Raw genomic sequence first — 72,089 nt, 5'->3', positions numbered from 1 at the left:
CTTAATAACTGTGTTAAATATATTTAAAAAAAAAAATGAATTACTTTTCAATGCCAGGAACGCTATTAACCCAATTAACTTAATGAAAATGCACATGATAAAAAGAAATTACAGACTCAGTAGAAATGCATTTGAAGGTCGGATAGTATTACAGTAAATAGTAAGTGCTAGTTGGTGCTGTTCCTGCCATCCCTAGGCTGTATGTACAGCTACAGTTACAGCTGATTCTAAACATACAGCCTGTGTCTAGAACAATGGGAAGCCATGTGCTCATGTAGTCACCTTACCCAGCCTTTCATGTGACTCAGCTGGGGTCATGGATCCGCCCACACCATTGTCTGCCACCACCAGGCCACTAAAGTAGACACAGAGAAATTTGTAGCTGCCCCTCCCATGGTCGTCACTCCCAAATGGTCAGGATGGAACTCGCCAGGGACATCTGGTTCAGCCATCCACAAACTTTAACCCCTGGGGGGCAGCTCAACACCAGGCAAGGGTCTCCACAATTTACCACCGGCTTGCTTTTGGTCCGAACTCTCACAGAGCCTCCATGATGTTGTGGCTCAGAAGTGCAGCATGTGCGAGGTCATGACATTATGAATGATGTCACAACGTAGATGAGAACTTTTACTGTAGTCTGTCACTTCCAAAATGAGAAATACGTAGATTTATCTCAACAATAATCAGTTAAGCATACAATTTCCCTGTCTCTATATATTTTGCAAGGTGTGAAAGAATGAAGCTTGGGAGCACCGGCATTAAATAATATCTCTTTTTCAGCTCCTTTCATTCAAAAGCATAATTGTGCTTAGTTTGGTTCCAGAGAAATTGCAGATTTGACACTAAGGGGCTCATGTAGAGTTGGACGCATTTGCATCCCAAACATTAGCAGAAAAAGACGCATGCATTAAAAAGTGCAAGTTATCCCCCGGTATTAAGATGTTCGACTAGTTCTTTGTCAATATAATGCTCTTTATTTTTAAAGCCATACTGTACACCTATTTTGCACTTCATTGCATAAATGTTAATCTTGAACTGAACACGCATAGTTGTACCATATGGCATGAAAGTCCTGGCACAACTCCGACACTGCGCCGCGGGTAGCGTTTCTTTTGCTTGCATACTTATTCCTTAATTCGCTAATAGTGTACTAAGTATTTAGGATTAATTTTTTTTTTTTTTTTTTTGCAAAGGAATTGGCGTTAGTAGCAGATTAAGCATAATGATGCGTGGCACGAGGCATGGCACCAATGTTGGACTCTGGAAAGGTGAGTTAAGCCAAAATGGGTGAGGGTGTGTACCTATTATAGATATGCCACTGGCAATGGCATACATATTGGCCGTCCTGAATACCGGGGCCCAATTTTTTTTCCGTACCCTTGCACCAACAACAGATAGTCCTCATAGGGTAAGAGATGCACTGAAGTCACATAAATTTACAGGAACGGGTTCATTTAACCTACAAAAAAAATCACATACACTCAATTTGAAATTAGGCTCATTACAGATGAATTTCTCATGCTTTCACGTGGTGCATGCTCAATAGTTGAACACACCCATGTACGGTTAACTTAACTTCGTATCACCACTTGCGCTAACAGGGTGTGTAGACTTAGGTTAGCAAGTTCAAGCTGATGGAATGTTGATGGATTTTGGACAGGGATCCATCTGATTTCAGGAGGAGCTCTGGCTGATGATGGAGACAACGGCTATGAGCAGTGAGGTTGCAGAAGTGAGTAAAACTCTGCACATGGGTGAATGTCGTCATTTAGTTCTGTGCACACAGTGCAGGGGCCTTTGCAACCCACTTGCGTTCAACTCTGTATTGGCCCAATTGTGTTAATAAATGGGCCAGAAGGCTTTTCCTGTAATCTTGGCATGCAGAAAGTAAAGATAATACTTGCAGGGTAATCCTTTACCTAGATTTGGGTGAAGGGACTGCGCCAACAGATAAAGATGACCACACCTAGAGACTCTGATAATAAAAACACCCAGGTCCTAGGGGCTACATAGAGATTACTGAAATTGTTTTAAACCGGTTTCTCAAAAATATGCCGTTTAGTACATTTTTTAACATTAGACAGACTAAAACATTTTAGCTTTACTTGAGCAAGGAGACCAGGTTTGAGAGCATTTATCTGGTTCAAGGTATTCCATAATCTACTGTAGCTGTGATCACTTTCCATTTTTCATCACATTGAAATTGATGCATTATATCTTCCTGATGGAAGACTTGGCAGTTACCACATATGTTAATAGATAATATACAGAGATAAATAAGGTACTCTTTACAGAGTAGCTTCATAGTCCAGACATATTTCTTAAAGGAGATTTCTGCCTTCAAATGTGTATCTTATCTCCCAACATTTTGTACATGAAAAGTGAGCCCCCTGCATATATCTAAACAGGAGGTGTAGCCTTGCAGGAAGGGGGCATTGTCTTGTACCCAACCCTGTTTTCAGCACTCTTAGAGATGTTTGGCTGTCGCCATGTTCTCCTTGCTTTGTGAACAGAACAGCGGGATAGTTGGGAGGTGTGACACAGTAATTACGGTCCCAGCTGTAACTACTCTAATATCAGTCTTTCCCTACATGGATCCCTAGCCAGATTCTCAGTACTTTCCCACCTGCGTGCCCCCTGGCAACACAGACATGTGCCTATGTTTAAAACAATAGGGGCTCGGTTTGTATTATATGGCCCCTGAGGTGCAGTCCATCGTGGCTCAGCTTCAGCATGTGTTTGAACTGTGATGCTTTTTGTAGCACCGATCTCAATACCTATTGGTAAAATCATATTTATGAACAAATATATTAAAGTAGAATTCCTATAGTTTTATTACTTACAAACAGGGGCACATGCAAAATGTGTGCAAGGACCCATACCACTCACCCTGCACCCACAGACTATACTTACCTTTCCAGCTGTGCTGCAGAAATCACTGGGAACATGGTGCTGGAGATATGCGCATGCGCAGCAGGCTTTGGCACGGTGCCAGAGACTCAGCGAAGATGCCAGTGGAAGGAGCCGTGTCTGTATGGAGACTGCATACAGTGTCCCCCCCCATCCTTCTCCTAAAACACCCCCTGCTTACTTAAGATATATTGGGTGACCCAAGGGCGAAGCTACCATAAGTGCAGGCAGTGCAGCTGCTATGGGGCCCAGAGCTGAGAGGAGCCCACCTCCCCTGTCAAAGTTACATGTGTTATATACATTTTTCACCATTGGGTGGTACGTAGGGGTCCTTTCAAACTTTTTCCTTAGGGTATGCAATATGTATAGGTATGCCCCTGGACCTGCTCATTGTAATGTGGTATAAAATTAACTGGAGAGAATTTTTTAATATTATATAATATGAACTGGGGCACTGTAATGAGGCACAATATGAACGGGGAGCACTCTATATCATAATGTGAATTGGGGGTACTGTGCGGCATAATGTGTACTGGTAATTCTGAAATGTTACATAGGATGAACTTAAGCACTACTTCGATTCTTAAAAAAACTAGGGCACTACTATGGGGCAAATTTTACCTATTTAAAACTCATTGCAGATGATAAACGGTGCTCCAGCCAATCAGCTCCTGTCATGTGTTTGAAAAATGACATTTGTGAGCTGATTGGCTGGAGCACCATTTATCATTTGCAACAAAGTTTTAAATAGCAAAATCTTACATAGAAACAGAATTTCACGGCAGATAAGAACCACTTGGCCCATCTAGTCTGCACCTTTTCTTTATCCTTTAGGTAATCTCAACCCTTTTTGAACCTTAAATCTTGTTGATAAATGGAGAGAGAATTGACTGCATAGGAAAGGAAAGAGTTAAACATCTGGTGAGGGGTGGACCTAGCTGTTAGGAAAGTACAGCCTTTTTAAGGGGAGGGTTTGATATATATAGGGAAGGTGAGGCCATCTTAGTTCTCTTGGTGGTGATTTGCTTTGGTAGGTGAGTGCTGCAGTGCAGGCATTTGTTTACACATAACTGTGCAAATTTTTACACAGATTACCCCCCCTCCCTTGGTAGTACTTCCTGTGCTGCAGTGCAGGCATTTGTTTACACATAACTGTGCAAATTTTTACACAGATTACCCCCCCCCCCCCTCCCCCTGGTAGTACTTCCTGTGCTGCAGTGCAGGCATTTGTTTACACATAACTGTGCAAATTTTTACACAGATTACCCCCCCCCCCCTGGTAGTACTTCCTGTGCTGCAGTGCAGGCATTTGTTTACACATAACTGTGCAAATTTTTACACAGATTACCCCCCCTGGTAGTACTTCCTCCTCTCTACCTTTAATTATCCCTGCTACAATGTCTGCCCGCCCTCAGCGTGTGTTACGGCCCCCGGCTCGGTACCGCGGGTCAGGCGGTCGAGCTGGGCCAGGGGATGAGGTGGGTGGCCTGGGGGACGGGGCTCCGTCCCTCGGGGCCTCCACAAACGCGGGCACGGGCGTTCCACGGCGGGCCAGGTCGGCCTCGCCGCTGGGGGCCGGGCCGGCTGGGACGGCCAGGCGGGGGCGGCGTGGGGGACCGGAGGTCCTTGCAGGCCGCCCTGAGGTTGACGGGCTGCGGCCCTCGCCTCAGGGATCATTGGAGTCCGTGGCGATGTCGGGCGCGCGCATGCGCGCCGCGGAAGGCGCTCCGGAGGTGCAACCTCGGCCCCTATCTCTCCTCCCTTGCCGCGGCCGAGTGCAAGTGCCGGGCGGGGAGAGAGGGAGGAAGGGGGATCGGGCGGTCGCCGCGCGGGGCCTGTCCGGGAGCCTCGCGCGGCGACTTTGGACGGAGCACAGGCCGGGACTCCTATGGTGGGAGGAGGTGGGACGCGCGCACGAGGTGCGTGCGCGCCCACGCTCGCACCAGGCGGCGCCGGCCGCGCACGAGCACGCGCACGGGCACGCGCAGCGGCGCCGCCAGTACCTCTGTCCCCGCTCCTGACTCCCCGGATGCCGGAGTTCACCAGGGGGAGGGGGCGCAGCAGGGGGGTGCAGCGTTTGCCGCTTGACGGCGACGCTGGGCGCAGGCGAGTTGCGCTGGCGGACGGGGCCACGGAAAGGAACAAAAGGGGGGAGCGCGCGCAGTATGCGCGTGAGCACTCTGCGGGCAGTACAGTTCGCGGGGGAAGGCGCGCTGCTGCACCGCAACTTTCTCTGTATCCACATGCCACTCCTCCTGAGACGGGGTGCAGCGGCCCTCGGGGGAGGAGGGGGGACAGGGATTGGGTCAGCGGCCGCATGGCCGCGAGACGTGCCGCTTCGCGTTACAGCGGGTCCTCCCCGGGATCGGGTGATGTTTCTGATCCGAGGGGGAGAGTGGGTGGCTCAGTCGGGGGGCCCCCGCTTCCCCGTCGGGTCGGAGGGTGCCGGGTTCACGGGTCACGTCTGTCAGTCGGCGGGCGCGGGTTCGCGCCCAGGCACGGACCGGAGGCCCTTCGGGGGCCGTGGAAGGGGGTCGCGGCAAGCGGGATCCTCCCGGGGCGCTGGCGTCGGCTCTGGCCACAGTGGTGGAGGCGTTGGGGCCACTAGCCGCAGTAGCCTCCCCGAGGGCGGTGAGAGATTTCGGCCAGTCTGCGGGAGCCAGTGGGCCTGGCAGGCAGAGGGCCTCAGCGGCGCAGCGGGTGGCACGAGCCTGCCGGGAGCTTGGGGCGGCCGCTGCGGAGCTTGAGCTAGGTACGGAGCAGGATGGACAAGGGCGCGCGCCCACAGCGCCTCCCAGGCGTGGGGCCCGGCGTGCGCCGCAAGCGCGGGCCGGGTCCTCCTCTGCTTTGTCTATTTCAGGGAACCGCGAAGAGGTGGATTTGGCGGACTTCGTGGAGGACGACGTATGGGCTGAAGCGGATGAGGATTCCAGGTCGGAGCGGTCGACTGCATCCGGTGAGTGGGTACAGTCTGTATCGGTTTCAACCACGAGCTCGAGTTCGCGTAGCTTTTCTTCTTCCTCCTCTTCATCTTCTCTGTCGTCGCAGGCGTCCGATGTGGATAGCACTTCTAGGGCAAGGAAGAGGGTGGCGAAATTTGCCAGGCGCGCAGCAAAGCAGCAGAAGAGGCGTAAGCGGCGCAAGCAAGTTAGTGAGGAGGAGCGTAGGGCTAAGAAGCGGCGCGATCTGCCTGGGGTTGTGCGCTGCGAGTACACCGCAGTGATGCGGGGACTCCGAGACAGCTGCCGCAAAAAGATCCGTAGGGGTGACTTCGTGTACATATTCGTATTGACAAAGGCCATGAAGATAATGTAAGGCGGCGGCCGCTAAGAAGGGCATGGGGGCGGAGGCTTTCAGGTCCTTCGATAATTGGCTGGCCGGTTTCTGGGTGTTTGCGGCATGCTACTTGGAGGATAGGCCGGAAGAGCACATGAACGTTATCCGGTATCTGCATCTCGTACACGACATGCAGCGCACATCCGCGGGCTCGGAATGGCGCCGGTATGATCAGGAGTTTCGGGAGAAACAGGACGGCTTACGGGTCATGGACTTCGGATTTAAGGATGTGGAGGTCTGGCTCAAGGTATCCCGGGCCTCGCATCAGGAGGAGGAGCCTCAAAAACAGGTGGCGGGCGACGTGCAGGCGCACCAGCCCAGGGGTCCAGCGCGGACGGAGGATTTGCAAGTACAGGTGGATTGGCCGTTCACGGGGGAGGGCGTCCTGCCACACGGGGAAAGTGTTTCGCGTTTAACAGCGGAACATGTTCCTTTGGCAAGCAGTGTCGTTTTCGTCACTCCTGCCAGCAGTGCGGAGGAGCCCACCCAGCCTCCTCTTGTTTCAAAGGCGGTCGACAGGGGACTCGGGGTAAACAAGCGTACCCTAGGCAGGCCGCGAGCGGGACCGCTCTGCAGAGCCCCAACGCCAATTAAGTTGGAAGCGATGGTCCGGTGGTTGGATTTGTATCCGAATAGAGGGGATGCAAAATTTTTGTTTGACGGTTTTAAGTTTGGTTTTCGCTTGCCTGTTGCGAGTGAAGTGTCCGTGCGCGCGCAGAGGAACCTCCAATCTGCCCGAGCCTTGCCGGTAGTGCTGCGGGAGAAAGTGGATAAGGAGGTCAGGATGGGCAGAGTGGAGGGACCGTTTAGGTCACCCCCGGTGGATGACTTGGTCATCTCTCCGGTCGGGGTGGTTCCGAAGAAGACTCCAGGCGCTTTTCGGCTCATCCAGCATCTTTCTTACCCGCCGGGGGCGTCGGTCAACGACGCAATACCACCGGCTCATTGCTCGGTGGTGTATCAGTCATTTGACGAGGCGCTAGAGATGGTCCGCAGCTACGGGAACGGGGCCCTCATGGCTAAGATTGATGTTGAGTCAGCTTTTCGGTTATTGCCATTGCATCCGGACTCATTCCGTTTTATGGGTTTCCGGATTGGGGCGGAGTATTTCATCGACAAATGTTTGCCGATGGGATGTTCCGTTTCATGCTCATTTTTCGAGCGCTTTAGCACGTTTCTTCATTGGTGCGTGGAGTCTTCGTCAGGCGGTCACGGGGTTGCCCATTACCTCGATGATTTCCTGTGTGCGGGTCCGGCTAATGATGCAAGGTGCGGCGACTTGCTGTTTAGCATCCGGGCTCTTTTTTACCACTTCGGTGTTCCCGTGGCCGTGGACAAAACGGAGGGTCTGGCCTCCTGCTTGTCAATTTTGGGGATTGAAATTGACACGGTGGCGGGAGAGTGTCGCCTGCCCCGGGACAAGGTTTCGAAGCTCCGCGAAACCATTGGCCGGTTCGACGGCTCGCGTAAAGTTACGCTGCGGCAGGCGCAGTCCTTGCTGGGCATGCTGAACTTTGCTTGTCGGGTAATACCGATGGGCAGGGTTTTCTGCCGGAAGCTTGAAAGGGCGACGGCGGGGTGTGCCAGGCCTCATCATTTCGTGCGTTTGTCCTCCGAATTAAAAAGGGATTTGGCCGTTTGGGCCTCGTTCCTGGAGGATTTCAACGGAGTGAACATATGGCAAGCGCCAGCGGTGGACAGCGAGCGGTTGCAGCTGTTCACGACGCTGCAGGTGCCTCTGGATTCGGTTGCTTTTTGGAGGGATCTCGGTGCGCGGCATCCTGGCCGGCAAACTGGCATAGCGAGGGTCTAACAAAAGATCTGGTGCTTCTGGAGCTTTTTCCCATTATGGTAGCGTTGGAGGTCTGGGGCGATCGGTTGGCTAATCGCAGCATATTGTTTAGATGCGATAATCTGGGCGTGGTGCATGCGATTAATAACCAGAGGGCAAAATCGCTGGTGGTTCTGCGGGTGCTTGGGCAATTGCTTTTGACGTGCTTGCGTAGGAACCTATGGTTCCGGGCACAACACGTGCCCGGTTTGGAGAACGGAATTGCTGACGCTTTGTCGCGTGGACAGTGGGAGAGGTTTTGGGTTTTGGCACCCGAGGCCGAGGAGCAAGGTTTTCACTGCCCTGGTTATGTTTAGCAGGTGATCGGGCCGGACTGGAGGGTCTAGCGTTGCGGTCAGTCGCGCCAGCCACGCTCAGGGCTTACGGACAAGCTTGGAGCGAGTGGGAGGAGTTTGTCCAAGGTCGTCAGCAACAAGGTAAGAGCAGGCATCGGCTGATGCTTTCTTTTATTTGGCAGCTTTACGTTTCCGGTAGGTCCCGAGCGGTGGTATCACGGTACTTGGCTGGGGTCTCATTTTTCTGCAAGCTGCGAGGCGTCCCTGATGTGACAAAAAGCGAGGTTCTGCGGAAGGCAATGAAAGGGTGGGCGCGGGTAGCGCCGACGCCACCAGTTAGGAGGCGGCCCATCGATGCGGCTTTGTTGCCGGCCGTCATCGCGGCGGTGGGGCGAGTCGCGTCGTCCAGGTTTGAGGCGCTTTTGTTCAGTTTGGCGTTCTCAATGGCTTACCACGGGGCCTTTAGGGTTTCGGAGTTGGTAGCGCCTTCCAAGAGAGCAGATTCGCGCATGCTGGTCGGAGACGTTGTAGTGGGTGAGAGGTCCTTGCTGTGCAGATTGCGGCGCTCTAAGACGGACCAAGTGGGGAGAGGGCGCTGGGTCACTATGGTTCCAGCGCAAGAGGAGAGTGTTTGCCCAGTAGGTCTGGCAATGCAATATGTGGTGGTGCGACCCGTTAGGGAGGGGTCATGGCTATTGCATTATGACGGGCTGCCAGTGACGAAATACCAGTTCCGTTGGATGCTGAGTCGTTGTTTGGCGGGCTTGGGCCTCCCACCCGCTGCGTTCTGTACCCATTCCTTTCGAATAGGCGCGGCGACGTCGGCTGCTGCGGCGGGTTTCTCCAGAACTGAAATCCAGGCGGTGGGGCGATGGAAGTCGTCAAGTTACAGACGATATATTCGCCCCGTTGCATGAGAGGTCGGATTGCGCTTAGTGCCTTGTTTTATTTGCAATGTATTATGTTGTTCCAGTTCTGTGAGTTATGGTGTTGTGCGTCTGTTGGTGTTTCCCCCTTTTGTTATCCTACTCAGGGATTAGCTACTCGCCGTTGCTGGCATGAGTCGGCAGCGGGGGTCTGGAGTTATTTTGCGATTTTTTGCCTGACTTGACGGACTGAATTCTAATCTACAATTCGGCTAATCTGTTCTAATCAGAGTCCCTCAGCAGGTCTTTACGCTTTCACCTCCAGCTGAGTTATTACATGTGTTTCCCATTTTATACCCCCCCCTGCTTAATTTCGTTTGTTTTTATTTGAACTTCCCCCTTTGTGTGTCTATTTGCGCTTTAAATTGGCAACGAAGCATGGTGCAGATCGGCTAGGCCGTGACTGCTGCAATAGCGAGAACTAAAGTTTTTTCTTTTGGCAGATCCTTCAGTGAAAGCAATTAATAAGCCTTTTAGTAATCAATTTTACCCCTCTTTTCCCCTTCAGGTTGGTTTGAAGACAATTTGGCTATTTGGGTGGTTGGCCACTCTTACATTTACTGGGCAGCCAGGTTTGTGGCCTCGGAAGGGGCTCAGGCGTTGCTTGGAGCGCAGGGTGTCAGATGGCTTGGCTGGCGAGGGATGATGTGGAGCGAGCTGAGGAGTATGTTAGTTAGTCAGGCCAGCAAGCATGGAGTTCCTAGGGTCTTGGTTGTCCATCTAGGTGGCAACGACCTGGGGAAGAGGACATCCTTGGATCTGCGGTGGGCCATGATACAGGATCTGGCAAGTGTGGCCGCAGTATGGACCAATTGTGTGTTGGTTTTTTCAATGATGGTGCCAAGGTTGTGTTGGAGGGGTGTGGCGGATGGGCGCCAGATTGACGAGGCCCGGAAAAAGGTGAACGGGGCGGTGGCAAAGTGGGTGCTGTCCCACGGAGGGAGGGTGGTTCGCCACCCGAGGATTTGGTTCAGAGACAGCCACCTTTTCCGGCCTGATGGAGTACATCTATCCAATGAGGGGATGATGTTTTTTCTGGAGGATCTAGGTTTCGTTTTGCAGGAGTTAGGGTAGGTTTTATGGTGGCGGTGCGAAAGGCTTTGGGGATGAGTCTTTCGCTGTTGGCGGAAAAGAACGGCAGTTTTGTATTTGTATGGAAAACTGTAGTGTTTTACAGTTTGCTGTGGTTTAGGTGCACTCACCTCCATCGACTTATGGCCGCTTGACCACCCGTCCGGGAAGGCAGCGGCAGGGCACCCAGGAGCGGTGGGTAGTCACTGTGGGGGTTGAGTTGTCACCTATTACCGGTTTGTGATAAGTTTTAGTAAATTTAGATGGTTAGTTATTTAAGGTTAATTTAGGTTAATTGAGCCGTTCTTTTGGGCCGCCACCATATGCCGGCTGGATCGGCATATTAATTAATTCTCTATTACAGGTTTGCTAATTGATAGGGACAAATAAATAGCTAGCAATTTTCTGCCAAAATTCAAGTCTCCGTGTCGTTATTTCTGGTTCAAGGTTATGAATGCTTTACTTTTAAAGAAGGGGGTCCACCAAATATCACTAGGATGTTTAGGAGAGAGAATTGACTGCATAGGAAAGGAAAGAGTTAAACATCTGGTGAGGGGTGGACCTAGCTGTTAGGAAAGTACAGCCTTTTTAAGGGGAGGGTTTGATATATATAGGGAAGGTGAGGCCATCTTAGTTCTCTTGGTGGTGATTTGCTTTCCCACCCTCCCGCCCTGGTGGTCAGAAATTCTGGCACGTGGTGCTTTGGCGTTAAGTTGTTGGCTGGTTTATCGTTGGCTATTTATTGGCGGAAAAGAACGGCAGTTTTGTATTTGTATGGAAAACTGTAGTGTTTTACAGTTTGCTGTGGTTTAGGTGTACTCACCTCCATCGACTTATGGCCGCTTGACCACTTGTCCGGGAAGGCAGCGGCAGGGCACCCAGGAGCGGTGGGTAGTCACTGTGGGGGTTGAGTTGTCACCTATTACCGGTTTGTGATAAGTTTTAGTAAATTTAGATGGTTAGTTATTTAAGGTTAATTTAGGTTAATTGAGCCGTTCTTTTGGGCCGCCACCATATGCCGGCTGGATCGGCATATTAATTAATTCTCTATTACAGGTTTGCTAATGGATAGGGACAAATAAATAGCTAGCAATTTTCTGCCAAAATTCAAGTCTCCGTGTCGTTATTTCTGGTTCAAGGTTATGAATGCTTTACTTTTAAAGAAGGGGGTCCACCAAATATCACTAGGATGTTTAGAGCCCCCTAGTAAGTAGGTAATTATTGCGTCAGCAGAACTACATAGCTTAGTGAAACATGCTGAAATGTGATGCAACTACATTATTATTGTCATTGTCATATACAGTTTAAAAATCTGAAGATTTATTATGCTGCTTTGATTTTTCCTTATGTAACCTTGTGAAAAGTTACAGACAAATCTTCTCCTGCCTCTGCCTTAGGTTCTGCAGTCAGATTGGCCGGTCACAGAACACAGATCTGTAACTGCCAGTTAGGGTTTGTTATTTAGTACGGTTGGCAAACGTTACTGCCAGGGTGCTCAGTGCTAAGGTAGGAGTCAGAGCCAATCATATTTGCATGTGAGCAATTCATGCAAAACATAAAGCATTGCACACAGAAAAAACACACATATTCACAAACGTAATGCAAACTGTCATGCATGTGTAATCAAATTAGCTGAAGTTTGTTCTTAATTCAAATTTTCATTTCTGGGTATAACATTTTTCCCTACAATTTGCACTCAAAGATGAGCGCAGTAATTACTTTTAAGGGTTTGCCAATTTGTATTTCTTTTATTTTCTATTTGTAACTATCTAATGTAACAAACGATGACTAGGAAGAGCTTTGTGACACAGGACTTTACCTAGTTTTTATGATGATGCTAGAACAGTGGTTCTCAAACTTGGTCCCAGGGTTCCAAACGGGTTTGGTATGTAATATCGGCAGCCGGGATGCCAAATCTCACTATCCCGACATCGGCATCCCAAGTGGTGGAATGCCGGCAGGGTGGCAAGAACAACGAACCCCCTTGCATGGCGATCGCAGCGAGCCCTGGTGGCAAGGGTTCTATTCTCCCTCTATGGGTGTCGTGGACACCCATAGAGGGGGAATCACCTACCTCGCCGTTATACTGGTGGCGGTATGGTACCCCTCGTCGGGATCCCGGCATCTGTATTGTGACTGCCGGGATCCCAACGATCGGTATGCTAACCGCATACCCTCCAAGCAGCTCAAATTTTCCAGGTCACCTAGCAGGAGCACCGTAGTATTCATTACTCACTGACCGATTTTAAAAAGAGTTGAGTATGACATGTCCACAGTGATAATATTGCTTCTGGCAGCTGTAGCAGCTCTAGCAGCGTCTGCCATGTCCTTTTGGTCATGTGACCGTCACTTCCAGGTCAGACCTCCGATGCTGCAGTAGTCTGGTATGTCTACCCTATCCATTTTCCCTACCCTTAAACCTCCCTATAGTCCTTTAGCCTAACCTCTCCCCCAGCCTAACTCTAACCTTCCCACAGCCTATTCCTAACCTTCCTGCCCGCAGTCTAACCCTAACGTCGACATTATGACAATGTCAACATGTTGCCTGTAGGCATTTTAACAGATGTTGACACTGATATTGTCGACTTTTTGATAGAGATGAGCGGGTTTGGTTCCCTGAGAACCGAACCCCCCCCGAACTTCACCACACGAGCCCGAATCCGAGCCCAGCTCAGGTTTTCCCGCCTGACTCGAAAACCAGAAAGAGGCAAAACCTCATCATCCCGCTGTCGGATTCTTGCGGGGTTTGGATTTCATATAAGGAGCCGAGAGTCGCGCCATTTTCACTCCAGCATTGGAGTGTGTAGCGAGAGGACATGTCTCCGTCCTCAGTGTACTGCATCAGTACAGTGGTAGGGTCTTGTGCTGCATCAGTCCAGGCACAGTTGTGGTGTCCTCTGCTGCCATATGTCCTGTGCTGCTGTAAAAGTCCAGTCCATTGCAGTGGTGCTGTGTTATCCTGCATCAGTCCAGTGGTGGTGTCCCTGTGCTGCTGTATATGTCCAGTGGTACTGCCGTATATGTCCAGTGATACTGCCGTATAAGTCCAGACGTACTGTCGTATAAATCCAGTGATACTGCCATATTTGTCCAGTGATACTGCAATATAATTCCAGTGATACTGCCATATTGGTACTGCCGTATAAATCCATCGGTACTGGCGTATAAATCCAGTCCAGTGATACTGCCGTATATGTCCAGTGGTAGTGCCGTATAATTCCAGTAATATTGTCCTGGGGTCATGGCGTATAAATTCAGTGGTACTGGAGTATGAATCCAGTCCAGTGATAATGCCGTATATGTCCAGTGGTACTGCCGTATAAATCCAGTGATACTGCCGTATATGTCCAGTGGTACTGCCGTATAATTCCAGTAATATTGCTGTATAATTCCAGTGGTACTGGTGTGTAAATCCAGTGATACTGCCATATAAATCCAGTTCAGTGGCACTGCCGTATAAGTCCAGTGATACTGCCGTATAGTTCCTGTGATACTGCCGTATAATTCCAGTGATACTACCGTATAATTCCAGTGGTACTGGCGTATAAGTCCAGTGATACTGCTGTATAATTCCAGTGATACTGCCGTATAATTCCAGTGATACTGCCGTATAATTCCAGTGGTACTGGCGTATAAATCCAGTGATACTTCCATATAAATCCAGTCCAGTGTTGAATTCAGAGCACTACATTTTGGCCACCATGCTCAATCCTAGGTTTTAAGCCTACGTTGTATCTCTCTTTCCGGCACACACAAGTCTGCAGAGGTTCAAAGACCTGCTGGTGAGAAAATTGTCAACTCAAGCGGAACGTGACCCGTCAACAGCTCCTCCTTAATTTTTCCTGCAACTGGGGCTGTGAGGAAAAGGATAAGATTTACTAGCCCTGATGCAGGGCAGTCAGTAGCGAGTGCCGACATCTTGTCCGGACTGAAGGACCTGCCAACGATTACTGACATGTCTACTGTCACTGCATATGATTCTGTCACCATTGAAAGAATGGTGGACGATTATATGAGTGACCGCATTCAAGTAGGCATGTCAGATAGTCATTAGGTACACTGGCAGGAAAAAGAGTCAATTTGGATGCCCTTGCACAAACTGGCTTTATTTTACCTAAGTTTCCCCCACTCTCCAGTGTGTACTACAAAAGAGTGTTTAGTGCAGCCAGTAACCTTGTTAGCGATCGACGTAGGAGGTTACTTCCACAAAATGTGGAGAAGATGATTTTCATCTAAATGAATGATAAATTCCTCCAGGAAGACCTTTACCAGCAATTGCCTCCAGAAAGTACAGTGAAGGTCCCGCCAGCCAATCTGGGAGCGCCTCGTCATGGCACTCTTCTGAATGGCTGTGCACTCCTGCACTGTCAATCAGGAGGAGCGCACTGGTTACAATGCAGCGTAGCGCAGCTCCATTATAACCAATGATGGGATCTTTGCGGTCTGCGGTTAACCACAAAGTTAATTGGGGTCACCCACAAGAGTGCGGCCATTTACACAGTTCTGGCTCCTCAGCCCCCTCCATTCTCTCCTTCCCTATAGCTTTTCTTGGAGCTTTTGTACCTTTCTTGTCCTGTAGTCGCTCCGAAGTGCTACAGTAGTGATGGTGGCTCATCCAACTAGCCGGGACCCCTGGATCCGAACAGCAGGACTGCAGCTGGCCCCAGTGACACTCAATGAGAATAACGCAGCTGGCAGTGCAGCTATTCATGCTGCTAACCCTGTACATTACTCTGTTCAGAGGCAGACATGCCAGTCCTGCCAATAGCAGCCATCATCGGTGAGAAGGGCTCTTTTACTTACTTAGGGACATGTTTAGTTCCAAGTTTACTATTTCCCCTACTATGTATATGTGTAGAAATACACACCTGAGGTTTGAGAATGCCTCTATCTAGATTGGCACCCCTCCCCTCACCACCCTCTATGTTTTTAAGCAGGGAACCAGCATGGACTGCACTCTGACACAGGCATAATTATATGTACTGTAAGTCCTATTTATTTGTATATAGCATCAGAAAATTTGGGGTTGGCATTTGGATGTGGGCCCCCCCAGGCTGTTCTGGCTGGGCTGTCTCAGGGCATCACCATTTAAATACACAGTGACTTTTATATCATGTTTGTCTATTATTCATGTACGCACATTTTTTTCACATACTCTTCACCTTTGAACACTTAGTAGCGACCTTCACGCACCTATACCTTATATTACTTTACTATCACTATCCTTTAGTGTGATGCCCAGGGGGGTCCTTTACTGAATCATGTTTTGGGGTTCCCTGCGTCGTAGATGTTGGCCCCATAGTTTTAGGTACCTGCTCAACAAGAGGTGACCTGGACGATTGGTGGGCAGGCCGATATCATTGGCCAACGATATACTAACAACCTCTTATGATAGATATTTTATTATATTGAAATGTAATGATTGAAAAGTGCATTTGCACCCCTTTTGTCTGTGTATACTAGTGATGTGCACCGGACATTTTTCGGGTTTTGTGTTTTGGTTTTGGATTCGGTTCCGCGGCCGTGTTTTGGATTCGGACGCGTTTTGGCAAAACCTCACCAAAATTTTTTTGTCGGATTCGGGTGTGTTTTGGATTCGGGTGTTTTTTACAAAAAAACCTAAAAAACAGCTTAAATCATAGAATTTGGGGGTCATTTTGATCCCATAGTATTATTAACCTCAATAACCATAATTTCCACTAATTTCCAGTCTATTCTGAACACCTCACACCTCACAATATTATTTTTAGTCCTAAAATTTGCACCGAGGTCGCTGGATGGCTAAGCTAAGCGACACAAGTGGCCGACACAAACACCTGGCCCATCTAGGAGTGGCACTGCAGTGTCAGGCAGGATGGCACTTCAAAAAAATAGTCCCCAAACAGCACATGATGCAAAGAAAAAAAGAGGCGCACCAAGGTCGCTGTGTGACTAAGCTAAGCGACACAAGTGGCCGACACAAACACCTGGCCCATCTAGGAGTGGCACTGCAGTGACAGGCAGGATGGCACTTCAAAAAAATTGTCCCCAAACAGCACATGATGCAAAGAAAAAAAGAGGCGAACCAAGGTCGCAGTGTGACTAAGCTAAGCGACACAAGTGGCCGACACAAACACCTGGCCCATCTAGGAGTGGCACTGCAGTGTCAGGCAGGATGGCACTTCAAAAAAATTGTCCCCAAACAGCACATGATGCAAAGAAAAAAAGAGGCGCACCAAGGTCGCTGTGTGACTAAGCTAAGTGACACAAGTGGCCGACACAAACACCTGGCCCATCTAGGAGTGGCACTGCAGTGTCAGGCAGGATGGCACTTCAAAAAAATTGTCCCCAAACAGCACATGATGCAAAGAAAAATTAAAGAAAAAAGAGGTGCAAGATGGAATTGTCCTTGGGCCCTCCCACCCACCCTTATGTTGTATAAACAGGACATGCACACTTTAACGAACCCATCATTTCAGCGACAGGGTCTGCCACACGACTGTGACTGAAATGACTGGTTGGTTTGGGCCCCCACCAAAAAAAGAAGCAATCAATCTCTCCTTGCACAAACTGGCTCTACAGAGGCAAGATGTCCACCTCATCATCATCCCCCGATTCCTCACCCCTTTCACTGTGTAAATCCCCCTCTTTACAGATTATTAATTCGTCCCCACTGGAATCCACTGACAATGTTAAATTCCTTTGTCGTATAAACAACCCTTAATGAAGTCTAAGAACACTGTACGCTGTTTACTTAAGAAGTACCGTAAGGGTACACTAGTTGCGTAACGATCGCTTAGCCGTAGGCTGTCACGAACCGGTCTCTCACCTTTGCGGGTTCTGGGGTTCATCCGTTGCCAGTGCGGTTGCTCGCGGTGCTGTGCGCCCGTGTGGGGACACGGCGTGATCAATGGCACAGGTAATGCAGAGTCTGGGAACTGTGAGTGCGGGGACCAAATGGCCTAAGGCACTGCGGTGTGTCTGCTGTATAGGAGGTGGCCATGTTGGAGACCAAATAGCTAATACTGAGCACTTGTGAAAACACCTGTGGGCAGGTGTAAGCCAATCCCGTGCTTGTGCTGCCTTTAAGTAGGCTGGGATTATGTCACTCTGGGCCAGTGCTTTGTTGTATCAAAGCTGTGCTCTAGCTCTGAACTCTCTCCGTGCATTCCTGTGTGATTCCCGTGGTCCAGATATCGCCTCCGTTCCCAGAGGTCCGTTTTGCAGCCTTCACTGCCAAAGATCTGCCGGCTCTCCATTGTGCTATCAGTCAATTGCACACCTATTGGAAATACTTGGATTCCCAGTGTCCTGCATGAGGTTACCCTGTCTGTCTGCCTATCATACAAAGTCTGGAGGATTCCAATTCCCTCAGCTGTTCGTTTGTTCAACTCTGCATTTAACCCATTCATCACCTTGCCATCTACTACAGTTTCACAGTGATCTCCGGAACCCGCAAGTAACCCAATTCAGTACTTTTTCTATGTTGTCATTACAAGGATAATTCTTCACAGTCTCTCAGTTAACTCTTAAAACTCCATTGCAAATTCTTACAGTTAATTCTCCATGTCTGCATTAACCAGTTAAACACAATCTGCAGTTCAGCATCAAAGCCTGGTTATATTTGGACAATTCAACATTTATTCTTCAGCTTGTTTTTGCATATGTTTCCATGAACATTTCTTTTATTTATTTATGAGTTTTCTCTTGCATATTATTTCTGTCATTCCTGCAATACTTCAGTATAATGATGATTAACAACTAGTTATTTAACTCCTTACCGAATTGTTACTTTAATAAATATATGAAACGGAACTTCCTTCGTCCTCCCTGTTTTCTTCATACCCCAGCACCTACACCTGAGGTTGGTTCCAGGTTAACGGATTCACAAAAACACCCGGACCTGACAGTAAGCACTGGCCACATGGATCCGTCAAGTGACCAATTCGCAGGAGGCGGTGCTACGTCAAATATCCTTTCCCGTCTGGAAAACCAGGAGTCTATACAGACACAAATAGTGCAGTTTATGCAAACTATGGCAGACCGTTTAGAGACTCTTCATACAGCAATTAAAACGTCTCAAGTCCAGATTCCAACTCCGGTTGTCCCAGTTACCACTACAGCTTCTCCTGTGATGCTGCCTACGTCCCGCTTGCAGTTACCCTCTCCGAGTAAGTTTGACGGAACTCCAAAACTTTGCAGGGGATTCCTGAATCAATGCGAGATCCAGTTCGAACTGATGTCCGCCAGTTTCCCATCAGCTCGTTCTAAGGTCGCATATATTATTGCCCTCCTCTCCGGTCAGGCTCTGGAGTGGGCATCACCATTATGGGAGAGAGGTGATCCTATCCTCTCTAATTACAAAGAGTTTGTATCTTCTTTCCGGAGAATCTTTGACGAACCCGGCAGGACCACCTCAGCATCTTTGGAGATTCTTCGTCTACGTCAAGGTTTACGTCCTGTCAATCAATATATTGTTCAGTTTCGCACGTTGTCTTCAGAGTTAAACTGGAATGAGGAGGTCCTGATCGCCGCGTTTTGGAATGGACTTTCTGAGAGAATCAAGGACGATTTAACTATCCGGGATGTGCCAACTAAACTGGATGAATTGATTTCTCTCTGTAACAAACTTGACCTACGCTACAGGGAGCGATGTTTAGAGAAATCCAGGGCAGAGCGATCCAGTCCACGTTATCATCCTAGGCCTCGACAAGATTCTTCATCACAGTCTCCGGTAACGACAGACGAACCTATGCAGATTGGGCGCTCTCGCCTCACAGAAGAGGAACGACTTCGTCGTCGACAGGGTAACCTCTGCATGTACTGTGGGTCCTCTGAACACTTAGTTAAATTCTGCAAACTCCGACCGGGAAACTCTCGCTCCTAGCTTATTCAAGAGAGGTTAAGCTAGGAGTTACTCTAGAATCACGTTCTGGGGAAGAGCCGACTTTGTCTATTCAATTAGAAGTTCCAAGTTCTACAGTGAAAGTTTCAGCTCTCCTAGATTCTGGGGCAGCCGAGAACTTCATCTCCTCAGCCTTTGTCATGCGGTCTAAAGTTCAAACCATGCCTCTGGAAGCAGCAGTTGCCGTTACAGCAGTGGATGGAAGTCGAATTCCAGATGGTATAATTACTCATCGAACCGTATGTCCAAGATGAAAGTTGGTGTGCTCCATTCCGAATACCTCTCCTTCTACGTGATTCCCAAAGCCTCTCAAGATGTGATACTTGGTTTACCTTGGCTGCAGAAACATAACCCTCAACTTAATTGGCAAACCATGGAAGTCCTTTCATGGGGTAAATCTTGTACCAAGGACTGTTTAGCCTCAATTGTACCTCTCCGGTCAATCAGCCTTCCCGACCTACCTCCGGTGTATCAATCCTTTGCGGATGTTTTCAGTAAACAAGCAGCAGACTCTCTACCTCCTCATCGCGAATGGGACTGCCCAATTGTCCTGGTTCCGGGTAAAACACCTCCTAGGGGACGAATTTATCCGCTATCCATCCCAGAGACGCAAGCTATGTCTGATTATATACAAGAAAATCTAACCAAAGGATTTATCAGACCATCTTCTTCACCTGCAGGAGCCGGATTCTTTTTCGTTAAGAAGAAGGACGGTGGGTTACGACCATGCATAGATTACCGTGGACTCAATGAGATCACTGTGAAAAACAAGTATCCATTACCCTTAATTCCAGAATTATTTGACCGGGTAAAAGGAGCTACTGTGTTTACAAAACTGGATCTCCGAGGGGCCTACAATTTAATCCGCATCCGAGAAGGGGACGAGTGGAAAACTGCTTTTAATACCCGGGATGGGCATTACGAATACCTTGTAATGCCTTTCGGTCTTTGTAATGCACCTGCAGTTTTTCAAAGCTATGTGAATGAACTTTTTCGTGATCTTCTCTACAAGTGTCTAGTAGTGTACCTGGATGATATCCTAATATTCTCTAGGGATATAAAGTCTCACCGTCACCAAGTTAAAGAGGTACTGACACGTCTGAGGAAAAATCAACTTTATTGTAAGTTAGAGAAGTGCACTTTTGAAGTATCTTCCATACCGTTCCTTGGTTACATCATTTCTGGATCAGAGCTATGTATGGATCCCGGTAAGGTACAAGCTATCCGAGATTGGTCCACTCCTACAACTCTCAAGGGGATTCAGCGATTTCTCGGCTTTGCTAATTACTATAGGAGATTCATTAAGAATTATTCTACGTTAGCTGCTCCCATCACAGCCCTAACTCGTAAGGGAGCAAATCCTACGAACTGGTCTTCAGAAGCAATCAAAGCCTTCTCTGATTTAAAGCAAGCCTTTGTGTCAGCCCCCATTCTTCGACAGCCTGATCTGAATCGTCCCTTTCTACTAGAGGTGGATGCATCTACAGAAGCAGTAGGAGCTGTGTTGTCACAAGTCTTTGAAGATAAAAAGGTCCATCCCTGCGGATATTTCTCCCGTAAGTTCCTCCCGGCAGAACGTAATTATGCAATCGGTGAGCAAGAGTTACTTGCCATCAAGTTGGCATTTGAGGAGTGGAGATACCTTCTAGAAGGAGCACAACATCGCATTACAGTTTATACTGATCATAAGAATCTTCTGTATCTGCAGTCAGCTCAGTGTTTGAATCCACGACAAGCTCGATGGGCGCTTTTCTTCTCACGATTTGATTTCAAACTCACCTATCGTCCAGGGTCTCAGAACAAAAAGGCAGATGCCCTTTCCCGGTCCTTTGCTTCTTCTGAATTAAATGATGCTACCACGAATCAAGCCATTGTGAATCCTAGGTCCTTTTTAATGACTCGAACCTCTCCAGTTCCTCCGCCTGGCAAGACCTTTGTCGCCACAAGTCTTCGAAAACGGCTGCTTACCTGGGCTCACTCCTCTTCCTTCATGGGTCATCCTGGGGTTCTAAAGACTCTCAAGTTTATTCAACAGTCTTATTGGTGGCCACGTCTCAAAGCCGATGTCCAAGAGTTTATAGCAGCATGTCCTAAATGTGCCCAACATAAGAGTCCAAGAAGTTCTCCACCAGGTTTGTTACATCCACTATCCATACCCAAACAACCATGGACTCATATCTCAATGGATTTCGTGACCGATCTACCTCCATCAAAAGGGCGAAATACCATTTGGGTGATAGTGGATCGATTTTCGAAAATGGCACATTTCATTCCATTAACTGGGTTACCATCAGCCCCTTTACTAGCCAGATTGTTCATCTCTGAAATCTTCAAGTTGCATGGCCTTCCTCGAGAAATTGTTTCTGATCGGGGAACACAGTTTGTGGCCAAGTTTTGGAGGTCGCTTTGTTCATCTTTAAATGTCAAGTTGAACTTTTCTTCTGCATATCATCCTCAGACAGATGGACAAACTGAGAGAGTCAACCAAGACCTTGAAACATTTCTCCGGCTATATATATCGTCCTCACAGGATGACTGGGTTGACTACCTTCCATTGGCAGAATTTGCTCATAATAATCTCTTCCATTCATCTTCAGAATCTACGCCCTTTTATATTAACTTCGGCTTTCATCCTCGTGTGCCAGAGTTTCATCCATTGCCAGCCCTAGAGGTCCCAGCGGCAGATCAAGAGCTTCAACGTCTATCTAGCATCTGGAGTTGTGTACGTAAGTCCTTGGTCAAAACTTCCGCTCGTTATAAATCTTTTGCAGATAGAAAACGTAAAGCTGTACCGAATTACAAAGTGGGAGACCAAGTTTGGATTTCTACGCGCAATCTCAAGTTCAAAGTACCTTCTAAGAAATTTGCTCCCAGGTTTATTGGTCCATTTCCCATTGTAAAGGTACTCAACCCTGTGTCATACAAAGTCAAGCTGCCACCGTCTTTGAGAATTCCTAACGCCTTTCATACATCTTTACTGAAGCCTTTGATTCTCAATAAGTTCCGTACTACCCAGTCCAAATCTCCTAAAGTTCACTCTTTGCAGAATGAGGAATTTGAAGTTAAAGAGATTGTGGACTCACGTTCCCGATATGGACGTTTACAGTTTCTGGTCGACTGGAAGGGTTACGGCCCGGAGGAGAGATCCTGGGTTTTCTCTGAAGATGTTCATGCTCCAAGACTGGTACAGAAATACTTCTCCAAAAATCCTGACAAGGTTCAAAGGTGTTCGGAGACCACCCGTAGAAGAGGGGGTACTGTCACGAACCGGTCTCTCACCTTTGCGGGTTCTGGGGTTCATCCGTTGCCAGTGTGGTTGCTCGCGGTGCTGTGCGCCCGTGTGGGGACACAGCGTGATCAATGGCACAGGTAATGCAGAGTCTGGGAACTGTGAGTGCGGGGACCAAATGGCCTAAGGCACTGCGGTGTGTCTGCTGTATAGGAGGTGGCCATGTTGGAGACCAAATAGCTAATACTGAGCACTTGTGAAAACACCTGTGGGCAGGTGTAAGCCAATCCCGTGCTTGTGCTGCCTTTAAGTAGGCTGGGATTATGTCACTCTGGGCCAGTGCTTTGTTGTATCAAAGCTGTGCTCTAGCTCTGAACTCTCTCCGTGCATTCCTGTGTGATTCCCGTGGTCCAGATATCGCCTCCGTTCCCAGAGGTCCGTTTTGCAGCCTTCACTGCCAAAGATCTGCCGGCTCTCCATTGTGCTATCAGTCAATTGCACACCTATTGGAAATACTTGGATTCCCAGTGTCCTGCATGAGGTTACCCTGTCTGTCTGCCTATCATACAAAGTCTGGAGGATTCCAATTCCCTCAGCTGTTCGTTTGTTCAACTCTGCATTTAACCCATTCATCACCTTGCCATCTACTACAGTTTCACAGTGATCTCCGGAACCCGCAAGTAACCCAATTCAGTACTTTTTCTATGTTGTCATTACAAGGATAATTCTTCACAGTCTCTCAGTTAACTCTTAAAACTCCATTGCAAATTCTTACAGTTAATTCTCCATGTCTGCATTAACCAGTTAAACACAATCTGCAGTTCAGCATCAAAGCCTGGTTATATTTGGACAATTCAACATTTATTCTTCAGCTTGTTTTTGCATATGTTTCCATGAACATTTCTTTTATTTATTTCTGAGTTTTCTCTTGCATATTATTTCTGTCATTCCTGCAATACTTCAGTATAATGATGATTAACAACTAGTCATTTAACTCCTTACCGAATTGTTACTTTAATAAATATATGAAACGGAACTTCCTTCGTCCTCCCTGTTTTCTTCATACCCCAGCACCTACACCTGAGGTTGGTTCCAGGTTAACGGATTCACAAAAACACCCGGACCTGACATAGGCGAGACGCTCAAGCGTCACGTTCGCTCACGGCCCAGTGATCACAGGACAGCACGTTATTGGTGATGACTAGAGTAATGATTCGCTATGGCGTAGCGGACGCTCGAGACCACGAGGAGATCACCAGCGGCGCAGACGCTCACAACGCTATACCTTTATGTCTAAACCTATTATTAATGAAATACACAGAATACCTTAATGTGAATACAGGGTGTAAGTGCAACCTTGTGTAACCTGACTAACTACAAAGCTGCTTGAGCGTCACCGACGCTCAAGTGAACACTTGAAACTATAGGGAATACACAGATACTGGTTTAGGGTCCAAAGCCTATTATCTGTATTATGACTATTATACTTGCAAAAAGAATCACAGTACAAATGATACACTACAATATAACAGAGACTTCCTAACCAAATAACTATACAAGAAATACAATACAATACTATGCTGATCTAATACAATACAATACTAGTCAATGGGAGATACGAGAGAAGGAGAAGAGAGAGAGAGAGAGAGAGAGAGAGAGAGAGAGAGAGATTGGCTCACAGTAAGACAATATGATTACGGAGTGAAACTTACGCACAAGGGGAAACGATCGCATGCGCCTGGACATCCAGCACCCGATTTTCAGCAATGAGAACCGTTGAAGAGTGAGAGCTGGATGTGGTCGGCCTGCCTATTTATGCCCCACACACAATGCAATATAATGGTCCCTACAATCTGATCGTCCATTGGACACAGGAATTCGGCTTCGCATTATAACAAAAGGTCATAGGGTGATTCATACAGGTGGGCTGTGACGATTTCAAACAGCTCAGGTGGGTGGGAAACTAGGTTTCCCGCCGCATACCTGAGTATGTGTAAATAATAGTAATGGACATAAACTTCTTATGTCCATAACTATTCGCACGAGCGATTAATACGCTCCAAACCAACACCGGAATATTGCTAATTAAATACTCTTCCGATGGGTACCAAACACTGCCGTATGATTCCTGTTAGACCCTTCGCACAATACAAAGAGGGATTCCTCCATTCAGGGACATTTTATATTAACCAAACTTTCAGAATCTATCAAAGGGACCATGATCTACAAACTACATTAATTGTGGAAATATGTAACGATTGGGTCGCACGCTACGACTACATACTCTTTACCGTAAATACGCATACCGATGCGAGCGGGTGCACGCATCAGCGGGTATGCGCTATCACGGGAAAGCGCACGCATGCGCAGCACGGACCAGCATGAGGTGCAAATATGGCAGCGTGTATAGGGATATTTTTCTGACTTTGACAGTCCACCCTTTGGCAGTCAATAATAACTGCCACCTTCTAAAACATTTCAAAAGGAGAAAAATATATGTCAGGGGTTAATTCATTTCCATGGTTGGGTGAGGGAGGAGAGAGGAGTAGGTGTGAAGAGGGTATGACCTAGTGTGATAGCAGAAGCATGTGTGTATGAGTCCATGTTTGGAGGGTTATGTATCATCGTGCCGTACGTGTTGTAAGTCAAGCTTCGAGGTATTGCGAAGTATACATTTGAATTCCTTCTTATCCCGTGGTACGGGTCTGTGGATGGGCTGTCAAACTTTACCGAGCTCTTTTCGGATTTTGAACAAAATGGGGAGCACATTTTAGTTGATGATACATGAATGGGGGGATATGTGATTGCTGATATCTGTGCCTGTATTCCCTTTACTATGTGTGTTATTACCTGAGGGTTGTAGAGATGAAGATAAAGAACACTTATTGGAAAATGCAATGATATTCTATGTCAGGTAAATGTACATCTGTCGTTGAAGTTTTGTTCGGTATCTGTTGAGAGTCGTCTTCTTTGCGCTGTATTGCTCCTTGGGCATGAGCAAATAGCTTTGTCAGTGCCATCAGATTTACAAAAATGTTGGGCTAGCGTGAGTTTAAAAATACTAGGGAAACTGGGGATCCATGGCAAAGTTCATCAAATGTCCATTTCTCAAGTGGTCAAAACTTCATCTTTGGTGCTTGTCTGTTGTCTGTATAGCGTCTCGTCAACTTCCTCGTCCAAGGGGGTCTTTGTATCTTGGAGAAAAGCAGAAAAACAGGTGAAAGAAACGGACCGTATAATCGCATTTTTCATCACATCCTGGTTTCTATCATTGGGTCATAAATCAAATCCAGGTTAATTACAGTTTCCTCACTCCTCAAGCTCATCACTTTTGTACTTTGTTTGCACCTCATTAAAGCCTGCCCGCATCTAAATATCAATCCAATAGATATAACAACACCTAAGATACATAGTAGGAACTTTCCAACATCCATTATGACTCCTTGAGCCCAGTCTCCTAAACCGGAGAACCAATTTCGCGGGTTCAACCATGACACCCAACCAGTCAGCTCATTACCTACAGCAGCAAGGGTGAGATTGTGTTTTCGACGAAATTCCCACTTCAATTGGAGAATATCGTCCATCTTTTGGTCTATGACCTCTACCGGATCCTCGGTGCTATTTGTGATATACGTGCAACACTTTATGCCGTACTGTGTTGCCAATGTAACACAATATCCGCCTGTTACTGCTGTAAGATAATTAAGAACCATCCTATGCTGAACTAGTTCTGTTTTATAAGCTTGAAGTTCTCTTCCAGTGTATCTGAACGTGTCATCATACATTTCAGTGATATTATCTAACAAATTGGCGAGTGCGGAAATGTATCTATAATTCATCACTCCTCGAGCGGTGCGAGTGAAATCTAACGCTACCAGAACCTGAATCCCGGTGGATTCATGGATAAGATCAGAGGCCGGATGCTCTAACCTTTCTGACAGTTGTCTTTTAACTCAGTGCTCGTAATGAGTGTGAGTATAAGGAGCTTGGGCACCACGGTGTATGTCTTTCATTTTGTCATGTGTTACAGTCATCACTTCAGGCAATACTTTTCCAATATAACACAATCCTTCAGAGTTTGGGGCAAGCCACTTGTACGCCTTTCTCCCGCATATGAAATATGCATCATCGGGGAGAACATTTGGGACAGAGAAGGACATTACCATATTACACAGCTTCCAGGTGAACTCTCCTGACCCTAATTCTTCCATCTGCTTAATGCACGTATCGGTTTGTACGATATGTGCACAGTATCCTGGTGATACTTCTCCAACTCTAGTAATCCTATTTCCTAAGGTATATCGATACCGGAAAGATTTTCCTCTACTGGCTATGTGGCGTACAAGCTCTGTATCTGTAGGCATTCTATCTGCTCTGTGTGAAAAGGTCATGGTAAGGTTGCTCCATGACACTTCCCAATTTCCCGGCTTACGGGGATTGGAGATATTAAAACATAAGAGGGACCTATCCACATGGTATTGGTGGAGCTTCAAACTAGGAGGGCTGGAGATGTTAAACCTCCGGTCCACCGGTCTCCCACCATTTAACTCAAGTACCTCCCCTAACGTTAAAGGAAATGGTACTAGCCCTGATTTGCTATGACCCTGAGGTACTTGAGAGCATACCCAACAATCTGTTTGGTTTAATACGTTACCCACTAAGGAGTGATAGTCACTCAATGGATGCCGGTCCATATGGATATTAAAACTGGATTGGCATTTCTTTATGCACCCATCCTCAATCAAATTGTCACAGAGCCTACAGATACAGTTTTCCTCAGCTAACAATCCATCACAATTTCTTCTATCGGATCGTTTTCTGATACTCGCCTTTGCTTGTTGGTTTGGTTGATCTTGGAAAACTGCGCCTCCATCATCATAATCGGAACCCATTCCAGAACCTCTCTCGACCTCTATGGTACTCTCGCCGGAACAGACTGCTCTGGTCAACATCATGGTTAACATCAAAATCCGGATCACAGTCTCTTGGGGCAAGTCCATCTTTGAGGAGGAAATAGAGAAGAATGAGGAGGGGGAAAAAGAAATTTTTAAGGGAGAGGGGATGGGAAGTGGAGAAAACAATAAAAGGGAGAAGGGAGTCAACAACTGCTTTCGGTCTTCAAGGCTCAGGTGCCGCCTCAGTCCTCCTGGAACAGACGCTCCAGTGATACAACCTCTACCGTCTGTTCCTTATCACGGGACTTCTCTGGATCAGCAACCTTTTTGCAGTGGGATGAATGGACCCAAGTCTCTCTCTCAGCAACCTTCAATGCTGTGGTGCTAGTCAATAAGACCTGGTATGGTCCTTCCCATCTATCAATAAGACAACCTGAGCGTAGAAAATTTCGTATCATTACATAATCCCCAGGTTCAATGTCATGACAATTACTATCTGGTAAATCAGGAATCACCAACTTCAGATTATCATTTTGATTCCTCAACTGCTTACTCATGTTAATCAAGTATTTTACAGTCACTTCATTGTTACATTTCAAATCATCCTGAGGGTTAATCATGACATGCGGTTGTCGACCAAACAGAATTTCAAAAGGGGACAGGTTAAGAGGGGACCTGGGAGTGGTTCTGATGCTATACAAAACAATGGGTAAAGCTTCTGGCCACGTCAATCCTGTCTCTGCCATTACTTTACTCAATTTATTTTTAATAGTGCTGTTCACTCTTTCGACCTTCGCACTCGCCTGTGGACGGTACGGAGTGTGCAGCTTGCTATCGATACCCATTAATTTACACATTCCTTGAAAGACATCACCGGTAAAATGGGTACCCCTATCACTTTCAATGATTCTAGGGATACCATATCTACATACAAATTCCTGCACAATTTTCTTAGCTGTAAACATAGCGGTATTTGTAGCTGCTGGAAATGCTTCGACCCAATTCGAGAAAACATCTATACAAACAAGTACATATTTCAAATTTCGACATGGGGGTAATTGAATGAAGTCAATTTGTATTACCTGGAAAGGGCCGCCGGCAGGTGGGACATGGGATGGTTCTGTAGGTATTGCTTTTCCAATATTCTTTCTCAGACAGGTGAGGCATGACATTGCTCTTTTACCCGCATGAGAGGAGAATCCTGGGGCGCACCAGTATGCTCTTACCAATTTGCACATCCCCTCCCTGCCTAGATGAGTCAGCCCGTGAGCTGCTTCAGCCAGACATGGAAGGTATGTCCTGGGGGCCACTGGTTTACCATGTCCATCCGTCCAGAGCCCTGAGGACTCCTGGCCATATCCCTTTGCCCTCCAGACTGCCTTTTCCTGTGTGGAACACAAATTCTGCATCTCACACAACTTCTGTGTGCTGATGGTATTAAATACCATCAGTTGTGTGGTGTCTGTCTGTATGGGGGTAGCAGCTGCAAGCTTTGCGGCTTCGTCTGCTCGGCTGTTACCAAGGGATACCGGGTCTTGACTATATGTATGTGCTTTACATTTGATAACAGCCACTCTGTCGGGTTCCTGTATCGCTGTTAGAAGCCTTTTTATATAAGCTGCATGCGCTACCGGTGTACCAGCTGCCGTCATGAAATTTCTGAGGCGCCATAGGGCTCCGAAATCATGTACTACCCTGAAGGCGTATCTAGAATCGGTGTAGATATTGGCTGACTTACCCTTAGCCAGTTCACATGCTCTGGTTAGGGCGACCAGTTCAGCAACCTGGGCTGAGTGAGGTGGACCTAGCGGTTCCGCTTCTATGGTGTCTTGGTCATCTACGACTGCGTATCCAGTACACAAATCTCCCGAGTCTGACTGTCTATGACAACTACCGTCCGTGTAGAACGTGAGTTCTGCATCTTCCAGTGGATTGTCACTGATGTCAGGTCTTGCGGTAAAATTTTGGGCCAAATATTCCATACAATCATGTGTATCTTCCTTTGTATTAAATCCTCCTTCCCCATCACTCTCACCTTCCACCCTTTGTGTCTGACCAGGCACACCTGGGAGAAATGTTGCAGGATTTAATGCGCTGCATCTCCTTATGGTGATGTTTACTGGGGCCATTAGTGCCAATTCCCATCTTGTAAACCTCGCTGATGAGACGTGTCTGGTTTGGGCAGAATTTAATAGGGCAGATACCGCATGTGGTGTATGGATTGTGAGGTTGTGGCCTAGCACGACATCTTCGCTTTTTGTCACTAGCAATGCTATCGCCGCAACGCTACGCAAGCATGTGGGGAGGGATCGTGCTACCGTGTCTAGCTGAGCGCTGTAGTATGCAACTGGCCTGCTGGCATCACCGTGTTTTTGGGTTAGTACACCTGCTGCGCAACCAGCACTTTCTGTTCCGTATAGTTCAAAGGGTTTCCCATAGTCTGGCATACCTAGTGCTGGCGCCTGCGTTAGGCACTGTTTGAGTCTCTCAAATGCTGTTTCGGATTCGTCTGTATGCGAGATCCTATCAGGTTTGTTTGAGGAGACCATTTCCTGCAAAGGTAACGCCAATATGGAAAACCCTGGGATCCAATTACGGCAATACCCACACATTCCTAAAAACGTCCTGATCTGTTGCTGGGTTTGTGGCAGTGTCATGTCTCTAATTGCTTGGATTCTATCAGCGGTCAGGTGTCTCAGTCCTTGTGTTAGACAGTGTCCCAAATATTTTACCTTAGCTTGGCATAATTGCAACTTGTCTTTGGACACCTTGTGTCCGGTGTCTGAAAGATGAAACAGGAGCTGTTTCGTATCCTTCAGAGATGCTTCCAGTGAATCTGAACACAGTAATAAATCGTCCACATACTGTATCAATACTGATCCACTGTCTGGTTGGAAAGACTGTAAACAATCATGCAAAGCCTGAGAAAATATACTTGGACTATCTATGAACCCTTGGGGCAATCGAGTCCACGTGTATTGGACTCCTCTGTATGTGAATGCAAACAAATATTGGCTGTCAGGGTGCAGAGGTACCGAAAAGAATGCGGAGCAGAGGTCAATAACAGTGAAAAATTTGGCAGTGGGAGGAATTTGCATTAGGATGACAGCTGGATTAGGCACTACGGGGAACTGACTCTCAACTATTTTGTTAATCCCCCTTAGATCCTGCACTAGCCTGTAACCCCTCCCCCCACTCTTTTTAACAGGGAAGATGGGACTATTTGCTGTGCTGGACGTTCTTACTAGAATGCCCTGTTGTAGCAAGCGCTCTATTACTGGGAAAACTCCTAACTCCACCTCTGGCTTCAGAGGATACTGTGGGATTTTTGGAGCTATCCTACCATCTTTTACTTGTACAACTACTGGAGCTACGTTTGCCATTAATCCAGTGTCTTGTCCATCTTTTGTCCAAAGTGACTCTGGTATCTGAGATGTCATTTCTTCTATTTGGGATGGATTCCTATTTGTCATAATGGGATGTGACATTAATTTTGATGGGGAGTCTAACATGTCTCGTACTTCCTGAGCGTGATTCTCAGGAATGTCCAAGAATACACCTTCAGGAGTACAATAAATGACGCAACCCATTTTACATAGTAAGTCTCTTCCCAGGAGATTGGTTGGTGCCGATGCAGCTAGCAAAAACGAATGCTTGGTATGCAAAGGCCCTATTGTAATCTCGGCTGGTTTGCTAACAGGGTAGTGCTGGACTACTCCTGTTACTCCCATGGCTGGAACTGTCCTACCAGTGGTTCTCATGCCCACTGTCGAATTTATCACTGACTTGGCCGCCCCTGTGTCTACAAGAAAGTTTAAGGTTTTACCAGCTACATTGATTGCAATCTCTGGTTCACTTCCAAGACTGGCAATCAATTTAACTGGCTGCAGATTACAGGTATGGCCACACCCCTATTGGGTATGCTGACCTCCCTGAATCCCGCTGGCAGCAACTACTTGTGAGGGAGTCAACTGGGAACTACCAGAGGCATGCCAATCTCTGTTCGGGGGGTATCTTTTTGTTTCCCCTGTATGTGGCTCAAAACTCCGCCTCTGTGGACCCTGCTCCCAATGTCGTGTGTCGTGTCGTTGTCTAGGGGGTTGAAAAGATCTTTGTACACTCTTTGTTCTACAGTCTCGTGCATAGTGTCCCTGTTTGTTACAAGAAAAACATGTTATTACACTTGACTTACCCACAGGATTCGGTGGTACATACGCAGGCTGCCTTGTGGTCAGCGCCTGTATACTTACTGACATCAATTTATCACTTTGCGACTCCCTGTGTCTAGTGATGTTCCTGTCGTGATCAATAGCAGCCTCTCTCAAAGTAGCAACAGACAGACCTCGCCAACAAGGTTGCGTGGTCTGTACCCTAGTCTTCAATGACTCTTTTAAACCATCCATCAGTACCGATACTGCTACTTCCCGATGGTTTGTGTCTGTTTTAATGTCCTCTATACCTGTGTATTTTGCCATTTCTAATAATGCTCTGTGAAAATACTCTGCAGCTGTCTCTGACTCCTTCTGTTTAATGGAGAATATCTTATTCCATTTTGCTACTGCTGGGAAATACTCTTTTAGCTGCAAATTTATTCTTTTCACATTATCTTGGTTGTACACATCTGTAAGAGGTACATCTTTATCTAGTCCACAATCAGCTAAGAATTGAACTGAGTCGACATTTGAAGGTAAACAAGCTCTTAGCAGTATCTGCCAATCCTTGTTGTTGGGTTCTACAGTGTTACCTAGATCCCTGATGTATTTTTGGCTAGCAACTAAGTCTTTCCTGGGGTCAGGAAATTCGGACACTATTGTTCTTAATTCCATTCGGGAAAATGGAGTGTACATGGCAATGTTCCTTATGGGAGTGGCTCCTGATACATCTGTTTTCCCATTGGGAACTGCTATTACTCTAACAGGGTTTACTCTAACAACCTCATTCTGTGTAGATTCTACAACTTGTGGTGAAATTGTTTCAGTATAATACATGGTGCCGTACTTACCCGTTGACACGACCTCACCTATCCCTCCGCTAGGGGCCTTCGCTAATCTTGTGGGTGTTGCTGTGCCTACTGTGGTCTCTGCTATGGTGGCTGCGAGAGAGAGAGCTGAAATTGTTGCCGGATCGTCTCCTTGATCACACTCCTGAGGAAAGTTCAAAACAGGGTACAACTTGCACGGGTTAATACTTGCATGAGTTACTTGGTTAACATCATTAACATTTACAGGGTTACTAAGTGTTTGTGTTTTACAACCCAGTGCGTTTCTCTCCGTAATCAACTTCTCTCCTGCTATATATGGTGGTGGCGGGGCTGTGGCAATCAGTTTCCTGACTGCCCCAGATCCCGCCGCCAGAGCCAAACCTCTCTGTATCTCACCTTCCTGTTGCCACAACTGTAAATAATCATGATGCTGAATTCGTCTCTTTGTTGATTTTATGAGACATATCCTCCTCCTTAAATTTTGTAACACTTCTGGACTGAAGCTACCTATTCTTGGGAATTTCTCCCTGTCTTGTACAGTCATTCTCTCCCATTCATCACATAAAACCTCTGTGTGACTTCCGTATTTTTCACACATGATGTACCTGGCCGACCCAATTGGTCGGACCACTGAATCAACCCGAACCGAGGTTGATCGCCCCCTACCTGAACAATTGGCCCCCATAATCTGCAGGTGTTGCTTACTACTCCTTTGATCTTTATATCACGGTCTTCAGCGAACCCTTACAGCAAACCAAATTATTCAAAATAGGCCGGCGGTGGCGGTTTACCGAGTACCCCACTCACTCGCCCACCTCGACCAATACGACCTGATCACACCGATATGGTGCTGGCGTACTCGATACAGGGCCCTACCAGAAAAACCTTCTGTTTACTGGAACATATGAGGGTTACCCGCAGGACACTTACTCTTTCCAATAAAGGTGGGGTTGTTAGATAGTTCCTGAGTGACCAGCGAACTTCCCTTTAAAAATAAAAAATTACACAAATCACGTCAGAATGTACAGATAGCGTTTGTGACCACTTTACTCTAATGGTATTAGGTCAGATTACTAACTACTGCACACAATTACGTGCGGTACAATCGTTCAGTACATAAGCACTACCTGTTATGTACTGCGAGATCAGTGGAATCGAAAATTGCGGCTGCGAATTCCTTCAGCCAGAGCTTCCAATGGCCTATATGGGTTTTAGCACCAACCCCCGGGGTTGTGCTTCTTGTACCTTTATAGCGGACCTTCTTGTACCTTGTGACCTCCTGGCCTTGTCCTTGTGACCTCCTGGTCTTGTTACCTTGTGGTCCGCTATACTCTAATGCTCTTATTTTATTTAACCAAGGATGCCTCCTTAGCCACCGTATATGTCACTTACACGTATGTCCTACCTGATTTCTATTGGTTCAACCTCTAAGTTATATAAACTTATGTAATAAAACACACTCACTCAACACATGTACACTTTCGTTTCTATATCTATTTCTGCGCAGAAATTTTCTTTAGCCCAGCTGTGTTACCAATTAGGAGCAGGATCTGTTAAACTAAATTTCAAATTTTCCAAAAATAGACTTGCGTTATTTACCGCGTCGCGTTATCTACCGCTTTGCGCTAATTATCGCTTATCGTGACTTGAGCTACGTGGGCGTAACCGGACGCCACGTTGCGTAATGAACGCTGCGTGCGTCGGCCTTTGGATTGCGTACGCTAGTCTTTGTTAGAGACACGTGTACGCAAAACAAAGATCCACCGTAACACAATATACTTTTATCAATGTAAACGATCCCTGATCATCTACCGCGTACCCCACTGGCTTTGCCTTATCTCCCAGGCAAACCTGTGTGTTTGTCTTACACTTTTAACTATTACCTCTATTCTTAAACTATGAAATAACAGCAAGTCTCTTTTAGCACTTTTCTTTCAACTATAAAAATTGGCAAACAGGAATAGTGATATACGAAAATGAAAAAGAAATGCAGATATATATGTATTCGTGCGTGTATACGCAAGACAGAAAAGAAATAAACAGTTTTAAAAAGACACAAGCGTTTTGTTCTTACTTCCGGTTCCCGGATTCCTTCAGCACTCTTTATCTAAGTGAAGCAGACGCTTATCCCGTCAGCACTGTGAGACAATCTCCCACCCTTTGCTGGGGGATAATGTCTGCTGATCTACCTAGTGCAGATATGAGAAGGACAGGACGAGTCCCCAATTGACAATGTTAAATTCCTTTGTCGTATAAACAACCCTTAATGAAGTCTAAGAACACTGTACGCTGTTTACTTAAGAAGTACCGTAAGGGTACACTAGTTGCGTAACGATCGCTTAGCCGTAGGCGAGACGCTCAAGCGTCACGTTCGCTCACGGCCCAGTGATCACAGGACAGCACGTTATTGGTGATGACTAGAGTAATGATTCGCTATGGCGTAGCGGACGCTCGAGACCACGAGGAGATCACCAGCGGCGCAGACGCTCACAACGCTATACCTTTATGTCTAAACCTATTATTAATGAAATACACAGAATACCTTAATGTGAATACAGGGTGTAAGTGCAACCTTGTGTAACCTGACTAACTACAAAGCTGCTTGAGCGTCACCGACGCTCAAGTGAACACTTGAAACTATAGGGAATACACAGATACTGGTTTAGGGTCCAAAGCCTATTATCTGTATTATGACTATTATACTTGCAAAAAGAATCACAGTACAAATGATACACTACAATATAACAGAGACTTCCTAACCAAATAACTATACAAGAAATACAATACAATACTATGCTGATCTAATACAATACAATACTAGTCAATGGGAGATACGAGAGAAGGAGAAGAGAGAGAGAGAGAGAGAGAGAGAGAGAGAGAGATTGGCTCACAGTAAGACAATATGATTACGGAGTGAAACTTACGCACAAGGGGAAACGATCGCATGCGCCTGGACATCCAGCACCCGATTTTCAGCAATGAGAGCCGTTGAAGAGTGAGAGCTGGATGTGGTCGGCCTGCCTATTTATGCCCCACACACAATGCAATCTAATGGTCCCTACAATCTGATCGTCCATTGGACACAGGAATTCGGCTTCGCATTATAACAAAAGGTCATAGGGTGATTCATACAGGTGGGCTGTGACGATTTCAAACAGCTCAGGTGGGTGGGAAACTAGGTTTCCCGCCGCATACCTGAGTATGTGTAAATAATAGTAATGGACATAAACTTCTTATGTCCATAACTATTCGCACGAGCGATTAATACGCTCCAAACCAACACCGGAATATTGCTAATTAAATACTCTTCCGATGGGTACCAAACACTGCCGTATGATTCCTGTTAGACCCTTCGCACAATACAAAGAGGGATTCCTCCATTCAGGGACATTTTATATTAACCAAACTTTCAGAATCTATCAAAGGGACCATGATCTACAAACTACATTAATTGTGGAAATATGTAACGATTGGGTCGCACGCTACGACTACATACTCTTTACCGTAAATACGCATACCGATGCGAGCGGGTGCACGCATCAGCGGGTATGCGCTATCACGGGAAAGCGCACGCATGCGCAGCACGGACCAGCATGAGGTGCAAATATGGCAGCGTGTATAGGGATATTTTTCTGACTTTGACACCACCATCTCAGGTCCCTGTGTACTTTGTGGAGGCAATTGCTGCTGGTGAATGTCTCCACGGAGGAATTGATTATAATTCATTTTGATGAACATCATCTTCTCCACATTTTCTGGAAGTAACCTCGTACGCCGATTGCTGACAAGGTGAGCGGCTGCACTAAACACTCTTTCGGAGTACACACTGGAGGGAGGGCAACTTAGGTAGAATAAAGCCAGTTTGTGCAAGGGCCTCCAAATTGCCTCTTTTTCCTGCCAGTATACGTACGGACTGTCTGACGTGCCTACTTGGATGCGGTCACTCATATAATCCTCCACCATTCTTTCAATGGTGAGAGAATCATATGAAGTGACAGTAGACGACATGTCAGTAATCGTTGGCAGGTCCTTCAGTCCGGACCAGATGTCAGCACTCGCTCCAGACTGCCCTGCATCACCGCCAGCGGGTGGGCTCGGAATTCTTAACCTTTTCCTATCACCCCCAGTTGCGGGAGAATGTGAAGGAGGAGATGTTGACGGGTCACGTTCCGCTTGACTTGACAATTTTCTCACCAGCAGGTCTTTGAACCTCTGCAGACTTGTGTCTGCCGGAAAGAGAGATACAACGTAGGTTTTAAATCTAGGATCGAGCACGGTGGCCAAAATGTAGTGCTCTGATTTCAACAGATTGACCACCCGTGAATCCTGGTTAAGCGAATTAAGGGCTCCATCCACAAGTCCCACATGCCTAGCGGAATCGCTCTGTTTTAGCTCCTCCTTCAATGTCTCCAGCTTCTTCTGCAAAAGCCTGATGAGGGGAATGACCTGACTCAGGCTGGCAGTGTCTGAACTGACTTCACGTGTGGCAAGTTCAAAGGGTTGCAGAACCTTGCACAACGTTGAAATCATTCTCCACTGCGCTTGAGTCAGGTCATTCCCCCTCCTTTGCCTATATCGTGGGCAGATGTATAGGCTTGAATGGCCTTTTGCTGCTCCTCCAAGCTCTGAAGCATATAGAGGGTTGAATTCCACCTCGTTACCACCTCTTGCTTCAGATGATGGCAGGGCAGGTTCAGGAATGTTTGGTGGTGCTCCAGTCTTCTGTACGCGGTGGCTGAATGCCGAAAGTGGCCCGCAATTCTTCGGGCCACCGACAGCATCTCTTGCACGCCCCTGTCGTTTTTTAAATAATTCTGCACCACCAAATTCAATGTATGTGCAAAACATGGGACGTGCTGGAATTTGCCCAGATGTAATGCACGCACAATATTGCTGGCGTTGTCCGATGTCACAAATCCCCAGGAGAGTCCAACTGGGGTAAGCCATTCTTCGATGATGTTCCTCAGTTTCCGTAAAAGAGGTTGTCAGCTGTGTGCCTATTCTGGAAAGCGGTGATACAAAGCGTAGCCTGCCTAGGAACGAGTTGGCGTTTGCGAGATGCTGCTACTGGTGCCGCCGCTGCTGTTCTTGCTGCGGGAGGCAATACATCTACCCAGTGGGCTGTCACAGTCATATAGTCCTGAGTCTGCCCTGCTCCACTTGTCCACATGTCCGTGGTTAAGTGGACATTGGGTACAACTGCATTTTTTAGGACACTGGTGAGTCTTTTTCTGAGGTCTGTGTACATTTTCGGTATCGCCTGCCTAGAAAAATGGAACCTAGATGGTATTTGGTACCGGGGACACAGTACCTCAATCAAGTCTCTAGTTGGCTCTGAATTAACGGTGGATACCGGAAACACGTTTCTCACCGCCCAGGCTGCCAAGGCCTGAGTTATCTGCTTTGCAGCAGGATGACTGCTGTGATATTTCATCTTCCTCGCAAAGGACTGTTGGACAGTCAATTGCTTACTGGAAGTAGTACAAGTGGTCTTCCGACTTCCCCTCTGGGATGACGATCGACTCCCAGCAGCTACAACAGCAGCGCCAGCAGCAGTAGGCGTTACACTCAAGGATGCATCGGAGGAATCCCAGGCAGGAGAGGACTCGTCAGACTTGCCAGTAACATGGCCTGCAGGACTATTGGCTTTCCTGGGTAAGGAGGAAATTGACACTGAGGGAGTTGGTGGTGTGGTTTGCAGGAGCTTGGTTACAATAGGAAGGGATTTAGTGGTCAGTGGACTGCTTCCGCTGTCACCCAAAGTTATTGAACTTGTCACTGACTTATGATGAATGCGCTGCAGGTGACGTATAAGGGAGGATGTTCCGAGGTGGTTAACGTCCTTACCCCTACTTATTACAGCTTGACAAAGGCAACACATGGCTTGACACCTGTTGTCCGCATTTGTGTTGAAATAATTCCACACCGAAGAGCTGATTTTTTTTGTATTTTGACCAGGCATGTCAATGGCCATATTTGTCCCACGGACAACAGGTGTCTCCCCGGGTGCCTGACTTAAACAAACCACCTCACCATCAGAATCCTCCTTGTTAATTTCCTCCCCAGCGCCAGCAACACCCATATCCTCATCCTGGTGTACTTCAACAGTGACATCTTCAATTTGACTATCAGGAACTGGATTGCGGGTGCTCCTTCCAGCACTTGCAAGGGGCGTGCAAATGGTGGAAGGCGCAAGCTCTTCCCGTCCAGTGTTGGGAAGGTCAGGCATCGCAACCGACACAATTGGACTCTCCTTGGGTATTTGTGATTTAGAAGAACGCACAGTTCTTTGCTGTGCTTTTGCCAGCTTAAGTCTTTTCATTTTTCTAGCGAGAGGATGAGTGCTTCCATCCTCATGTGAAGCTGAACCACTAGCCATGAACATAGGCCAGGGCCTCAGCCGTTCCTTGCCACTCCGTGTCGTAAATGGCATATTGGCAAGTTTACGCTTCTCCTCAGACGCTTTTAATTTTGATTTTTGGGTCATTTTACTGAACTTTTGTTTTTTGGATTTTACATGCTCTCTACTATGACATTGGGCATTGGCCTTGGTAGACGACGTTGATGGCATTTCATCATCTCGGCCATGACTAGTGGCAGCAGCTTCAGCACGAGGTGGAAGTGGATCTTGATCTTTCCCTATTTTAATCTCCACATTTTTGTTCTCCATTTTTTAATGTGTGGAATTATGTGCCAGTATCAATAGCAATGGCCTACTACTATATATACTGCGCACAACTGAAATGCACCACAGGTATGGATGGATAGTATACTTGACGACACAGAGGTAGGTAGAGCAGTGGCCTTCCGTACCGTACTGCTATATATACTGGTGGTCACTGTGTCAGCAAACTGCAAAACTAAAATGCACCACAGGTATAGAATGTAGATGGATAGTATACTTAATGACGACACAGAGGTAGGTACAGCAGTGGCCTTCCGTACCGTACTGCTATATATAGTATACTGGTGGTCACTGTGACAGCAAACTGCAAAACTAAAATGGACCACAGGTATAGAATGTAGATGGATAGTATACTTAATGACGACACAGAGGCAGGTACAGCAGTGGCCTTCCGTACTGCTATATATAGTATACTGGCGGTCACTGTGTCAGCAAACTGCAAAACTAAAATGCACCACAGGTATAGAATGTAGATGGATAGTATACTTAATGACGACACAGAGGTAGGTACAGCAGTGGCCTTCCGTACCGTACTGCTATATATAGTATACTGGTGGTCACTGTGTCAGCAAACTGCAAAACTAAAATGCACCACAGGTATAGAATGTAGATGGATAGTATACTTAATGACGACACAGAGGTAGGTACAGCAGTGGCCTTCCGTACCGTACTGCTATATATAGTATACTGGTTGTCACTGTGTCAGCAAACTGCAAAACTAAAATGCACCACAGGTATAGAATGTAGATGGATAGTATACTTAATGACGACACAGAGGTAGGTACAGCAGTGGCCTTCCATACTGCTATATATAGTATACTGGTGGTCACTGTGTTAGCAAACTGCAAAACTAAAATGCACCACAGGTATAGAATGTAGAAGGATAGTATACTTAATGACGACACAGAGGTAGGTACAGCAGTGGCCTTCCGTACTGCTATATATAGTATACTGGTGGTCACTGTGTCAGCAAACTGCAAAACTAAAATGCACCACAGGTATAGAATGTAGATGGATAGTATACTTAATGACGACACAGAGGTAGGTACAGCAGTGGCCTTCCGTACTGCTATATATAGTATACTGGTGGTCACTGTGTCAGCAAACTGCAAAACTAAAATGCACCACAGGTATAGAATGTAGATGGATAGTATACTTAATGACGACACAGAGGTAGGTACAGCAGTGGCCTTCCGTACCGTACTGCTATATATAGTATACTGGTGGTCACTGTGTCAGCAAACTGCAAAACTAAAATGCACCACAGGTATAGAATGTAGATGGATAGTATACTTAATGACGACACAGAGGTAGGTACAGCAGTGGCCTTCCATACTGCTATATATAGTATACTGGTGGTCACTGTGTTAGCAAACTGCAAAACTAAAATGCACCACAGGTATAGAATGTAGAAGGATAGTATACTTAATGACGACACAGAGGTAGGTACAGCAGTGGCCTTCCGTACTGCTATATATAGTATACTGGTGGTCACTGTGTCAGCAAACTGCAAAACTAAAATGCACCACAGGTATAGAATGTAGATGGATAATATACTTAATGACGACACAGAGGTAGGTACAGCAGTGGCCTTCCGTACTGCTATATATAGTATACTGGTGGTCACTGTGTCAGCAAACTGCAAAACTAAAATGCACCACAGGTATAGAATGTAGATGGATAGTATACTTAATGACGACACAGAGGTAGGTACAGCAGTGGCATTCCGTACCGTACTGCTATATATAGTATACTGGTGGTCACTGTGTCAGCAAACTGCAAAACTAAAATGCACCACAGGTATAGAATGTAGATGGATAGTATACTTAATGACGACACAGAGGTAGGTACAGCAGTGGCCTTCCATACCGTACTGCTATATATAGTATACTGGTGGTCACTGTGTCAGCAAACTGCAAAACTAAAATGCACCACAGGTATAGAATGTAGATGGATAGTATACTTAATGACGACACAGAGGTAGGTACAGCAGTGGCCTTCCGTACTGCTATATATAGTATACTGGTGGTCACTGTGTCAGCAAACTGCAAAACTAAAATGCACCACAGGTATAGAATGTAGATGGATAGTATACTTAATGACGACACAGAGGCAGGTACAGCAGTGGCCTTCCGTACTGCTATATATAGTATACTGGTGGTCACTGTGTCAGCAAACTGCAAAACTAAAATGCACCACAGGTATAGAATGTAGATGGATAGTATACTTAATGACGACAAAGAGGTAGGTACAGCAGTGGCCTTCCGTACTGCTATATATAGTATACTGGTGGTCACTGTGTCAGCAAACTGCAAAACTAAAATGCACCACAGGTATAGAATGTAGATGGATAGTATACTTAATGACGACACAGAGGTAGGTACAGCAGTGGCCTTCCGTACTGCTATATATAGTATACTGGTGGTCACTGTGTCAGCAAACTGCAAAACTAAAATGCACCACAGGTATAGAATGTAGATGGATAGTATACTTAATGACGACACAGAGGTAGGTACAGGAGTGGCCTACTGTACCGTAATGCTATATATTATATACTGGTGGTCACTGGTCAGCAAAACTCTGCACTGTACTCCTCCTATATAATATTATACTGGTGGTCCCCAGTCCCCACAATAAAGCAGCACACTGAGCACAGATATGGAGTGTTTTTCAGGCAGACAACGTATACTGGTGGTCACTGTCAGCAAAACTCTGCACTGTACTCCTGCTATATAATACAGCTGCTCCCCAGTCCCCACAATTAAGCAGTGTGAGCACAGATATATGCAGCACACTGAGCACAGATATGGAGCGTTTTTTTCAGGCAGAGAACGGATAAAACTGGTGGTCACTGATCAGCAAAACTCTGCACTGTACTCCTCCTATATTATACAACTGCTCCCCAGCCCTCCCCACAATTAAGCAATAGTGCACAGCACAATCAAGTTCAACAATAACGGAGAGGACGCCAGCCACGTCCTCTCCCTAACATTTCCAATGCACGAGTGAAAATGGCGGCGACGCGCGGCTGCTTATATAGAATCCGAATCTCGCGAGAATCCGACAGCGGGATGATGACGTTCGGGCGCGCTCGGGTTACCCGAGCCATACGGGAGAATACGAGTATGGCTCGGACCCGTGTAAAAAGGGTGAAGTTCGGGGGGGTTCGGTTTCCGAGAAACCGAACCCGCTCATCACTAGTGTATACTACTTTATTCTCAGCAGCATAGCACTTTTCATTACTGGAGGGTGTGCAATTTAGAGCTATTTCCCCCACTGTTCTAACCAGTCTGCTTCATGACGGTGATGGTGCAGAAGGGAGTGTGAGGACATATCAGATCAATTAGGATAACTTGAACATTACGGCTTTTTATTGGTCCTTTTACTCACATCCATGTAAAAGTGATGCAAAGAAATAACGGCCACAACAATATGGAAGCACAGCTTTAAACGGGATGTAGTTATGTGACCGGTGGTCAGAAGACCACCGGTCACATTACCTCCCCCTACGTCCCGCACTGTCACTATTCCTGTGGCGAGCGCAGTGAGCCCGCAAGGGGCTTGTTGCACACGCCCCCCCCCCCCCCCCGCCGGTATTCTGCTGCTTGGATGCCGGCGTCGGTATCCTGACAGCCACGCAATACACACCCCATTAAGCATGACCTTTCGATTAGCACAAATGAAAGTCTAAAATTGATACGCAAGGTTGCACTTATGCACAGTGTCGGACTGGCCCACAGGGGTACAGGGCAAACCACCGGTGGGCCCCACTGCCTGGGGGCCCACCTCCTCCTCTAGGGATCAGGTTCCAGACTGTGCGCTTGAATTATACATTATACATATGTTACCTTATACTGCACAGGACTGTGGTGTATTTTCTATCTTGCATTGCTGTTATTAATCTGGTACATTATCATGTATGCAATATCAGTATTTACTAGTGATGAGCAGATTCGGTTTTACTCGGTTTTACTCGGTTCTCAAAACGGCATCATAAATATATCAAGGGGCCCAGACCATCCACTCTCTAATGATTAGCCAAATCACTATAGCAGCTCCCCCCCCCATGGAGAGTGGTCACAGCCCTAAGTATGGGCCCCTACCACTGCATTGCCCCCGTGGGCCCTTCATACCCCAGTCCGACACTGCTTATGCATTTGATAATAATACTGCATTGTATTTTATTCTAAGTCTGTGAATGTTTTTTCAACAAAGATGGTGTTTCAAACAAATCATATAACAGCGGGGCCTGTACTTGCTTTTAGTTATCAAGCAATGAATGAAAGTTGAACACTCAGCTAAATGCAGGAATGTTCCTTTGGAAAATATGCACAGGAAGCTTTTTTTTTTTTTGTTTAGGAATTTTTCAAACGTTCAGACTTGTGCATTACCCAGTGTGATATATATATATGCGTGTGTGTTATGTATACAGTATATATATAGCTAATTTATTCTTACAACAGAATTATTGACTTTCTGCTGACAGAAATATCTTTCCTTACATAAATACATTCATCCTCTCTGTGCGTGTTTATACTAATTGTGATATTTAAGGTGGTGCAAGATGATCGCTTTCATTTTCTGCCCTGCGCTATGAAATTACATAACATATTGAAACTTTCCTTAGTATCATTACACATAGCCACCAATTATGCAGCATGGCTGGACGGGTTCCAGTCTATAGATAGACAGTTAAAAGATAGACGGAGTCATTAGGTAGACACCATATGGTCGACAGTCAAAAGATAGACAGGGTAAAAGTCACACAGGGTCAAAAGTCAGACAGTCAAAAGTCCGACAGGGTCAAAATTCCGACAGGGTCAAAAGTCAGACAGTCAAGAGTCAGACAGGGTCAATGTCAGACACAAAAAAAAATTTTTGTTTTGTTTTTCTGTGTCTTTTACAACTTTTGCCTCATTTACTATCTATGTCACAAACTATTACCTTTTAGTAAAGTTGTGGCGAGTGAAGCGAGACACCGAGCCTGAAGCGTGGCGAGCACAGCAAGCGCGCAAGGGGACGAATTTCACCAAATTTGGGTTAAAAATGTTTAAAAACACAAAAAAAAAATGTTTGTGTCTGACTTATGACCCTGTCTGACTTTTGACCCTGTCGGACTTTTGACTGTCTAATTTTTGACTGTTTGACTTTTGACCCTGTCTGACTTTTGACCCTGTCTTTCTTGACTGTTGACCATATGGTGTCTACCTAATGACTGTCTATCTTTTAACTGTCTATGTGCTATACCACACCCGGCTGGACGGAGAATATTTGTCACTCATATGTGCTTTTTAGCAGATTCTGCAATCCTTGCCATCGCATGCTGGAGGACGCCCATCGCAGGACAGGGCCGCCCAACATGCTACCCACCGCCCACCCACTGGGATCATGCTGTAATTGTGATCGCACCGCAATTACAGCGTGGTCACAGAAACTGTGGATGACCACCGACATTTTTTCGATCAGAGCAGCTACATGTGATGACATGCAGCCGCCCCAAAAACACAGCTGACACGCCCCTGTTTCCCTGACGCTGCCCCAAAAACACTCGGTCGCCACCCCCTCCGCACACGAACGCCTCTACCAGTCAATCAGGCAGAGCAATTCTCAGCCAATGCGATCAGATCAGGACATGCACGTGCGCATTGCTGCCGCACCCGGGGTTATTACGGTCACATCAACCAGCAATGCGACCTGAATAACCCCCACAATCCGGATGCATGCATGTGAATATTAGTACCAAGTAGATTACAAATAGTAGCTAAATGTACATATTTCATACTAGAAGAAAAATGAAAATACGACTGTAGAAAATAGTAAACACAATAAGATTTTGCTATGACTCAACTAATTCAGACCATGGAAAGCGGGCAATATACACCATACACACTACACAATAATCGTTTAGTTCCAAACAATCCTTTCTATCCAAATCGTCTCGCTGATAATGGGCACGATTCAATTCGATGACAGTTGAATAGTGCCCGGAATTAGCTCCCAGGGCTATTCAATACAGCGCCCTGTGAAACCCAACAACTCGATTTCTTCTCGCACCCCCTGGATGGGTGCAAGAAGAAATCCGACAAAGTGCCGACACAGTGCTGATTTCTGCCCTTAGCGTGGTGGAAACAGAGTCCCGCGGTCACTTAAGTCGGAGAATGCCGGTTCTCCTGACAAAACACCCTGTCTAGTCCGGGAGAATGGGCATTCTCCAACTTACCACTTGGCTGTATTGAATACTCCTGGTGCTATTCAACTGTTATCAAATTGAATGATGCCCATAGTGTCTCCATACACTATACAGATCTAGCTGCCCTCTTCACGGTTGTGACTAGTTGTTTGTGACGCATGCACACGGTAATAGGCACACTTGGGTGGAGTGTGCCAAAACAGAAATCTAAATTGCACTATAAAATAAAGCTAACATTTGTGGGCTACATGCAAAAGCAGCCATTATTTACCCTGCACAGAAAAAATATAAATGTATTTGCTCCCCTTGCGTGGCAGCATGGTTTGTTCCAGATACTTGCTTTTATTCTGCATTACTTAAAACTCAGAATCAGGCTGTAAGTGCTTTCTGGAGCTTTATGATCTAGTCATACAGCAATGTTGGTTAGAGGTCAGTAGGCTGCTTGAAAATAGAAATTAGATATAAATAGAAATAGGGTATATTTACTAAGTGGGGGTTTACAAAAGTGGAGATGTAGCCCATAGCAACCAATCAGATTCAACGTATTTATCTAGTGCCTTCTAGAAGATAAAAGCTAGAGTCTGATTGGCTGCTATGGGCAACATCTCCACTCCTATAAATCCACATTGTAAATATACCCTCAAGTGTAAGTGTTGTGTGAATTCTTTTTAGGGATGGTACCCAGAAAGAATAACCGAGGGGGCATTAGAGTGTGGTTCGGTAATGTGACAAGCTATCTGAAATTCTGTAAGTTTTATGTTAGGAGAAAGTCTTCTGGTATGATAAAGGAATACCACAGACTGGCTGCAGACTAATACTGGGTACACACTAGGATAATGGTCCGGCCATATGGCTGATTTGCCGACTTATCTGACGATACACACCAATTGTCGGCCCGAAGTGTCGTGCCTGATGTCACACCTGTGCGGGCATTTACACGTGCCCTCCTAAAAGTGATGTCAGTCACCAGTGGCCTCTGCAGCAAGTGTAAAGGCGGTCGTCATTCACAGACATATCGCTGGTACACACTTGCCGATGCGCCCACAATATTTCAATAAAATGCCCAATATATCTGCCAGTGTATACCCAGCTTTACAGAAAGACCCTAGGAATGGCTAAGGGCCTGATTCATTCCTGATCACTGCTGTGCGTTTTTGCACAGCCGGCGATCAGGTACAACTAACTGCGCATGCGTATGCACCGCAATGCGCACGCGTGTCGGACAGCAACAAAGGGCATCGCCGGTCAGCGACGGGATGGTGCAAAAAATAAGATCGCGCAGGCGTTCGCAAGGTGATTGACAGGAGGAGGCAATTTGTGGTTGGTAACTGAGCGTTTATTGGGAGTGTCTGGAAAAACACAGGCGTGTCCAAGGGTTTTCCAGGGAGTGTGTGTAACGTCAGCTCCGGCCCCGATCAGCCTGTTCTCATCGCACTGGAGGACTAAGTCCTGGGCTGCGCACAGACTGCACACAGTGGAATTTTGCAGCTTGGCGTATGCATGGGATCGCGCACTTGCACGGCGAATTTATACTCCCCCTGGAGGTGGCGACTATCTGAAAAGCAAAGTTAGCCTCCCAGCGATCAGGTCTGTATCACCCCCTAAGTGTGGATGAGATGCACAGATATGATATTATATCACCTTAACCTAACACTGTACCCAATAGAGACTCCTGCAAATAATTCATATACTTTTAACATGACTGGTTCTTGTAACCGAACCTGTTTTATTATCTTACTGTTGATGGCTATAGAAAGCAACCAGAGGATCTTCTATACCATAGCAGTAAATGAGGATTCATGCTGCCAGTATGCACCTTGTGAAGTGTGTATGATGTGGCAGTGGGGGAGGCGCTGCTATACTGCTCTGCTGCACAAGCTTTGCTACTTACAGTTACAAATGTAAAAATAGGTTTGGCTTTTATGAGTATCTGTAACATGAAGTATAGGAGTGTGGGGGGAAGAGTTGGAATTACTATAAGAAAGATGTTTGTTTTACTGGAAGGGATTTTTTATATGTAAAAAAGTATTGGAAAAGTTGGAGTTAGCTATTAAACTTGTGTTCATTTGCAGCTATAACTGGCTAATAAGCTTATTTGAAAACATTGGTATTGGTTATCGGAAGTCCTATGGTTGTAAAACTTCTAAGCTAATCAGCCTTTCTGCAGCGCTAAGGGTTAACTTTTTTTCAAAGTTGCGGCAACATCATTTCATCATTGTAAAAAAAGAACAGCTCTTTTGGCTGCCAGCCAGGGTCTACTGTAGTGAGCAGGATGGGAGGTGGGGGATGGAAATGCCCATAATGGTATCTGTTGTAACTCATTCTCTTCATGTTGGCTGAACTCTCCAGCACACGGTACAGCTGGCCACACACGCCGTGATATAAAATCCCATATCAGCCTGATATTGCAGTATGCATGGCCCAAAGTGATTGCAATATCCAATAACTATCCTGTCGAAATGTGCGCAGAAGTTGTTTGTCGACAGGCTCAGTGAGCAAGCATTCGCAATCTCGCAAACTTCCCACAGTGATTCAGTCACTCAGCCTGATCTCATCTCATCTGGTGACCTATGTACATTACATGGCTAAACTGGACTATGAGCCAGTCACTCATCTCCTAGGCCAAACGGTACATTCAGTGGACCAACGCTGGAATCCCAGCGCCGGAACACTGACCGCTGACATCCCAAAGGTAAGTATCAGGTGGACGGTTAGGGTTAGGGCCCGTGGGGGAAGGGTTATGCACTAGAAACTACAAGTCCCAGCATGCCCTGCCACAGTTTTGCCATTAGGGAATGCAAAAACTGTGGCAGGGCATGCTGGGATGTGTAGTTTTACAACAGCTGGAGAGCCACAGGTTGGCCAGGCCTGCACTAGAGGGTGGGTTATCCATAACCCCCACCCGAGTCTTAGTCCTAGCCGCCACCCCCACTATCTTGGGGCTGGTGGCTTAGGGGGGCTTAGGGCATATATGACAATGGGATAATAGTGAAGAAGTGACATATGCTCTCCCATTCTCCATTTGCCTCATATCATATGTGAGGCTGGGAGGGAGGGTGGAGGTCAAGGTAACAATGAGAGTGTGAGGAAACAAGGGGTGAACTTGACACTGGCATTGATGCACAGATCTTTCTTACAGAGTATGGATACTGGTTTGTAGATTTGGTGTTGATATGGGTTTTTCACACTAATTATTTCTAAAGGGAACAGCACCAACACATTCTTTAAATTAGCCACAAATCTCCTGTGCAGCTTCTTTTACAATATAATGCCACTTTCAGACATGTCACCCAGGAATTTGCCTGGTCTAGGAAGCCTGCAAATTCCTGGGTCTCAGCCTCAACCTTGGTAGAGAGCAGGGTCAGAGAACCAGGACTTTGTCCTAGGTAGTTTGCATTCACACATACAGAAATCCCAGGTTGCTGTGCATTTCAGGCAGGGGCGGAACTACAGACAGTGCTGCAGGTGCATTGTAGCGAGGCCTGCTGCAGTAAAGGGGCCTGCAGCTGGCAGAATTACAGTGAGTCAGTCTGACTAATTATTTGTCACCGCGGGCTGTCAGTCCCCCAGTAATGCTGCACTCTGGTCCACCTACTGTCATTCACAAGGGAAGGCTGGCTTTAATATCCTAGCTCCAGCTCTGGTCCGCCTCCCACAGCAAATGCTGTCTCCTGTCAGCGGGGTGCTAGCTTTTGTATTCAGCCGCATCTCTGCTGTAAGAACCGCCTCCAGGTATTGCTCCATCTGCCAGCTATGAATTCACTGGTGCTGGGGTCCGGTCACAATACAGCGCCAACACAGCCACTGCTGATGCGCTTCCACTCTGCCTGACAGCACTCCTCTCTCTGCCAGATCACCTCAGCCCACTAAGATGTAGATCAAAGCCAGCCGTCATCAGCGGAACTCCAGCAGCATGTTCATTCCTGTCACTGCCACCTCAGAACTCAGTGTGGGCTCCTATGTATAAGTCCCAGCCTTAGTGCCCGGATGCTTCCCTCTGTGTCAGCGTGTACCTTCTTCAGTTCCTGCTGGACCCACTTGCTGCTGGCTGTCCTCCCCAGGCACAGTCCTTGTGCTTGCCACTGCCACCAATGTTAAACAATGTTGGCTAGTATGTATATAGATAGGTGGCTGGCAGACTTATCCGAGTTGGCTGAAGGTGCAGGTTCCCGGCTGAGCTCATACGTTTTTTTTAAAGTGGCAATCATTTACAAGGCATGCTTTTGCTTTGTACATGATTGCCGATTCAAAAAAAACATTCCAGTTCGGCCAGCAACCCGCACCTCCGGCCAACTTGGACGTCATTACATCCAGCCCCTTGTCATTCTGCCAATATACATCAAACCGCACAAGCATTCCGTTAAATAAATAACATTGCTCATATGGCATGTAATAAATTCACCAAATTGTATAACCAATATCCTTGACCACAATGTCAGTGATTTTTGAACTAGTGGAGGGGATAGGTTTACAGGCTATGCAGCCGCTGTGCCTATGGAATCCTTTAGTATTATAGGGCTGGAGGCTTCATACAGAAAGGGCACTTCTGAATAGCTTATCTGCGTGCAGGCTCTAATCGGGCCACTCTTCTCTGGTGGTGCAGTAGACACCAGGGGCCCGTGTGCACTGCACATCTTGTACCCATTATAAATACACCAGCGGTGTTAGCTATGCTTTGTGTATGGGCACTATCCCCTCTACCTTCAAGCATGCTCTTGTCTCCACTATTCTTAAAAAAACCTAACCTTGATCCAACCACTCTCTCCAACTACCAACCCATCTCTCTCCTCCCCTTTGCCTCCAAACTCCTTGAGCATATAGTCTCAACCACCTCACTGTATTTCTTTCCTCCAACTCACTGCATGACCCATTCCCGTCTGGCTTTCGTCCTTTCCACTCCACTGAAACTGCCCTTACAAAAGTCTGCAATGACCTCCTGGCAGCTAAATCCTAGGGCCACTACTCTCTGTTTATTCTCCTTGACCTCTGTGCTGTATTTGACACTGTGGTCCACCCTCTCCTTCAAATCCATTACTCCCTTGATCTGCAGGCTAATGCCCTCTCCTGGCTGTCCTCCCACCTTTCTGACCTTCCTTCTCTGTCTTCTCTAATGACTCCACCCCCCCCCCCCCCCTACTACCTCTACCAGTAGGTGTCCCCCAAGGTTCTGTTCTTGGGCATCTCCTTTTCTCCATCTACACATCCTCTTTAGGTGAGCTCATTAGCTCCTTTGACTTACAATATCATCTCTATGCTGATGATACTCAAACCTATCTTTCCTAACCTGACCTCTCCCCCGCTCTCCTCACTCGTATCTACAACTGTCTCCATGCTATATGCTATCTCTTCCTGGATGTCCCAGTGCTTTCTTAAATTTAACATGTCTATGACTGAGCTGATTATCTTCCCACTATCAACCTCACCTCCCACAATTTAATTCTATTGATGGCACTACTATCTCCTCTAGTCCCCAAGTGCGCTGTCTTGGAGTAATCCTTGACCCCTTCCCTTTCCTTCAAACCACACATTCAATACCTCTCACATACCTGCCAGTTCCATTTAAAAACATCTCCAGGATCAGACCCTTTTTCACCCAGGATGCTGCTAAGATACTCATCCACTCATTGGTCATCTCCAGATTGGACTACTGTAATCTCCTCTTTTCTGCCCTCCCTGACATACACCTCTCTCTACTCCAATCTAACCTCAATACTGCTGCCCAGCTCATCTTCCTCACCAAACATGCAACATCCGCCTCCCCTCTTTTACAAGCCCTTCACTTGCTCCCCATCCCATTCAGAATCCAATTCAAGCTTTTAACACGTAACTTGAAAGCCCTCACCCTCTCTTCTCCATCTTACATCTCTGACTTCATCACTCTCTACACTTCCACCAATACTCTTCGCTCTGCTAATGCATGCCACCTCTCCTGCCTACTGATTACCTCCTTCCACTCCTGCCTTCAATATTTTGTATTACATTTATATATGTAAATGTATTGAAAGCAATTATTTGCTATTTGTAAGGAAAATATGAATGGTTCCTTGCACAGCCAGGGAATAAAATGAATGCTCATAAAGGTACCCTGTGACCCTATCAAATCTAGTCCTGATTGGTTGGTTCAGGGTAGTATAACCCCTTTCTTAGACTGGCCACCATGATCAAACATCCACTAGTATTGATGCAGTATTAATAGTGGTTGGTTCATGTAATAATAATAATAATAATAATAATAATAATAATAATAATTTTATTTATATAGCGCTCTTTCTCCAATAGGACTCAAGGTGCTTCCTCACCAAACATGCTACATCCACCTCCGCTCTCTTACAAGCCCTTCACTTGCTCCCCTTCCCATTCAGAATCCAATTCAAGCTTTTAACACGTAACTCTTAACTTGAAAGCCCTCACCCTATGTGATAAGTTTAGTAAGGGCTGATTGCACAATGTGATAAGGAGAGGTAGAGGGTGACCCTGGGCCAGTTTATGCAGTAGTACCACCGGCATGTCACATAATGTATGCTTAACATGTACTGTAACATAAGACTCGATTGAGAAGGGGCCCTAGATCCACTGGACCCTGAAATGTTATTGTTTAAATATTACGAGCTGAATATAGTATCTTTTAACCTTTACTAACTTGCATGCAAATACACATCTGTCTACAATATTCACATATTTAGTTTTCATATATTCCAACCATGCATTAAAAACTTACATAGGGAATAATGAGCAATCTCTTGCACATAAAATTCTCATGCAGAGACTGACAGAAATAGCAACAGTCTTGAGTAATATTTCTGCTAACACAAACGAATAGTGAAGTGAAATGTGGAATGTTTCCCATAACAGATTGGATTGCTTTTTTGCTTTACTTCTTGCTTGTTCTGTGGCTGGCAGTGTCGAATGTGTGTGAAGAAATAACACGCTGTATCAGTTTGTACCATTGCATTTCTCAGAATCTGAAGCTGACTGGCTTCACAAATTGAGATTCACATCCAAGGGTTCTCATTTTGCAAGCAAAGAAAACACTTGATTGTCAAGTGTCTCCATTTCCAATTTGACCTTTTATTCTCTTTAATTCCAGGGCATGTTAGAATGTGCATCGGGCTGTCTGCAAATTGAGAAGACTTAAAACCCTGATCAAAGTTAGCAAACATTCTACATTAAACGTGATTCATGCGCTTTTGTTAAGATAATAAAAATTCACCAGCATGAAGTTCATTACTATGCCAATGAACTGTAATTGTGTATCAAGTCTGATTTACCACGTCCTGTCTTTACTGCCAGATTTCAGACAAAAACATTATCCCTCGTACTTTTCTGCGGCTAGGCCAATATTTTAGAAAACCTATTTCATTTGTTACAAGGGGTTACTCTAAAAGCGTTAAATGTGACCTTAAATCAGAAACAGTGATTAAGGACGATAAATAGAACTTTTATGGTTTCAGATTCTTATTTTATGTGGAGAAATGCAGATTAGAAAGTTTACTCGTGTAAACTTGTCCAGACAGATATACGAGCTAGTTAGAGACAACTGCCAGCTCTGGTTTTCTTCTCACATCACCTTTATGTGAGGATGCTCCTCTCAGCACTCTGTATACCAAGTAGATGGACTGCAGCAGGAGATTCTAGGTCCTGTGGGAGTAGCAGTTGAGGTGGGGGCAGTAGTGGTTCTTGCCACGGGCAAGCAGGCTTTTAGCCCGGGGCGCCTCTGTCCCCAGGGTGCCGCCACCGCCGTGGCAAGAGCCGCTACTGATCCCCGCTCCCCTCTCTCTGGCTGCAGTGGGTCGCCGTGGGCTGTGTGGGCGCCCGCTGCAGCCGGCTCCACTGACAGACACTAGAGGTCATAATTGACCACTAGTGTCAGTGCGGTGCTGCTATGGGAGAGACGTCATGATGTCTCTCCCATAGAGAGGAGCCGGTGGCCGGAGAAGGAGGGCAGCGCAGCAGCGGTCCGGAAGCAGGAGCGGGGATGGTAAGTATTGTGTAGTTGTTGTTTTTTTTAATTGTGTGTGTTATTAAGCGGCGCTACTGGGGCACAGCTACTGGGGGCAGAACTACAAGGAGCACAGCTACAGGGGGCACAGCTACTGGGGGCACAGCTACAGGGGGAACAAGTACAGGGGGATAACTGTGGCCACGACCCTATTTTTAGGCACACGTGAGCACCAGGTCTATTTTAACGAGGGGGGGTGCTACAGGAAACATTTGCCATGGGCGCCACAAGGTCTAGAACCGGCCCTGGGTGAGGGTATTACAGCGCCGGCTCTACCATTAGGGGAGCCGGCCACTGGAGGTCACCACTGAATTCATCTAGCAATAATCTGAAGGATGTCTCTGTATGCGGGTTAGTAATGAACTTACAGATGGCTGGATGGTACACAATAAGGAGCATACAAATATATGTATGTATACACATACAATTAAAGGGATGTAGATGGCATACCGGCGGATGGGATGTTGCATTCAGAATCCCGACAGCCAGCATCCTGAATGTTAGTATGACAGTGAGGGTTAGGGTTAGGCTGGGGGGAGGGAGGGTTAGGCTAAGGGATAAGTTTAATTAATTTCATTTAAATTTCGGTATTATGGCGGTCGGGATGCTGCTGTAGGTTTTCTGGGCGGTGGCATCGCGTACCCAACCCCAATTAAATATCCCCACCAGACCCCATATACAGTATTATAGAGTATAAAAAGAATAGATGGCACTCAAGGACATTTAAGTGAAAGTAAATTGTGAACAAAGTCACAAAATCTTTATAAGTCCTTCAGTGTTGTCAATATTCTCTGTATATGTATAAGGATGCAATTCACCCCGGCCCACCTAGTGGCCACCTGCATCTCCCCTTCGAGAGGTGGTGGTGGGGATTTGCAGATTAGGGGGCACTAGGCTGAAGACTTGCCTAGGGTGCAGTGAGACCTTGCACCAGCACTGGTGTATTGTCTTACCTGAGATATTACTAGGACATGGGTATACATGGTATGCAGTCAACATACCAATAGTCGAAATCCCGGCTGTCATTATACCGCCGCCTGGATCCCGACAGGGCCACCATACTGCAGCTGGTATGTCCACGACACCCATAGAGGGAGAATAGAACCTGTGGTGAGCGTCGCTTGCCATCGAGCCCGCAAAGGGCATCGTTGCGCTCGCCCCCCTGCCAGCATTCTGCCACTCGGGATGCTGATGTCGGGATCCTGACATTCGGGATCCCTGGTGGCGAGATCTCATAACAATCCCGTATACATAAACTGGGGGATGCAGACAATGCAGAACTTGGCTGTGATGATATGCAATGTAGTGCACAACTAACCCCAAAGATGGTGCCCTGCAGAATTTGAATAGCCCAAAGGTAATTCAAGATGTTCTGTGGTTATATCTAATTTCAATTAAATTGCCTGTGTGGAAATCCCTTAGGAAGAACTATTATTATTATCCTTTATTTGTATGGCGCCACAAGCATTCCGCAGCGCCCAATTACATATGCACATAATCAAAACAGAAAAACAGTAACTTACAGTTGAAGACAATATAGGACAAGTACAGGGTAACTAAGCATAACTACACCAGTAAACGACATAAAGATAACTTCCAAGGTGGCCAAAAAAAAAACCTGCGGGATTTGGGCAGTTGAGGATTATTAAAGTAAGAAAAGGATAAGCACATAAGGGAAGAGGGCCCTACTCGTGAGAGCTTACATTCTACGGGAGGGGTAGACAGACAGGGGTGACACAGATGGGGTACATAGAGAGCATGGAACAGAGGGTTAGGATGAGATTTGGCTGGGTTTGGTAAAGAAGTGAGTCTTAACAGCCCGTTTAAGTTTTGTAGAGAGGTGGAGAGTCTGAGGGGGAGAGGTAAAGAATTCCAGAGAAAGGGAGCAGCACGTGAAAAATCCTGGAGATAGGAGTGGGAGGAAGTAATCAGAAGACAGGAGAGTCGGCGTGCATTAGCAGAGCGAAGAGGACGGGTGGGAGAGTAAAGGGAGATAAGGTCAGAGATGTAAATGGGAGAGGAGTGGGTGAATGCTTTGTAAGTGAGTGTGAGAGGTTAGAATTGGATTCTGAAAGGGAAGGGAAGCCAGTGAAGGGCTTGTAGGACAGGGGAGGTGGACGTAGTGCATGTGGTGAGGAAGATGAGCAGTGCAGCAGCATTGAGGATAGATTGGAGTGGAGAGAGGTAATTGTCAGGGAGGCCAGTTAGGAGGAGATTACAGTAATCCAGTCTGGAAATAATCAGTGAGTGAATAATGATCTTAGTGGCATCCTGGGTGAGAAAAGGTCTGATCCTGGAAATGTTTTTGAGATGAAAATGACAGGTTTGTGAGAGGTGCTGAATGTGTGGTTTGAAGGAGAGGGAGGAGTCAAGGATTACGCAAAGACAGCGTACTTGGGGCTAGAGGAGATAGTCGTGCCATCAATGGATAATGAGATTGTGGGAGGTGAGGTTGGTCGGGAGGGTGGGAAGATGATCAGCTCAGTCTTAGACATGTTGAGTTTAAAAAAGCGCTGGGACATCCAGGAAGAGAGAGCAGAAAGACAGTTGGAGGTACGAGTGAGGAGAGCGGGGGAAAGATCAGGGAAGGAGAGGTATATTTGAGTATCATCAGCATAAAGGTGGTATTGGAAGTTAAAAGAACTAATGAGTTCACCTAAAGAGGACGTATAGAGAGATAAAAGGAGAGGACCAAGAACAGAGCCTTGGGGGACACCAACAGTTAGTGGAAGTGAGGGGGGGAGTTAGCATCATGAGAGGAGACAGAGAAGGAACGATCAGAGAGGTAGGAGGACAGGCAGGAGAGGGCAGTATCACGCAGACCAAGAGAGTGAAGGATTTGCAGAAGGAGAGGGTGGTCCACAGTGTCAAAAGCAGCAGAGAGGTCAAGAAGAATAAGCAGAGTTTCAGTGGAGTGGAGAGAACAGAAACCAGACTGGAATGAGTCAACAGTGAGTGAGAGGAAAGAAAGGCAGTGAGGCGATTATAGACAATACGCTCAAGAAGTTTGGAGGCAAAAGGGAGGAGAGAAATGGGTCGATAGTTGGAGAGAGTGTTTGGATCAAGGGTAGGTTTTTTAAGAATAGGGGAGACAAGAGCATGCTTGAAGGCAGATGGGACAGTGCCTGATGAGAGGGAGAGATTGAGAAGGTGGCAAGATGGGAACAAGCAGAAGGAGAGAGGTAGCGGAGGAGGTTGGAGGGGATAGGGTCAAGTGGGGAGGTTGTGGGTGGGGGCACGGATGAGGGCCATGACTTCCTCGCCAGATACATGGGAGAAAGATGTCAGAGTAGGTAAGAGGGAAGGGGAGGGGTGGCAAGGGATGGGTGGTGGCTGGTTGCTGGTCTGGTGGGATGTGATGTCCTGACATATGGAGTCAATCATGGATGTGAAATAAGTGGAAAAGTCAAGCGTAGACAATGAGGAAGGGAGAGGAGGTTGTGGTGGGCAGAGGAGGGAGTTAACAGTGCACCAGGGGTTGGAAGACTGGGTAGAGATGAGGATTTTGAAGTATGATTGTTTAGCGAGGGAAAGGGCAGTACTGAAGGATGAGAGCATAAATTTGAAATGGAGGATGTCTGCTTTAGAGCGTGATTTCCTCCACTGTCGTTTGGCAGTCCGTGAGCATTTTTTAAGATATCTGGTGCATTTGGTGTGCCAGGGTTGAGGTGTTGATCTGCGAGGGGGAATAGTTGTTGGCGGAGCAACAGAGTCAAGGGCAGAAGTAAGAGATGCATTGTATTGGGATGTGGCTTGTTCAGGGCATGTGAGAGAGAGAAGAGGAGAGAGAAGTGTATCAAACAGGGAGGATAGGGATGAGGTGTCAATAGCCTCAATGTTATGCTTAGTGATGGTAGCCTTAGGAGGGACAGATGGGGAAGCAGAGATAGATAAGTTGAAAGAGAGCAAGTGGTGGTCAGAGAGGGGAAAAGGGGAATTGGAGAAATCAGAAATATCACAGCGGTGAGTGAAAACCAGATCCAGTGAGCTCCCGTTCACATGGGAGGGTGAGGTGGTCCACTGGGAGAGACCAAGTGAAGAGGTGAGGTTAAGGAGTTTAGAGGCAGGTGATTTTGTGGGGTTATCGATAGGGATGTTGAAATAACCTAGAATAATGGAGGGAATGTCAGGAGAGAGGAAGTGAGGTAGCCAGGAAGCAAAGTTGTCGAGGAATTTGGAGGAAATGCTAGGTGGACGGTAAATGACAGCAACTCGAAGATTAGTAGGTTGGTAGAGGCGTATTGCATGGACCTCAAATGTAGGGAATGTAAGGGATGGTTCTGGAGGTATAAGTTGGTATGTGTAGCTTGAGGGTAAAAGGATCCCAACACCACCCCCATGGCGACCACCCCCATGGCGGCTATGGGGTCTATTTACTAATACTTGAACGGAGATAAAGTGGATGGAGATAAAGTACCCGCCAATCAGCTCTTTGTCCACTTTATCTCCATATAAAGCTTAGTAAATAGACCCCTATGTCACTCCACATCACTGCAATAGACTTGGGGAAAATTCCATTTACAATGTTATGTCCAGTGTGTATTTAGAAAATTACACAGGTCAGTGCACCGACAGGACTGTTTTGCCCTTATTGGGGTTTATCAGTGGATTTTTTTGATCAACTTGTGAAGCAATAATGAATGAGTTTTAGTATACCCTCTAGTGACAATACACAAATAAGTAGCTTCCATTTAGAGGATCAGGCTATTGCCAAATGCTATTTACAATACAGATCTTTATAGCTTTCATTTTGATATTGCTTACCATTGGACATCAGTAACTCTGTATGGGGGGAGTAAATGTATAACAGGTGCCACAACCTCACAACCCCCCCTCCCCCCCCTTTTAGAGTGACCATACCGCCATTGGCATTTTTCATATTTAAATGGAAAAATCTCTTAAAGTACTATAAACCAGGAAGACCATCCTCATCATGGGACAGCATTCACGCTAGTTCTGCCACTGTGCATTTTTAATCCTAAAATGTAAAATAAAAAATATATTTATCAAACAAATAATGTATTTATAATAAAAATAACATATAATAAATATACTTGCTATGCACCTTTATCAAAGTTAATGAAATCTCCACTATCATTCTTTTGCTTGCTCTGTTCAGTCTTTTTTGTCTTCTCCAGTGCCCAGGTAGGCCGTTCGCAAGTTGATTGACAGGAAGCCAGCGTTTTGGGGTGGTAACTGGCCGTTTTCTGGGAGTGTCAGGAAAAAGGCAAGCGTGGCCTAGAGTTTTCAGGCGGGTGTGTTACGGCAGCTCCGGCACCGATCAGCCTGATTCTGTAGGAGTAGGGGGGTTAATCAGACCTAATCGCTCCTCTGCGAATTTACAAAGGTCTGCGATCAGATAGCCGCCGACTAGACACAGTGAAAACCCGCCCTGTGCAAGTCTGCGTATGTCTTGCGAAAATCTCGGTGATTGCTGGTCTGCTGCAAATCCGTACGCAACTCACCGTTGAATGATTTTTCCAGTTTGTGCAGTCTGTGTGTAGCCCAGGACCTACTCCTAAACTGCAATAGAATTAGGCTGATCGGGGCCGGAGCTGACATCACACACCTTCCCTGAAAACGCTTGGGAACGCCTGCGTTTTTCTTGACACTCCCAGGCAATCAACTTGCGTACGGCTAGTGATCAGAATAGGCGATGCATTTTCTCGCTGTTTGGCCTTACGCATGCGTACTACGATCCATACGCATGCGCAGTCGATCGATAATCCGCCGGATTGCGAATTCGCACAACAGTGATCAGGTCCGAATAACCCCCTAGGTCCTGGGCTACGCACAGACTGTAAAAATCATTAGATGGTGAGTTGCGCATGGATTTGCAGCTGACCGGCGATCGCCGAGATTTTCGCAAGCCGTACGCAGACTTGCACGAGGGGCAGGTTTTCAATCTGTCTGTGAGGCAGCTAACTGATCGCAGACCTCTGTAAATTCGCAGAGTAGTAATCAGGTCTGATTAACCCCCTTAGTCCTATGGGAATCACATACGACCAATACTGTTGAAGTTAATAATGTGGCGGGGTCTGGTTTGGAGGCATACAGCCCCTTGCTCCCTGGCTTATCTCCTGCTAACAAATGGGTGTGCATTAGTATATTTACATTCTTGAACAGGCTGGATTTTGAATGCTTTGTGTTTGAGCCCATCTGGGTCTTGTTGAGATATCCCACTATATTATTTATTTTACTTTTAGATGATTAAAGTGTACAGTACTTTATTTCAAATAGATAGGTTTCTTACATGAACGGCTCATAAAATATCTACCACCAAAAATCTTTCCAGTGATCTGCAGGTTATTACATTATTTCTTCTACCACTGGACAGAAACCAATTTATGTATTTTTTTATTGGCTTCTGAGTGACTGCTTCCTTTAACATTTGATATATTTATGCAAGGGAGTGAGCCTAACTTTAATCCCAATCTATTAAGAGGGGTCAATTCCTGGTCTGCTAATCTGCCTAATCTCCAGTTCTATGTTTGGCAATATTGGGAGAAGTCTGTTCTTACTCTGTTAATGTTTCATGATTAGTGTGTGCTCCACAGTGGCCTCATGCAAGGGAGTTTTGACCTAAGGGCTGGTTCTGCTCTTCCTGTTCCGTAGGAAAGCATACTATCTGATATACTAGTGGGGGATTGGTTCTTTGACATGTAGGCTTCTTGCAAATCTAAGGCGACCATGATTTACTGTATATATGAGAAGAGCTGGGTAGAGGAATATGAAACTGTTCTAGGTAAGTACTGCAATATATGATGAAGGATAGTATCCAATATCTATATAAATGTGTAGTGGTAGAACTCACTTATCTTGTGTATGCATTGATGCCAAATAACAGTTGACGCACGTTTCACTGGTGTGCTGCCCACTTCCTCAGAAAGTGTAACAACAATATGGAATCAGTTGTGAGAGCTGCAGATATCGCCATGCTTCTGCTGAAATGGTTCACGTCAGATGGACCACTAACCAATGAAATGCATGTCATGTGTTTCTTTGGAATCGATAATAATTTGCCAGTTTGTATTGTACAAAGCTGTTTTTTTAGACTTTGATTACAAAATAAATTACTGTTGCTCTATTAGTACTGGCGGAATTTGTTTTATTAGGGTTATATACTATTCTAATAAGAACTCCTAATTACTGGATGCATCCCAACAGAATTCTGATCTCACCAAAAGAGTTGAGTATCACTTGAAGTTGAATCACAAACAGGTCTTTTATCAATTTACAGTGTACACTATAGGTAGGATGTAATGGAGACCAAGATCGCAGGAGGTATGGGTTTCCGGCTGATCTCTGACATTTTTTTTTAAAGGGACAATCTCTTGCAAGGCAAAACCATGCCTTTTAAATGATTGCTTCTTTAAAAAAAAAATCCCACCATATAGCTATTTGTTTTGCAAGGTTTTCATTGCTTGACTACTTGCCTATTTTTGTACCCCTTTTGGGTGCTATATCCATAATAGGTTTCAAATGTTCTACTGAGTGCTGTTATCAGACATATTTACCTTAAATGGTTATATCAGATAGGTCTAAATGTTTCTACTCATGACATGTATACATTTCTGTTTTGTGCCTAAGGCCGCGACCATGCTTAATGTAGCCTAATAAGTGCATTTCTACTTCTTTACAGATTATTGTAGGTTTATTATTGATGACTGTTCTGCAGTTCTAAAGACAGAATTTTATGTGGAGTTTCTTATAGTTTATTGTACAGTATTGGAAGTACTATATTGCAATATATTTTATAAAGCAGATTAGATCTCTCATCTTCTTCCCTATGTTTCTTTTTTCGACAATTTTTATTCGGGCCGTGGGAGCCTCAGGATTCCTCATGTGCTCCAGGGTGAACGTTTTTGCTGTTGTTTCTATCTTTTTGGTTGTTACTGTCTTTATATATAATACACCCTCTTTTCAAGATTATGGTGCTGACGGCAATCCCAACCCTCCCAATGCTCCCCTCCTTTTGCCTCCCCCAGGTCTCCACCGGATCCTTTCTCTTATCGCTTAGAACGATCTCTGTATTGTCCAGGCATTATATGGTTTAATTTGTATTTATTTCCTGTGTTAATCTATAGGATCCAATGTTTCACTTAGTACCATGACTCCGCCTGTATCATTGTCCATTTCCTCTATTAATGGAAAGGGATTGAACAAACCTGAGAAACGCCCTACAGCATTACGTGATTTCCGTAGTGGAAAATTATATATAATTTTTATACAAGAGACACGCTTTAAACGAGGTTGTGCCCCTACCTTTAAAAAATATATATTATTATCTGTATGTTTATACAAATGATAACCCTGAAGGGAAATCTGAGGAAGTTGCAATTTTATTTTCCAGACGTTTACCCATTACTGATGTGGGTACTCATAATGTAGTTGATGGTAGGACATTGGTTGTTATAAGAAAGATTTATCAACAAATGTATACTTTTGTAAACATATATGTTCTGAATACCGGCCAACCTGCGCTCCAAAGTATTGTCTTTTGTAGATTTGATCCAGCAGGGGATCGTCGTCTTCGGTGGTGACTCCAATTGGACATTGGACCCTATCCTAGAAAACTCTGGATCGGTGTCAAACTTAGCGCTTAAGGATTTGCGTAAGGTGAAGAAACTTTTTTATGATTAGCAATTATTTGATATCTGGAGATTGCAACATCCCAGAGAGAAAGATTTTACCTTCTTTTCACACCCTCATGGCGTTTATTCTAAGATAGACTATTTATCTCCCAAAGGCACCTTCACCTCTCCACCCACTCTTCTATAGGTTCTATCACATGGTCAGATCATGCCCCTATATTTTTTAATATTTTGATGCCAGAGACTAAACCTAAGTGTTGGTTCTAGAAATGACATGACAGTCTAATCCAGATGCCTGAATATAAAAATATTATATACAACACTATTGAGGAATATATGTTCCTTAATAATACTCTTGATGCACGAAAATGCTCATTTTGGGAAGCACAAAAATGCGTGGTTCGGGGAAACCTTATACAATTAGGCTCTAGAGTGAAAAACAGAGAGAAGCCCAGAAAGATGCTCTCATGCTTAAAAATAGAGCCTTAGAAATGGAATTGGTATGTTTTACCGACAGATGGGATGCCAGCCGTCAGTATACCGACAGCGGCATCCTGTCTGTTGGAATCCTGGCAGTGAGGCAGCGTGTCGCCTTGCGGTCTCATTGCGCTCGCCATAGGTTATATTCCCACTCGGTCGGTGGCGTGGACCCGCCAACCGAGTGGAAATACCCGGTGGTGGACGGGATTTTGTCTGTCTATATTTTACCGGCTGTCAGGATTCCAGCTTTGGCCTCCTGAACGCCGGGATCCCAAGAGCCGGTATTTTAACTGCATTCCTTAGAAACTTCACATAAATCCTCCTTAGATAGCTAGCATAGGCATCATAAATACTTTTATTGGGGAAATTAACCTGGTAGCCTTCTCGCACGTTCCTTACGAGACCAAAGAGCATTGACATTATAGCCAAAATTAAAGATTCCAATGATGAGCATCACTTGCTCACTGAACAAATAGTGAACGCGTGATCTTATTCAGTAAGGATTGCAAAATTTGAGAATTGTAATCTGGGCGATTATTGAACGACTGCGCATGTGCAGCATTCGCATTGTGTACGTGTGAGTAATAATAGCACCAGAAAATGCGTACACATCGTGATCGCAATGCAGATGCTGTTTGACTGACAGGAAGCCGGCGTTTCTGTTGGGAACCTGCCGTTTCTGGGTCTGTCTGAAAAAATGCAGGCGTGCTGAGGCATTTTTAAGGTGGGCCTCTGATGTCAGTGATGACCACTTCCAGGCCTTTGTGTCGCAAGAATTATGGACGACATTGCCTGGCGCAGATAGGAAAAAGCTTTGATGTTCCAGTAATTGTGTATGGTTCTGCTAACAGCTACATATTGCGATGCATTCGCAATTTCTGCAATGGACGTTTTTTTCTCACTTTCTGGGCGGCAACTATTGCTGAATAAGGTCCGCATTCCAGAAATATTATTCTGCTCTTTACGTCCTTTCCAAACATATATATTGGTAGATGCTCAATTAGCTTAGTGATATCATTCAGGTGCTCGAAAGGGAGGGGTATTTCTAAGCAAGAAAAAAAGCCATTTGTTTCCCCCAGCACCCTGAATGATAACCGTAACCAGATTTAAATTCCACATAATAATAGAATTCAGAGATATTCGTTACACATATTTGCGCAAATGTGTGAATAAGCCCCAAAGCCGCATCAAGGCGTCTCTGTATATTTGGGGTCCTTAGCGCTATATCTAGGTGCAGGGTGTGGCACCCCAAAACACCAGCATAAGCCAGAAAGCCCAGCGTAGCATACCAGTGAAAAAACTATAGTGTTAATAAATTAGTATTTAGGAAGCCGAAGCTATAGAGAAAGTGATACAAAAATGAAATGGAATTAAAATAAAGAAATAGTGTTAAAAAATTAATAAGTGAAAAGTGTTAATAGAATGTAAGGGTATGCCACACTAAGGCCATCCAGCTCAGCCAGTCCAGAGGCACCACACCTCACACCTCCATTACCCCAATCTGGGTCTAAGATTAACCAGCAAGGAACCACATGATAATGGCTCCTTACTACAATATGTCTAAGCTAAGAGCTACCTACCTTGGAGCAACCCCATAATGCTCCATGTGGCATGTCAGGGCCTGCACCTCCTCCTAATGCAGGAACCTCTCTGCCTCTCACAACAAACATATATATTGGTAGATGCTCAATTAGCTTAGTGATATCATTCAGGTGCTCGAAAGGGAGGGGTATTTCTAAGCAAGAAAAAAAGCCATTTGTTTCCCCCAGCACCCTGAATGATAACCGTAACCAGATTTAAATTCCACATAATAATAGAATTCAGAGATATTCGTTACACATATTTGCGCAAATGTGTGAATAAGCCCCAAAGCCGCATCAAGGCGTCTCTGTATATTTGGGGTCCCTAGCGCTATATCTAGGTGCAGGGTGTGGCACCCCAAAACACCAGCATAAGCCAGAAAGCGCAGCGTAGCATACCAGTGATAAAACTATAGTGTTAATAAATTAGTATTTAGGAAGCCGAAGCTATAGAGAAAGTGATACAAAAATGAAATGCAATTAAAATAGAGAAATAGTGTTAAAAAATTAATAAGTGAAAAGTGTTAATAGAATGTAAGGGTATGCCACACTAAGGCCATCCAGCTCAGCCAGTCCAGAGGCACCACACCTCACACCTCCATTACCCCAATCTGGGTCTAAGATTAACCAGCAAGGAGCCACATGATAATGGCTCCTTACTACAATATGTCTAAGCTAAGAGCTACCTACCTTGGAGCAACCCCATAATGCTCCATGTGGCATGTCAGGGCCTGCACCTCCTCCTAATGCAGGAACCTCTCTGCCTCTCACAACAAACATATATATTGGTTGATGCTCAATTAGCTTAGTGATATCATTCAGGTGCTCAAAAGGGAGGGGTATTTCTAAGCAAGAAAAAAAGCCATTTGTTTCCCCCAGCACCCTGAATGATAACCGTAACCAGATTTAAATTCCACATAATAATAGAATTCAGAGATCTTTGTTACACATATTTGCGCAAATGTGTGAATAAGCCCCAAAGCCGCATCAAGGCGTCTCTGTATATTTGGGGTCCCTAGCGCTATATCTAGGTGCAGGGTGTGGCACCCCAAAACACCAGCATAAGCCAGAAAGCCCAGCGTAGCATACCAGTGAAAAAACTATAGTGTTAATAAATTAGTATTTAGGAAGCCGAAGCTATAGAGAAAGTGATACAAAAATGAAATGCAATTAAAATAGAGAAATAGTGTTAAAAAATTCATAAGTGAAAAGTGTTAATAGAATGTAAGGGTAATTATTTGATATCCGGAGATTGCAACATCCCAGAGAGAAAGATTTTACCTTCTTTTCACACCCTCATGGCGTTTATTCTAAGATAGACTATTTATCTCCCAAAGGCACCTTCACCTCTCCACCCACTCTTCTATAGGTTCTATCACATGGTCAGATCATGCCCCTATATTTTTGAATATTTTGATGCCAGAGACTAAACCTAAGTGTTGGTTCTAGAAATGACATGACAGTCTAATCCAGATGCCTGAATATAAAAATATTATATACAACACTATTGAGGAATATATGTTCCTTAATAATACTCTTGATGCACGAAAATGCTCATTTTGGGAAGCACAAAAATGCGTGGTTCGGGGAAACCTTATACAATTAGGCTCTAGAGTGAAAAACAGAGAGAAGCCCAGAAAGATGCTCTCATGCTTAAAAATAGAGCCTTAGAAATGGAATTGGTATGTTTTACCGACAGATGGGATGCCAGCTGTCAGTATACCGACAGCGGCATCCTGTCTGTTGGAATCCTGGCAGTGAGGCAGCGTGTCGCCTTGCGGTCTCATTGCGCTCGCCATAGGTTATATTCCCACTCGGTCGGTGGCGTGGACCCGCCAACCGAGTGGAAATACCCGGTGGTGGACGGGATTTCGTCTGTCTATATTTTACCGGCTGTCAGGATTCCAGCTTTGGCCTCCTGAACGCCGGGATCCCAAGAGCCGGTATTTTAACTGCATTCCTTAGAAACTTCACATAAATCCTCCTTAGATAGCTAGCATAGGCATCATAAATACTTTTATTGGGGAAATTAACCTGGTAGCCTTCTCGCACGTTCCTTACGAGACCAAAGAGCATTGACATTATAGCCAAAATTAAAGATTCCAATGATGAGCATCACTTGCTCACTGAACAAATAGTGAACGCGTGATCTTATTCAGTAAGGATTGCAAAATTTGAGAATTGCAATCTGGGCGATTATTGAACGACTGCGCATGTGCAGCATTCGCATTGTGTACGTGTGAGTAATAATAGCACCAGAAAATGCGTACACATCGTGATCGCAATGCAGATGCTGTTTGACTGACAGGAAGCCGGCGTTTCTGTTGGGAACCTGCCGTTTCTGGGTCTGTCTGAAAAAATGCAGGCGTGCTGAGGCATTTTTAAGGCGGGCCTCTGATGTCAGTGATGACCACTTCCAGGCCTTTGTGTCGCAAGAATTATGGACGACATTGCCTGGCGCAGATAGGAAAAAGCTTTGATGTTCCAGTAATTGTGTATGGTTCTGCTAACAGCTACATATTGCGATGCATTCGCAATTTCTGCAATGGACGTTTTTTTCTCACTTTCTGGGCGGCAACTATTGCTGAATAAGGTCCGCATTCCAGAAATATTATTCTGCTCTTTACGTCCTTTCCAAACATATATATTGGTAGATGCTCAATTAGCTTAGTGATATCATTCAGGTGCTCGAAAGGGAGGGGTATTTCTAAGCAAGAAAAAAAGCCATTTGTTTCCCCCAGCACCCTGAATGATAACCGTAACCAGATTTAAATTCCACATAATAATAGAATTCAGAGATATTCGTTACACATATTTGCGCAAATGTGTGAATAAGCCCCAAAGCCGCATCAAGGCGTCTCTGTATATTTGGGGTCCCTAGCGCTATATCTAGGTGCAGGGTGTGGCACCCCAAAACACCAGCATAAGCCAGAAAGCCCAGCGTAGCATACCAGTGAAAAAACTATAGTGTTAATAAATTAGTATTTAGGAAGCCGAAGCTATAGAGAAAGTGATACAAAAATGAAATGGAATTAAAATAAAGAAATAGTGTTAAAAAATTAATAAGTGAAAATTGTTAATAGAATGTAAGGGTATGCCACACTAAGGCCATCCAGCTCAGCCAGTCCAGAGGCACCACACCTCACACCTCCATTACCCCAATCTGGGTCTAAGATTAACCAGCAAAGAACCACATGATAATGGCTCCTTACTACAATATGTCTAAGCTAAGAGCTACCTACCTTGGAGCAACCCCATAATGCTCCATGTGGCATGTCAGGGCCTGCACCTCCTCCTAATGCAGGAACCTCTCTGCCTCTCACAACAAACATATATATTGGTAGATGCTCAATTAGCTTAGTGATATCATTCAGGTGCTCGAAAGGGAGGGGTATTTCTAAGCAAGAAAAAAAGCCATTTGTTTCCCCCAGCACCCTGAATGATAACCGTAACCAGATTTAAATTCCACATAATAATAGAATTCAGAGATATTCGTTACACATATTTGCGCAAATGTGTGAATAAGCCCCAAAGCCGCATCAAGGCGTCTCTGTATATTTGGGGTCCCTAGCGCTATATCTAGGTGCAGGGTGTGGCACCCCAAAACACCAGCATAAGCCAGAAAGCCCAGCGTAGCATACCAGTGAAAAAACTATAGTGTTAATAAATTAGTATTTAGGAAGCCGAAGCTATAGAGAAAGTGATACAAAAATGAAATGCAATTAAAATAGAGAAATAGTGTTAAAAAATTAATAAGTGAAAAGTGTTAATAGAATGTAAGGGTATGCCACACTAAGGCCATCCAGCTCAGCCAGTCCAGAGGCACCACACCTCACACCTCCATTACCCCAATCTGGGTCTAAGATTAACCAGCAAGGAGCCACATGATAATGGCTCCTTACTACAATATGTCTAAGCTAAGAGCTACCTACCTTGGAGCAACCCCATAATGCTCCATGTGGCATGTCAGGGCCTGCACCTCCTCCTAATGCAGGAACCTCTCTGCCTCTCACAACAAACATATATATTGGTTGATGCTCAATTAGCTTAGTGATATCATTCAGGTGCTCGAAAGGGAGGGGTATTTCTAAGCAAGAAAAAAAGCCATTTGTTTCCCCCAGCACCCTGAATGATAACCGTAACCAGATTTAAATTCCACATAATAATAGAATTCAGAGATCTTTGTTACACATATTTGCGCAAATGTGTGAATAAGCCCCAAAGCCGCATCAAGGCGTCTCTGTATATTTGGGGTCCCTAGCGCTATATCTAGGTGCAGGGTGTGGCACCCCAAAACACCAGCATAAGCCAGAAAGCCCAGCGTAGCATACCAGTGAAAAAACTATAGTGTTAATAAATTAGTATTTAGGTAGCCGAAGCTATAGAGAAAGTGATACAAAAATGAAATGCAATTAAAATAGAGAAATAATGTTAAAAAATTCATAAGTGAAAAGTGTTAATAGAATGTAAGGGTAATTATTTGATATCCGGAGATTGCAACATCCCAGAGAGAAAGATTTTACCTTCTTTTCACACCCTCATGGCGTTTATTCTAAGATAGACTATTTATCTCCCAAAGGCACCTTCACCTCTCCACCCACTCTTCTATAGGTTCTATCACATGGTCAGATCATGCCCCTATATTTTTGAATATTTTGATGCCAGAGACTAAACCTAAGTGTTGGTTCTAGAAATGACATGACAGTCTAATCCAGATGCCTGAATATAAAAATATTATATACAACACTATTGAGGAATATATGTTCCTTAATAATACTCTTGATGCACGAAAATGCTCATTTTGGGAAGCACAAAAATGCGTGGTTCGGGGAAACCTTATACAATTAGGCTCTAGAGTGAAAAACAGAGAGAAGCCCAGAAAGATGCTCTCATGCTTAAAAATAGAGCCTTAGAAATGGAATTGGTATGTTTTACCGACAGATGGGATGCCAGCTGTCAGTATACCGACAGCGGCATCCTGTCTGTTGGAATCCTGGCAGTGAGGCAGCGTGTCGCCTTGCGGTCTCATTGCGCTCGCCATAGGTTATATTCCCACTCGGTCGGTGGCGTGGACCCGCCAACCGAGTGGAAATACCCGGTGGTGGACGGGATTTCGTCTGTCTATATTTTACCGGCTGTCAGGATTCCAGCTTTGGCCTCCTGAACGCCGGGATCCCAAGAGCCGGTATTTTAACTGCATTGCATTCCTTAGAAACTTCACATAAATCCTCCTTAGATAGCTAGCATAGGCATCATAAATACTTTTATTGGGGAAATTAACCTGGTAGCCTTCTCGCACGTTCCTTACGAGACCAAAGAGCATTGACATTATAGCCAAAATTAAAGATTCCAATGATGAGCATCACTTGCTCACTGAACAAATAGTGAACGCGTGATCTTATTCAGTAAGGATTGCAAAATTTGAGAATTGCAATCAGGGCGATTATTGAACGACTGCGCATGTGCAGCATTTGCATTGTGTACGTGTGAGTACTAATAGCACCAGAAAATGCGTACACATCGTGATCGCAATGCAGATGCTGTTTGACTGACAGGAAGCCAGCGTTTCTGTTGGGAACCTGCCGTTTCTGTGTCTGTCTGAAAAAATGCAGGCGTGCTGAGGCATTTTTAAGGTGGGCCTCTGATGTCAGCGATGACCACTTCCAGGCCCTTGTGTCGCAAGAATTGTGGACGACATTGCCTGGCGCAGATAGGAAAAAGCTTTGATGTTCCAGTAATTGTGTATGGTTCTGCTAACAGCTGCATATTGCGATGCATTTGCAATTTCTGCAATGGACGTTTTTTTCTCACTTTCTGGGCGGCAACTATTGCTGAATAAGGTCCGCATTCCAGAAATATTATTCTGTTCTTTACGTCCTTTCCGACAGAGCATCTGCTTTACGGGATCAAGAGGTAGCCACTTACCTAATTTCAGATGAGGCCCAACTCCTATTGGAGCAACCTATTACCAGTGATGAATTGAAATCAGCAATTAAGTCAACTCCATTAGGGAAAAACCCTGGTCCAGATGGGTTTACCATCTTATATTACAAATTATTTCAGTCATCGTTAACACCTCTGCTTCTCCAGGCATTCAATGAGATTGATGGGATGAAAAATGTTTCTGTCTCGATGTTTGAAGCTCATGTTACAGTTCTGCACAAGACGGGCAAAGGTCCAATTAAAAGACATAAATGATATAGGGGGTAATTCAGATCTGATCGCTGCTGTGCCTTTTTGCATAGCGGGCGATCAGATCTGAACTGCGCATACATCAGAGCCGCACTGCGCCGGCGCGTAACACACCAGCAACAGGCGTCGGTGCCTAGAGACAGGATGGTGCGAAAAATCCGAACACACGGGCGTTCGCAAGGAGATTGACAGGAAGAGGCCATTTGTGGGTGGCAACTGACCGTTTTCCAGGAGTGTGCAGAAAAACGCAAGCGGGACCAAGCGTTTGAAGGGAGGGTGTCTGATGTCAGCTCCAGCCCCGATCAGCAGGATTCCATCACAGTGGCTGAGTAAAGGGGACATTTACTAAGCAGTGATAAGAGTGGAGAAGTGAGCCAGTGGAGAAGTTGTCCATGGCAACCAATCATCACTGAAGTAACATCTATAGTTTGCATACTATAAAATTATACAGAGTTGCTGATTGGTTGATGGGACAACTTCTCCACTGGCTCACTTCTTCGCTCTTATCACTGCTTAGTAAATGTCCCCCTAAGTCCTGAGCTGCGCAGAAACTGCACAAACATCTGCTACAGAAGCAATCGCACACTTGCACAGGCTTTTCCCCTCCCCCTGTAGGCGGCGAATATCTGATCGCAGGGCAGCAAAACACGCAGCCCATCGATCAGATCTGAATTAGGCCCATAAGTACATTGAATAAAGCTCATATGTAAGAGAATAAAAGAGACAAGGTAAGGGTCAGTCAGTGGCTTACTTTTTTTGCTGGGAACAACCAAACTCTCCATCCCAATGTGCACATAGGGTTTGATTCAGGTCCGGTTGAATCTGCGGCGCATACATGTACCACGATAGTGTTTGAGTCAGACACACGTACCAAGAATTGTATAAGGAATGTGTTGGGCATTTCTGTGTGGTTACAGGGAGTTGTCTAATCAGATGCAGATATATATTGAATTGCTCACACTGGAGGCCATACTCAGACAGATGATCTACACCTAGCATAGGGTAGGTGAAAGTTACAATGGTGTGACCGATGGTGGCATCTTAAGATGCACAAAGCATGATTGCAGCATCTGTAGACAGTGAAAGTGGTCATGTCAGTCCTTGCACATTTGAATGCATGGATGTACACCAGGGAAGGGCATTGTAGTGTCATTAGCATAAAGTCACAGACGCAACTGCAGCAAAAGATGCAAGGAAGGCTGCAACTGCGATGAACTCAGAATCAGACCCTATGAGGAGGAATCCCGCCCCCTCAACAGACAGGGGAGAAGTGGGTGGGGTCAGGGGTCTTGCAGCTAATGCTTTGGCACTCATTGGCTGTGTCCTCCTCCAGATGAAGTGCATCAGGAAAATGGGTCTAGAAAATGAATTTGAAACTAACATAAAATAAAGTGGATGAGCGAGCTTACAGAATAGCGGCCCCCGTCTGAAGCATTGTACACTCCTGACACTTGCTCTGGCTGCAACCAAGTTCATGAGAATGAGTGCTGTTTAATGGGTGCTGTGTGCTGGTATTTTATTTGATGGGTGGCAGTGGGTGTTATAGCCTTGTTGACGATGGGTTACAGTGGGTGCTGTTGTTTGGTGACCGTGGCTGCTGTCTCTTGGGTGTCCTTGGCATGGATGGCACTTATTGACTTGCAGAGCAGGCATATATAACTGCCCCTCAGTGTCTTATAGATGGGACACACTGTCATTATAATTACCGAAACGGAAACAGTCAGGGTGAAGATGTTGTGACACATACCAGATGCTGTTTACAAGAAAGAGATAAACACATGAGGCAGTGCAACTGCAGCTGACAGAAGATGCTCAGCTGCTTCTAATCAGCAGTCTGTACCGGGTGCAGGATGGACTCCCTGGGCTGAGCTGTTTAAAATGCATGGTTTGCGTAATATGCAGTGCTACATGGTTTGCGTAATATGCAGTGCTACAGTGCAACTATGTGTTATTACTCTGCAGCTGTTGTCAATTTGACTTGATTCCTCCCTGCCCCGATAAAAAGGAATT

This window comes from Pseudophryne corroboree, chromosome 1 (genome assembly GCF_028390025.1).
Source record: "Pseudophryne corroboree isolate aPseCor3 chromosome 1, aPseCor3.hap2, whole genome shotgun sequence".
Taxonomy (NCBI): Eukaryota; Metazoa; Chordata; class Amphibia; order Anura; family Myobatrachidae; genus Pseudophryne; species Pseudophryne corroboree.
Note: the sequence above shows the minus strand (reverse complement) of the source record.